The sequence below is a fragment of the Zeus faber genome, assembly GCF_960531495.2.
Source record: "Zeus faber genome assembly, chromosome: 1".
NCBI lineage: Eukaryota > Metazoa > Chordata > Actinopteri > Zeiformes > Zeidae > Zeus > Zeus faber.
The window spans coordinates 257,385-329,473 of record NC_137193.1 but is presented as its reverse complement, the minus strand read 5'-3'; the positions used below and the strand labels follow the sequence as shown (position 1 = coordinate 329,473).

Here is a 72,089-nt window from a genome sequence, read left to right as displayed (position 1 = left end):
TTAAATTCAGTGAAGAAGTAGTAGAAGAGCATCCTGAGCATCAGGGAGAGAGCGAGTGAGAGAGACAGTGTGAGAGAGCGAGAGAGAGACAGACAGAGCGAGAGAGAGACAGTGTGAGAGCGAGAGAGACAGACAGAGCGAGAGAGAGAGAGTGTGAGAGAGCGAGAGAGAGACAGACAGAGCGAGAGAGAGACAGTGTGAGAGAGCGAGAGAGAGAGAGAGACAGAGTGAGAGAGAGTGTGAGAGAGAGCGAGAGACAGACAGGGCGAGAGAGAGAAAGAAAGCGCGAGAGGGAGAGAGAAACAGAGAGAGAGCGAGAGAGAGAAAGAGAGTGGAGAGAGACTGAGAGGGAGAGAGCCAGTGTGAGAGAGAGCGAGCGAGAGAGAGATAGACAAAGCGAGAGAGAGACAGTGTGAGAGAGAGAGAGCGAGAGAGAGAGACAGACAAAGCGAGAGAGAGACAGTGTGAGAGAGAGAGAGCGAGAGAGAGAGACAGACAAAGCGAGAGAGAGACAGTGTGAGAGAGAGAGAGCGAGAGAGAGAGACAGACAAAGTGAGAGAAAGAGGGAGAGAGGGAGAGAAAAAGTGAGAGGGAGAGAGAGAGAAACAGAGAGAGGGAGAGAGAAAGAGAGAGAGCGAGAGAGAGAGACAGAGCGAGAGAAACAGAGAGAGGGAGAGAAACAGAGAGAGGGAGAGCTGATGGCGAGAGACAGACAGAGAGAGCGAGAGAGAAAGAGAGAGAGCGAGAGAGAGAGGGAGAGAGAGAGACAGAGCGAGAGACAGCTGATGGAGGGAGAGAGAGAAAGAGAGACAGAGAGAGAGACAGCTGATGGAGGGAGAGAGAGAAAGAGAGCGAGAGAGAGAGACAGCTGATGGAGGGAGAGAGAGAAAGAGAGCGAGAGAGAGAGACAGAGAGAGAGACAGCTGATGGAGGGTTCCCGGTTCTTATCCCTGAGCAGGTGGGCGGGGCCTGAAGGGCCGAGCGGAGACGTTAAAGGAGCATTCCAATGTTTTTACACCGAGAAGTCTGAGAGAGCACTGGGGCCCGGGTGAAGGGGTGGGGTCTGGGTGTGGTCCGGGCGGAGGGCGGATCCTGTGGACCTACGGGTCACCTCCTGGACCTCCTGTAGGGCCTCCCCTGGCCCCGGCCGTAGGGCTCCCAGCGCCTCCTCTCGGGGGGCTTGTGGTGGGCGTAGGGGGACGGGCCCCCGTAGTCCTCGTCGCGGTTCTCCTCCATCATTTGGAGCTTGGCCTCGATGGCCCGGATCTTGGCCCCGGTGCTAAGGCCGGGGGCTGGGGCGGGATCGGGGGCCGGGCCCCCGCAGGAGGGCTCCAGGCCGGAGGGGAGGCCCCTGTCGGGCCGGAAGCCCTCGAACCTCTGTGCGTGGGCCCAACGCACCACCAGGCGCTTGGACAGCGCCAGCTTCCCGTTCAGCCTGCGGATGGCGCTCTCCGCCTCGTCCCGTGTGTGGAAGTTGACGAAGCAGTAGCCGCGGGGCTGGCCCTCCAGGGGCCCCGACTTGTGGAACAGGAAGTCGAAGTGGCGGACCCTGCCGCAGCGCTCCAGCAGCTTCACCAGGTGATACTCGCTGATCTTAGGGTCCAGGTTCCCGATCCACAGACGGTTCCCGTCCTGCGCCGCGTCCGCGAGGAGCGCCGCGTTCTGCACCGCGTCCTGCGCCGCGCTGTGCGCCGCGCCCTGCGCCGCGCCTGCCGCGGAAGACATGGGGCTCTGTGCCCCAAGAGATGGAAAAGGCCAAATGAGAAGGGACAATGTGATAAAATGAGATGAGAGCACATAAACATCACGTTGTGAACTTAGAAAAGCATAATTGTACCTCAGATGAAGCAGTTTCAACCAGTTCTTTCTCTCCGCTCGAGCGGCAGCAAAACAAAGGCGCTTGATTATGACGTCACTCTTCTTCTTCTGCTGGAGACTTTGTTCAAAGGGAGCATTAGCGCGTCCTGCTGGAGACCCTGTGTATGTACTCTATATATAGTACTAAAGGATAGTCTAAATATATATATATATATATAGTATTTATATTTAGATATACTCTCTCTCTCTCTCTCTCTATATATATATACTTAATTAATAATTATATACTCTATTTGATATACTCTATTTGTATTTATATATATTCTGTATTAATTTGTATTTAAACTCAATTTATATTTATGTACACTTTATTTATATGTATATATACTCTATTTATATATTTTCTATTTATATTTATATATACTCTTTTTATATTTATATTTAATCTGTTTGTATATACTATATTACAGCACCCTATTTATATTTATATATTCTCTACATGTATACATACTCAATTTAGATTGATATATACTCGATTGATATATTCTCTATTTATATTTATATGTACTCTATTCATATATATACTGTATTTATATATACTCTATTTATATTTATATATATACAGTATATATACTTGATTTATATTTATATATACTCTATTTATATTTATACATATTGTATTTATACGTGCTCTATTTATATTTATATATATACTGTATTTATTCGCACCTGGACATTATGCCCAGTAGTTACTAAATCGAACATAATATCTCAACTAATTCTACCAAGCAACTAACTGATTCCTAAAAGGTAAAGCAGTTGGTGAATAGAATAATATCAATAAAATAAGACCCAAAAAAGTACTACAAAGTGGGGGTAGAAAATAGAACGGAATAGAGTTATAGAGTTACAGATATGTGCAGTAAAGTGCATGTGAATAAAGTGAGTATGGAGATATACAGTACAGTATACAACAGTATATACAACAGTACTACACAGCAATACAATAACACCCCAAAGAAAAGCAATAGTGTACAGTATGCAGTAACCCAGAACAGTGATACAGTATGCAGTAACCCAGTACAGTGATACAGTGTGCAGTACACTATGCAGTAACCCAGAACAGTGATACAGTATGCAGTACAGTATGCTACATACAGTACAGTGAGGCAGTGGGGCCTGTGTGTCTCCTGGTGAGGTCAGCATTGACAGTTGTTATGTCTTGATGGAGAAACTCTGTCTCAGTCTCAGTCTCTGTTGTCGCTGTGTGGCTGTGGAGGCGCTTGCCTGACGCAGCAGCTGGAACAGTCGGTTGTTGGGGTGATGAGGATCCTTCATAATTCTGCAGCTCTGCTACTACACCTCCTGGTGTATAAGTCCTGCAGGGAGGGGAGGGTCGTTCCAGTGGTACGTTCAGCTGAACGCACCATCCTCTGCAGGGCCTGCCTGTCCAGTTCCCAAACCAGCCAGTGATGTTTCCTGTCAGGATGCTCTCCACTGCTCCAGAGTAGAAGGACTTGAGGATCTTCATCGAGACCCTGAATTTCTTCAGCTGCTTGAGGTGGTAAAGACGCTGCCTCGCCTTTCTCACCAGAGTGTCTGTGTATAAAGTCCATGTTAAATCCTCCATGATGTGGACTCCCAGGTACTTGAAGCTGCTCACCCTGTCGACGGAAGTCACATTAATCACCAACTTTAATATGTTGTCATAGTTATTACACTGTATATATACACCAATATCAGGAATAAACTTTAATACGTTGTCATAGTTACTACACTGTATACACACACAAATAACATGAATAAACTCACAGACTGCGGTTTCCCGCCTGGGCTCCCAAATAAGAGCTTTTCTGTGTGGAGTTTGCATGTTCTCCCCGCGCTCACATGGGGTTTCCTCCACCTAACGTCAGTAAGCCACCAAAACCATGCCGCCAAAAACATGCACACATCACCGTCTGACCAGCGATGGACACTCGTCACCAGGTCCCCGGCGCGTCCACAAATGCTGCCCACTGCTCCTGGCTGTGCCCCCGGAGGAAGGACAAGCCAAGGATGGGTTAAACACAGAGACCCTATTTCACCGGCCGCCACCCAAAGCGTGTGTTGTAGTGTGGTGTGCTGTGTGACTATTAAAGATTCTTCTTCCTATCTTGTTGTCACAGCCAGAACTGGGAGGGACCCAAACGCACGACACAGGGAGACGGGAGGCAGGCAAGGGATGTTTATTAGCCGGGACGGTGGAGCTGGCCGGGGGGACCCGGTCGGGTGGGGATGGAGCAGGGCAGGGCAGGGATGATGATGACCAGGAGATGGGGTCCAGGATCCGGGTGGAGAGACGGGGAACCAGGCTGGATGGAGATGGACGGAGAGCCTTGGTCGACGAGCGGAGACAGGCAGGTAAACCGGGCTGGCCGGACTTGGAGAGACAGACTGGGTTGACGAGAGGAGACAAGCGGGTAAGGGGAAGACGAGACAACAAGACATAAACTAGGAACTAGTAACGGAACCAACAGCGATACAACTCGGGGAAAGCTAGTTGATGGTCTGGCAAGGAATGGCTAGGAAGCTGGGGCTAAATACTGTACAGGTAATTGATCCCAGGTGTGTGCAATTGGGCTTGAGTAGGGAGCTGCAGATGGGGCAAGGGCGGCCTCTAGTGGCGCTGGGAGGCTGTGGGCCTAACACTTGTCCTGCAATGGAGTCCTGTCCGGGTTTCCAAGTAGTCCTGGACAGGCTCCAGTTCGTTCAAAACTCTGCTGCCAGAGTTGCCACCTGCACCAAGCCCTGGCAGCACATCACCCCCACCCTCATCCATCTCCACTGGCTACCAGTCAAATCCCGAATCTCCTATAAAACCCTACTTTTAAACTACAAATCCCTCCACACCCTCGCCCCGCAGTACCAAACTGACCTCCTCCACCCAGAAGCTGTGGTCCTCTGACAGGGGTCTGCTCTCCACCCCCTCGATGAGGCTTCGAACCTTTGGGGACAGAGCCTTCAGTGTGGCAGCCCCCACCCTCTGGAACTCTCTCCCCACTGACATTCGCAATGCTCCATCCCTGGCCACCGACAAAAATCTTCTCAAAACCTACTTGTTCAACAAGGCCTACTGCCCCTGGGCCTTTTTGGTTTCTTTTTCTGTTATTTATCTTTTTCGATTTATCTACCCTGTCTTGTTTTGTTATCACCCTGTCTCACTTTGTTTATGTTTTTTGTTTTTCCATTGTAAAATGTCCTTGGGTTTGTGAAAGGCGCTATATAAATCCCATTTATTATTAGTATTATCCTACTCTATCCTATCCCATCCTATCCTCCCATATCCTATCCTATCTCACCCTACTCTATCCTGTCGTATCCTACCCTATCCCACCCTATCCTATCCTACTCTATCCTATCCTACCCTATCACACCCTACCTACCCTACCCTATCCTATCCTGTCCTATCCTATCCTACCCTACATTACCCTATCCTATCTTATACCACCTTATCCTCAGGGGACGGTAGCTGAGGCGGTAGAGCTGGTGGTCTAGTGATGTAAAGGTTGCTGGTTGGATCCCAGGCTCCTCCTGCTAGCATGCTGTAGTGTCCTTGAGCGAGACACTTAACACCTCATTGCTCCTGATGGCTGCGTCCGTCAGTGATTGAACAATTGTAAGTGGCTTTGGATAAAAGCGTCTGCTAAATGAAATGTAATGTAAATGTAATCCTATCTTGTCCTATTCTATCCTTACCCTATCCTGACCTATCTTATCCTAACCTACCCTACTACTATAATTGGGCGACGGCCTCGAACTTTGCAATTTTAAAAGGGTTAGGTACCCAAGGTAGAAATGCCCCTCGCTCCAAAGCACAAAATGTGGGATGGTGGTGGTGCAGATGATGGACAAGGCAGAGATTTCTGTTGGACAAATGAGGTCAAAGGATCATCCTGCCAAGAGAATCCTCATCACCACAGATTTGGGCGTCAGCCAGTGTGTGTTCGTGTAGTAGGATTTTACTGGGTAGAGTCCTCCGATCGCCTCCAAACTTTGTCAAAACACTGTTCAGGGGTCAGTCTTCTGCGTGGGGTGCTTATCATTTAATTTACATAAAGACTCCATTCACAGTTTTCCTCTCTGTTCGCAACTGGCACATTGTCATTTTCAGTCGAGAACCGGAAGAACAGGTGGAAGTCAAGGAAAAATACCCAATGGAGCAAGGAGTAGAGGATTCTGGAAGCGGGACCAACAACAAACATGGCTGCACGTAGAAAACAGCAGGAAACATTCATAAATACACAGTATAAACTGTATATATACCTATACTGTATATATATATATAGTGTGGACATGAAGATATATACTCTGTGCATATTTGTAGATATACTGTATATACACTGCCACAGTTAAACTTCCTAACAACAGGGTCCATGTCATGGATTTGATTGGAGCAGAAATGACACCAGACAGTTTAATAATGTGTTTTTATTATTATATTAAATAAAATTGATCAATAATGTCAAATCAGCCTTGAATTCCTGACAGAGGCAGTTAGGATAACATGGTACTATATGATAATAACATGATCATAACGTACTGACTATAACATGGTAATAACATGGAAATAACATAATGGTGTGACAATAACACAATATGATGCGATAACAACATTGTTATTACCATTATAACATTACAACATGGTAACATGATAATTTAATGATAACAACATGCAATAACATTTAATTACACGATAATATCATGGTAATAAGATAATAACATGCAATCACATGATAATCACATGATATCATGGTAACAAAATGATAAACACGTGGTAACATGGTATTAACATGATATAACATGGCAATTATATGACAGTTTCATGGAAATAACATGATAATCACATGATATAACATGGTCATTATATGTTAGTATCATGAATAATCTCTTGAACTTGAACTTGAACTTGATAATCACATGATATAACATTTACATATCAAACCAGTGCATTTGGAGGTTTATAAACAGCACATGGACGCCCACACACCCACACTGGCTACTTATGCACCAACAATAATCCAGCATTGTGAGGACAGTGTGTCAAGCACAATATTCCAGCTTTGTGAGGATCGTGTGTCATACAGAATATTCTAGCAGGGTGAGGATTGTGTGTCATTCAGAATATTGCAGCATTGTCAGGACCGGGTGTCATACAGAATATTCCAGCTTTGTGAGGACCGTGTGTCATATAGAATATTCCAGCTTTATGAGGACCGTGTGTCATACAGAATATTCCAGCTTTGTGAGGATCGTGTGTCATACAGAATATTCTAGCAGGGTGAGGATTGTGTGTCATTCAGAATATTGCAGCATTGTCAGGACCGGGTGTCATACAGAATATTCCAGCTTTGTGAGGACCGTGTGTCATATAGAATATTCCAGCTTTATGAGGACCGTGTGTCATACAGAATATTCCAGCATTGTGAGGACAGTGTGTCATACAGAATATTCCAGCATTGTGAGGACAGTGAGTCATACAGAATATTCCAACATTGTGAAGACCATGTGTCAAACAGAATATTCAAGCTTTGTGGGGACCATAAGTCATACAGAATATTCAAGCTTTCTGAGGACAGTGTGTCATACATAATATCCAAGCTTTGTGAAGTCCATGTGTGAAACAGAATATTCCAGCTTTGTGAGGACAATGTGTCATACAGAATATTCCAGCATTGTGAGGACCGGGTGTCATAGAGAATATTCCAGCTTTGTGAAGACCGTGTGTCATACTGAATATTCCAGCATTGTGAGGACAGTGTGTCATACAGCATATTACAGATTTGTGAGGACCGTGTGTCATACAGAATATTCCAGTTTGGCCAGGACGTGTGTTATAGAGAATATTCCAGCTTTGTGAGGACCATGTGTCAGAGAATATTACAGCTTTATGAGGACTGTGTGTCTTGCAGAATGTTACAGCTTTATTAGGACTGTGTGTCATACAGATTGTTACAGCTTTGTGAGGACAGTGTGTCATACAGAATATTCCAGCTTTGTGAGGACCATAAGTCATACAGAATATTCCAGATTTCTGATGAACATGTGTCAAACAGAATATTCTAGCTTTGTGGGGACCATAAATCATACCGAATATTCTAGCTTTCTGACGACAGTGTGTCATACAGAATACCCCAGCTTTGTGAAGTCCATTTGTCTTACAGAATATTCCAGCATTGTGAGTACCGGGTGTCATACAGAATATTCCAGCTTTGTGAGGACAGTGTGTCATACAGAATATTCCAGCAATGTGAGGACCGGGTGTCATACAGAATATTCCAGCTTTGTGAGGACCGTGTTTCACAGAGAATTTTCCAGCATTGTGAGGACAGTGTGTCATACATAATATTCCATCTTTGTGAGGACCGTGTGTCATACAGAATATTACAGTTTTATGAGGACTGTGTGTCATAGAGAATATTCCAGATTTTTTAGGACCATGTGTCATACAGAATATTCCAGCTTTGTGAGGACCGTGTGTCACACAGAATATTCCAGTTTTGTGAGGACCGTGTTTCATACAGTATTTTCCAGCATTGTAAGAACAGTGTGTCATACAGAATATTCCAGCTTTGTGAGGACCATAAGTCATACAGAATATTCCAGAGTTCTGATGAACATGTGTCAAACAGAATATCCAGCTTTGTGGGGGACCATAAATCATACCGAATATTCTAGCTTTCTGAGGACAGTGTGTCATACAGAATACCCCAGCTTTGTGAAGTCCATTTGTCTTACAGAATATTCCAGCATTGTGAGGACCGGGTGTCATACAGAATATTCCAGGTTTGTGAGGACAGTGTGTCATACAGAATATTCCAGCAATGTGAGGGCCGTGTGTCAAACAGAATGTTCCAGCATTGTGAAGACCGGTTGTCATACAGAATATTCCAGCTTTGTGAGGACCGTGTTTCACAGAGAATTTTCCAGCATTGTGAGGACAGTGTGTCATACATAATATTCCATCTTTGTGAGGACCGTGTGTCATACAGAATATTACAGTTTTATGAGGACTGTGTGTCATAGAGAATATTCCAGATTTTTTAGGACCATGTGTCATACAGAATATTCCAGCTTTGTGAGGACCGTGTTTCATACAGTATTTTCCAGCATTGTGAGAACAGTGTGTCATGCAGAATATTCCAGCTTTGTGAAGACCGTGTGTCATACAGAATATTACAGATTTGTGAGGACTGTGTGTCATACAGAATATTCCAGTTTTGCCAGGACCGTGTGTCATAGAGATTATTCCAGCTTTGTGAGGACCGTGTGTCATACAAAATATTCCAGCATTGTGAGGAGAGTGAGTCATACAGCATATTACTTGGGGATGGTAGCTCAGGAGGTAGAGCTGTTGGTCTAGTAATCTAAAGGTTGCTGGTTGGATCCCAGGCTCCTCCTGCTAGCATGCTGTAGTGTCCTTGAGCAAGACACTTAACCCCTCATTGCTCCTGATGGCTGCGTCCGTCGGTGATTGAACAATTGTAAGTCGCTTTGGATAAAAGCGTCTGATCAATGTAATGTAATTACAGCTTTTTGAGGACTGTGTGTCATACAGAATATTCCAGCATTGTGAGGACCGGGTGTCATAGAGATTATTTCAGCTTTGTGAAGACCGTGTGTCATACAGAATATTACAGCTTTGTGAGGACTGTGTGTCATACAGAATATTCCAGTTTTGCCAGGACCGTGTGTCATAGAGAATATTCCAGCTTTGTGAGGACCGTGTGTCAGAGAATATTACAGCTTTTTGAGGACTGTGTGTCATACAGAATATTCCAGCAATGTGATGGTCGTGTGTCATACAGAATGTTCCAGCAATGTGAGGACCGGGTGTCATACAGAATATTCCAGCTTTGTGAGGACCGTGTTTCACAGAGAATTTTCCAGCAATGTGAGGACCGTGTGTCATACAGAATATTCCAGCTTTGTGAGGACAGTGTGTCATACAGAATATTCCAGCAATGTGAGGGCCGTGTGTCATACAGAATGTTCCAGCATTGTGAGGACCGGGTGTCATACAGAATATTCCAGCTTTGTGAGGACAGTGTGTCATACATAATATTCCGTCTTTGTGAGGACCGTGTGTCATAAAGAATATTATAGTTTTTTGAGGACTGTGTCATAGAGAATATTCCAGATTTTTTAGGACCATGTGTCATACAGAATATTCCAGCTTTGTGAGGACCGTGTGTCACACAGAATATTCCAGTTTTTTGAGGACCGTCTTTCATACAGTATTTTCCAGCATTGTGAGAACAGTGTGTCATACAGAATATTCCAGCATTATGAGGACCTTGTGTCATACTGAATATTCCAGATCTGTGAGGGCAGTGTGTCATAGAAAATATTCTAGCTACATGCGGGCTGTGTGTCATGCAGAATATTTTAGCATTGTGAGGACCGGGTGTCATAGAGATTATTCCAGCTTTGTGAAGACCGTGTGTCATACAGAATATTACAGCTTTGTGAGGACTGTGTGTCATACAGAATATTCCAGTTTTGCCAGGACCGTGTGTCATAGAGAATATTCCAGCTTTGTGAGGACCGTGTGTCATACAAAATATTCCAGCATTGTGAGGAGAGTGAGTCATACAGCATATTACAGCTTTTTGAGGACTGTGTGTCATACAGAATATTCCAGCATTGTGAGGACCGGGTGTCAAAGAGATTATTCCAGCTTTGTGAAGACTGTGTGTCATACAGAATATTCCAGTTTTGCCAGGACCGTGTGTCATAGAGAATATTCCAGCTTTGTGAGGACCGTGTGTCAGAGAATATTACAGCTTTATGAGGACTGTGTGTCTTGCAGAGTATTACAGCTTTATTAGGACCGTGTGTCATACAGAATGTTACAGCATTGTGAGGACCGTGTGTCATACAAAATATTCCGTCTTTGTGAGGACCGTGTGTCATAAAGAATATTAGTTTTTTGAGGACTGTGTGTCATAGAGAATATTCCAGATTGTTTAGGACCATGTGTCATACAGAATATTCCAGCTTTGTGAGGACCGTGTGTCACACAGAATATTCCAGTTTTTTGAGGACCGTCTTTCATACAGTATTTTCCAGCTTTGTGAGGCGCATAAATCATTGCGAATATTCTAGCTTTTCGGGGACAGTGTGTTCTACAGAATACCCCAGCTTTGTGAAGTCCAGGTGTCATACAGAATATTCCATTTTTGTGAGGGCCGTGTGTCAGAGAATATTCCAGCTTTATGAGGACCGTGTGTCAGAGAATATTCCAGCTTTATGAGGACCGTATGTCATACAGAATATTCCAGCTTTATGAGGACCGTATGTCATACAGAATATTCCAGCTTTATGAGGACCGTATGTCATACAGAATATTCCAGCTTTATGAGGACCGTATGTCATACAGAATATTCCAGCTTTATGAGGACCGTATGTCATACAGAATATTCCAGCTTTATGAGGACCGTATGTCATACAGAATATTCCAGCTTTATGAGGACTGTATGTCATGCAGAATATTACAGCTTTATTAGGACCGTGTGTCATACAGAATATTACAGCATTGTGAGGAACCTGTGTCATACAGAATATTCCAGCTTTGTGATGTCCATGTGTCATACAGAATATTCCAGCTCTGTGAGGTCCGTGTGTCGACAGAATATTCCAACATTGTGAGGACCGGGTGTCATACAGAATAACCAGCTTTGTGAGGACCGGGTGTCATACAGAATATTCCATCTTTGTGAGGACCGGGTTTCATACAGTATTTTACAGCATTGTGAGAACAGTGTGTCATACAGAATATTCCAGCTTTGTGACGACCGGGTGTCATACAGAACATTCCAGCTTTATGAGGACTGTGTGTCAGAGAATATTTCGGCTTTATTAAGACCGTGTGTCATACAGAATATTCTAGCTTTGTGAGGACCGTGAGTCATATAGAATATTACAGCATTGTGAGGAACGTGTGTCATACAGAATATTCCAGCTTTGCCAGGACCATGTGTCATACAGAATATTACAGCTTTGTGAGGACGGTGTCATACAGAATATTCCAGCATTGTAAGGACCGTGTTTCATACAGAATTTTCCATCTTTGTGAGGACCGTCTTTCATACAGTATTTTACAGCATTGTAAGAACAGTGTGTCATATAGAATATTCCAGCTTTATGGGGAGCGGGTGTCATACAGAACATGCCAGCATTGTGAGGACTGTCATACAGAATATTCCAGCGTTGTGATGACCGTGTTTCATACATAATTTTCTCGCATTGTGAGGACACTTTGTTATACATAATATTCCATCTTTGTGAGGAGCGTGTGTCATACAGAACATGCCAACATTGTGAGGACTCTGTGTCATACAGAATATTCCAGCATTGTGAGGACAGTGTGTTATACATAATATTCCATCTTTGTGAGGACCGTGTGTCATACAGAATATTCCAACTTTGTGATGACAGTGTGTCATACAGAATATTCCAGCATTGTGAGGACAGTGTGTCATACATAATATTCCAGCATTGTGAGGACAGTGTGTCATACAGAATATTGATGCTGATCTTCTCAGAACTTGGTTTACACTTGGTTTAAGATAAAGACCCAACTTTAGTCTGTCTCTGTTTGTCTCATTCATCACATGCACTATGTATGATGCAGGACTCATTGTGAGCATCACAGCTGTGTTTAACAGTAAAAGCTCCAGTGTTTCCTGTGTTAAACAGGAAGTCAGTATTTATACTTTCCTTCCTGCGTGGGGGGCGTGGTTGCTGCATTGGGCAGGAACAGCGGTTTGGGTGGAAAGGGTGGTTTGAGGGAAACTGTCCGCCGGATGGCGGCGGACCGAAGGCCATGCGGCTCGCTGTAGCTGTGCTGCCGCGTCAGGCAGGTGCTAGCGGCCCCGCCCCTAAAGTTAGCATTACAGTTAGCATTAGTGTTAGCCCTAGCTACTACGCCAGCGGGGCCATTGCTGCTGTTGGTTTTCATCCTGGCCAGGAAGTGGGGCTGCGCCACCCCCCGCTGGTGGAAGCTGTGGTGTCGTGGCAACGCCGTCCCGCTGCTTCCCATCTTAATGAGGCCGTGGCGCTGGGAGTGATGGCGGGTGAGCGAGATGCCCCCAGTTCTAAATAACTGGGGGGATTCTGGAATCCGGGGGGGCTTCTGGACGCCACTGGTGAGGCTGTGATGGATGCCATGGTGACGGGTACTGATGTTGTAGTGGTGGGAGCGAGTATGGATGTTCTGTTGCTGATGATGATGATGATGATTATGGTGGTGATTCCCTCCAGACGATGAAGAGGAGGTGAGGACCTTGATGCCCACGGACCCTGAGGCGCTCACCTCCTGGATCTGTTTGATGAGCTGGTCCAGAGCTGAGACGTCCACAGGCGCCTGTGGCAGCTGGGTCCCTCCACCTCCCTCTGCTGGTTCCTTCCTCTCCTCTGGGAGGTGTGGGGAGGACGAGGAGGTTCCCAGGGTTCCGGGGTGTCCCTGGCGCAATGACAGCTGCTGGCCCACAGAGGTCCCCACAATGGCCATAAAACCCAGCTCCGCCCCCAGCCCCAGGCTGGACCCGGGTCCGGTGTTCTGGCAGTTTTTGTGGTTCCTGAAGGACTTGTTCTTCAGGGGCAGTTCGGGGGTTGTGACCGTAGGCAGAGCTGAAGGTTCTCCATCGCCCTGAAAGAGATTCAAGATCAATAACACTGATTGTGGTAGACCAAGGGTCAAAGTCACACACCGGATGTAAATGACACCACGCTTCCCTCTCCCATGGCCACCAAGCTGCCTTGAATCGGCTTCATCAGCGCCTGTGTGGCGCTGATTGGCCTGACTCGAGGTAGGGAGATATCTTATTGTTTGTCCGTCTTGCAGATAGGATTGAGGCATGGGCTCGTCAGCCGACCAGGAGCAAGACTGGAACTTCATTCCTTCTGCTCCCGAAATCATCATCATCATTATTATCTATTATTAATACTTGTGGCCAGCGAGCCTTTTTGTTCTTCAATATGATAAAAACTCGCCATGTTGGCAAACCATGGAAAGAAAGACTCGCCGAATGGGAGCCGGCCAGAGGACCAGACCCACGTCCAACCCCAGGACCCACATGGGATTTGCCGGGTCCCCAGCCCATACCGATGGCCCGGACAGGTACAGGCTGCGGTTAGTTCCCGCCTGTCACATTCCCTGATTTTGGACACTGATTGGCCAGAGTTTGATGCGTTGATGAGATAGGCTAGGTGGGGTGCATTCACGGTTGGTGGGGAGATCTGAGTGTTGAGTGGTGCGCATTGACACGGAGGGGTCTTTGGACGGCGCTACAGGTGCAGGGGTGTCGGGATCCCAAGTGGGATCTTCCCTGGTCCCCTTGACCTTCCCTATCGACGATTTTCAGCTGGAGCAGTCGCGAGACGGCACCTTTGAGAGGGTAGTTAAAGTCAGTGGCGTATTGATGCGCCAAGATGCCGTGCTCACACACCCGAATTTTTTGTGATTAAGGCAGGTTATATCGAGGGAGTGGTGACACTTAGACAGGAGAGGAGATAACCCAGTTGCTGGTGCTGAAGAGCTGCTGGGAAATGCTCTTCTAGGCGGCCCATAACCCGATGGCCAGTCACCTCGGTCACGATAAAACGCGACAGCGGAGAATGACCCGCTTCTATTGTCTGGGCATTTGGGCAGATGTGTGTAAATGGTGTGCTGCGTGTCCTGAGTGCCAGTTAGTCAACCCTCCGGCTACACGAAGAGCGCCGTTGAGGCCCCTCCCCCTAGTCGAAATCCCGTTTGAAAGACTTGGTATGGACCTCATCGGGCCATTAGACCGCAGTGCCCGTGGGTATCGTTTTGTGTTAGTCCTCGTGGATTATGCAACCCGGTACCCCAAAGCAGTGCCCCTGCGCAGTATTACGGCCAAAAGTGTGGCGCAGACGCTGTTTCAGGTCATCTCCCGAATCAGGATTCTGAAGGAAATCCTGACCAACCAGGGCACTACCTCTATGTCACGTACACTTTGGGAACTTTTCTAGTTACTGGGCGTCTGCTCAATTCAGACCAGTATTTACCATCCCTAAACCGACGGTCTGGTGGAGCGCTTTAATAAAACGCTAAAAAACATGATTCGAAAAGTTCGAAAGTTGTTGGACCCCCTGTTGTTTGCGGTTTGGGAGGTTCCCCAGGCCTCCACTGGATTTCCTCCCTTTGAACTCCTCGTTGGCAGGAGACCCAGGGGGGGTGCTAGACCTAATTAAAAAAACTGGGAGGAAGGTCCTAGCATCAGTTATAATGAAATACACTATGATACGGACGTGAGAGCAAAGTTACACACGCTGATTCGGCCGTTATCATGGGAGAATTTGCTCCCGGCTCAGGAACGTCTGTGCCTCTTATACGACCGGGGGGCTCAGCTCAGACAATTTGTACGAGGAGACAAGGTGTTAGTGTTGCTCCCTACGTCCAGCTCTAAATTGCTCGCAAAGTGGCAAGGGCCTTTTGTGGTCAAACAGCGGGTTGGCAAGGTAGATTGTTAGAATAGTCTTTAATACCAAGTAAGTTTACACGAACAAGGAATTTGTCATGGTGTTCGGTCAAACATGAAACATTAATGTAAAACAATAAGTAAAATATACAGTAAGTAGTACTTGTTGATGAGTGAGGTAGAACAATCTGACAGGCAGGGGGCGACACAGATTTATCACCTAAACCTCTTAAAAGAATGGAGGGAGGGGGCGCCCGTGGCTCTGGGCACAGCGGTCATTGAGCGGGATGAGTGAGAGCCAGAGGTTCAAAAAGTGGCAGATCATACCACGGCCCTGTTAAGTGACCATCTCTCTCTGTCCCAAAGGGCGGACGTGGCTGCACTTCAGTGTTGCTTCTCTGATGTTTTCTCCTCCCTGCCAGGCCTCATGTCCCTCATACACCCCCATGTGGAGACTACTCCGGGGATGAAGGTGTGTTCTTGTCTGTATAGCCTGCCTGAACACAAACGCAAAATCGTGCAAGCTCTCAGAGTGGGAGTGGAGGAACAGCACAGTGGAGTGATTGGTGATCAAGTGGGCCATCGGTTCCCTCCGCTATAACATTCTGGGATGAACCTTTACCCTCAGTTCAGACCACGCGTCGCTGCAGTGGCTCCACCGCATGAAAGACACAAATGCCCAGATCACCCAGTGGTACCTGGCTCGACAGCCCTTTAACTTCCGGGTGGTCCATAGGTTGGCAGCGCAGATGGTCATGGGGGGGGGTTAGCTGTTGGCCGGATGGCTACCCGGCCTAAGACGGGGGTTGGGGGTATGTGGCAGACCAAGGGACGTGGTCAAGCACTGGCTGCAGACGACAGCAGGGTTCCCTTTCCCACGGCCGCCAAGCTGCCTCGAATCAGCCTAATCAGCGGCCCCGGAGCACTGATTGTCCTGACTCGAGGCGCATGGGAAGGCACAAAGGGATCGGCCACGGGCTCGTCAGCCAACCAGGAGCAAGACTGGAAGGTCATTCCTCTTGCGCCCAAAATCATCATTATTATTATTATCTATTATGTATTATTTATACTTGTGGCCAGTGAACTTTTTTGTTCTTCCGTATGATAAAAACTCTCGCCATGTTGGCAAACCATGGAATGAAAGACTCGTCGCCCTCCATAAAGCCCTACCTGTGGGCAGAGACTCCCACACTGATCGATTGGAGAAGATGAAGTGATTGGACCAAGCCGCCGTGATCATCCATCCACCATCCATCCACCATCCACCCACCCACCATCCATCAACCATCCACCCATCAGCCATCCATCATCCATCTATCATCCGTCCATCCACGCACCCACCATCCATCCACCCATCCATCATCCATCCACCATCCATCATCCCTCCATCACCCATCATCCACCATCATCCATCCATCATTCGCCGACCACCCATCATCCATCCGTTGTCCATCCATCATCCACCCACCGCTAATCCATCATCCATCCATCCATCAACAATCACCCATCCACCATCCATCCATCATCCACCATCCATCCATCATCCACCAACCATCCATCCATCCATCCATCCATCAACCATCCACCATCCATCATCCATGCATCTTCCATTCATCACCCATACATCATCCATCCATGCCTGTTACCTGGGAGAAGCTGAGGTCCAAGTCCAACAGCTGAAGGCCCTGGTTCTCCCCGAGGCAAAGGCCCTGGTTCTCCCCCAGGCGAAGGCCCTGGTTCCCTCCCAGGCAAAGTCCCTGGTTGTCCCCCAGGCGAAGGCCCTGGTTGTCCCCCAGGCGAAGGCCCTGGTTGTCCCCCAGCTGAAGGCCCTGGTTGTCCCCCAGCTGAAGGCCCTGGTTGTCCCCCAGCTGAAGGCCCTGGTTCTCCCCGAGGCAAAGGCCCTGGTTCTCCCCGAGGCAAAGGCCCTGGTTCTCCCCGAGGAAAAGGCCCTGGTTCTTCCCCAGGCGAAGGCTCTGGTTCCCTCCCAGGCGAAGGCCCTGGTTCTCCCCCAGCTGAAGGCCCTGGTTGTCCCCCAGCTGAAGGCCCTGGTTCTCCCCGAGGCGAAGGCCCTGGTTCTCCCCGAGGCGAAGGCCCTGGTTCTCCCCCAGGCGAAGGCCCTGGTTCTCCCCAAGGTGAAGGCCCTGGTTCTCCCCCAGGTGAAGGCCCTGGTTCTCCCCCAGGTGAATGCCCTGGTTCTCCCCCAGGTGAAGGCCCTGGTGCCACCCTAGGGAGAGGCCCTGGTGGCCAGAGGTGTGGAGGTGCGGCTCCCCCCTTGCGCTGGTAATCAACGAGCTGTACATCTTGGTAGTGGAGTCCAATTTCTCTTCCTGTGGAGAGAGGAAACATTTCCATGGAAACCAGAACACCTGGTTCGAGTGAGTACAGATTGAACATGGCGACGCCCTGCCGCACAGACTAAAACACCAACAATCTGCCCAAACTCAAACAAATAACAAAGCAAATTGCAATATATATATACAGTGGTACCCCGACTTACGTCCGCATCTACTTACGACGAATCCAAGATACGAGTAGCGATAGTTTCAAATTTGTATCGACTTGCGACTGACTGCTCCAAGATACGACCGTGGAAATTTGCAGTTGGCGCGTCAGCGGCCAGTCAGCAGTCAGTCAGCAGCCAGTCAGCAGTCAGTCAGCAGGCGACCTACATCGTGTGTGCACGTAGTTCGTGGAATAATCAATATTTTTTTTCATATATACTGTGTTTGTGTTGTGATTTTGTTTATTTTCACCCTTCATGATTTCATAATTTATATTTGAAAAATTGCTTTGACATACGACTGTTTTAACATACGACCGTTCTTATAGAACTAATTACAGTCGTAAGTTGAGGTACCACTGTTTATATATATATATATATAGAAAAAAAACACTGCGCAAAACCAAAGTGATGTTATGTAAGAGGACCAAGACTGAACAATCCAGCGAAAAGGAAGAAGACAGATTCAGCAAGCGACACAGATGATCTAATCCCCAGTGCTGTAGAGCTTTAGTGTCTTGGATGATATTAACAAGAAGCTGGACATGCTTGGTCCGCTTCTCCGAGACACTTCCGAGATCAAAGCCAGCCTTGATTTCCTGCACCGCAAGGTTGGCGAGATGCAAAAAGACAACGCAAATCTCAAATCCTCCGCAAAGTGTCTCACAACCGAGGGAGAGGTTCCAATTAAGGAAAATAAAATAATGAAAGAGACTATCCTGGATATCCAATCCATAAGTTCCACCAGGTTCACCGACTGGGTCACCGCGTGGTGAGCCATCCCCGCTCCATCATTGCCAAGTTTGAACACTTCAAGCACCAGGAGCTTAAAAGTAAAGAACGGGAGCTAAAAGGAACCACGCTGGGTATGAAGGATCAATTCCCCTGGGAGATCAACGACCGCCAGAAAGTGCTGTACCCCATCCTGAAGGAGAACCGGCAGAAGGGTAAGTGCGAATTGATGGTTGTTGTTAAACTATATATAGACGGTCTGTTATTCTGAGACTCCTCCACCACACCCTGGTTATTCTGACCATTATGTATGTATTCTGGTAATTCTGGTAATTATATACAGTGAGATGTAGAAATTAGCACGCTATGTCAGGATTTAAAATATCGCTCACTCTCTCATCATCTCACCTTCCTAATCCCTCCCTCCCTACTTCTCCCATCACTCTCACTCTATTCAGTCTCTCACTATATGCATGTCCAACTCCTCAATGTTCTATTTTTATCTTTGTCTATTTATCATTTGTTTATGTAGATATGTATCCCTACAAAGTTCCTGCAATACCAGGACAGTAAAAAGGACTGTAAAGGAGGAAAACTCAGACTTATCTATGGGAAAACATGGGTACAGTAGTATAGCTATTGCCTGAATTGCACTGTGCTGCTGCATGGGAAAAATACAAACCACAAGGACACCCATTAAGTTTGTAAGTTGATCCGGACAATTACATCTCAACTTGATAATATCATTAATTCCTCATGCAATGAACAAGAGCAAATTATTTTGCATTCAATGACAAATCAGGTAAATTTCTTGCCAATCAATTGAAACACGATAAAGAAAAAACAGTTATTACAGCCATCAAAGATCCACAGGGTAGGATAAATACACCCCCTGCAAGACATCAATTACATGTTTAGAGACTTATATAATAAGCTATATCACTCAGATAATGAATCTAATATATCAAGCATTAACTCATTCTACAATGATATCTGTTCCGCCCCCAGGCGGGAAGTTTCCTGCCCCCCAGTTCGTATTGTGACATCATAGCATTGTGATGATAAAATGGCCGAGACATGCCTAGTCAATCTGATGACGCCCCAGACTAACATCTATTGCCTCGTCACTGCCCTTGAGAAAGCACAGTCTGTGAGTTCATTCATGTTATTGGTGTATGTATACAGTGTAGTAACTATGACAACATATTAAAGTTTATGCATGTTATTGGTGTATGTATACAGTGTAGTAACCTCGTGATCTTAGAGATTAGTGACTGCAAAGTGGTGGTAGGGGAGTGTGTTGCTAGGCAGCATTGGATGGTGGTCTGTAGGATGACTCTAGAGGCCAAGAAGAGGAAGAGAGTGAAAGACAAGCCAAAGATAAAATGGTGGAAGTTGAAAAAGGAGGAGTGTTGCATGCAATTTAGGGAAGAGGTAAGGCAGGTAATAGGTGGGAATGATGGGTGAATGGCAAACAACTGCAGAAGTGGTGAGGGAGACGGCCAAGAAGGTACTCGGTGTATCATGCGGGAAGAGGAAGGAAGACATAGACTCATGGTGGTGGAATGAGGAAGTACAGGAGAACATGGGATAGTCAGAGAGATGAAGAAAGTAGACAGGAGTGCAAGCTGATGTGGTGCAAGGCGAAGAGAGAAGTGGCAAAGGAAAAGACGTACGACGAGTTGTATGAGAGGTTGGACGGTAAGGAAGGAGAAAAGGACTTGTACCGATTGGCAGGAGAAAGGGACCAAGCTGGGAAGGATGTACAGCAGGTTAGGGTGATGGAGGATAATGATGGGAATGTGCTGACCTGTGAGGGGAGTGTGTTGAGAAGGTGGAAGGAGTACTTTGAGGAGTTGATGAAGGAAGAAAATGAGAGGGAGAGAAAAGTGGATGATGGTGGGATAGTGGATCAAGAAGTGCAGTTTAGCAAGGAATTAGCAAGGATGAGGTGAGAACAGCATTAAAGAAGATGAAGAGTGGAAAGGCAGTTGGCCCAGATGACAAACCTGGGGAAGCATGGAAATGTTTAGGTGAGATGGCAGTGGTGTTCCTAACGAGGCTGTTTAACATCATCCTGGAAAGGGAGAGGATGCCGGAGGAGTGGAGAAGAAGTGTACTGGTACCATCTTCAAGAATAAGGGAGACGTACAGAGCTGTAGTAACTACAGGGGAATAAAGTTGATCAGCCACAGCATGAAGATATGGGAAGGGTAGTGGAGGCTCAGTTAAAAGGAGAGGTGGGGATCAGCCAGCAGCAGTATGGTTTCATGCCAGGAAAGAGTACTACAGATGACATGTTCGCTTTAAGAATGCTGATGGAAAAGTACAGGGAAGGCCAGAGGGAGTTGCACTGCGTCTTTGTGGATTTAGAGAAAGCGTATGATAGGGTGTCGAGAGAGGAAGTGTGGTATTGCATGAGGAAGTCGGGGATGGCCGAGAAGTACGTACGAGTGGTACAGGATATGTATGAGGGCAGTCAGACAGTAGTAAGGTGTGCAGTAGGCGTGACCAAGGCATTCAAAGAGGAGGTGGGATTGCATCAAGGATCAGCTCTGAGCCCTTTCTTGTTGCAGTGGTGATGGACAGGTTAACAGATGAAATCAGGCAGGAGTCTCTGTGGACTATGATGTTCACGGATGACATTGTGATCTGTAGCGAGAGCAGGGAGCAGGTGGAGGAGAGCCTGGAGAAGTGGAGGCAGCATTAGAGAGAAGAGGAATGAAAGTCAGCAGGAGTAAGACACAATACATGTGCCTGAATGGGAGGGAGGGCAGAGAAAAGCTGAGAATGCAAGGAGTGGAGGTGGAGAGTACAGGCAGGGTACAGGCAGGGTGGAGTGGGTGGAGAAGAGAGTACAGGCAGGGTGGAGTGGGTGGAGAAGAGTGTCTGGAGTGATCTGTGACAGATGGGTTCCAGCAAGAGTCAAGGGGTGTACAGGACAGTAGTGAGACCAGCTATGTTGTATGTGTCCGGACAGGCTCCAGTATGTGTAGAACTCAGCTGCCAGGGTTCTCACTCACACCAAGCCCTGGCAGCACATCACCCCCACCCTCATCCACCTCCACTGGCTCCCAGCAAAGTTCCGCATCTCCTACAAACTCCTCCTCCTCACATACAAATCCCTTCACGCACTCGCCCCCCAATACCTGTCCGACCTCCTCCACCAGCACACTCCATCCCGGAACTTGCGGTCCTCAAACATGGGTCTGCTATCCATCCCCTGTACCAGATTACAAACTTCCGGGGACAGAGCTTTCAGCGTGGCAGCCCCCACCCTCTGGGTATTAAAGTTCATTCATGTTATTGGTGTATGTTTACAGTGTAGCAACTATGACAATGTATTCAAGTTTATTCATCTTACTGGTGTATGTATACAGTGTAGTAACTATGACAACGTATTAATGTTTGTTCATGTTATTGGTGTGTGTATATGGGGATGGTAGCTCAGGAGGTAGAGCTGGTGGTCTAGTGATCCAAAGGTTGCTGGTTGGATCCCAGGCTCCTCCTGCTAGCATGCTGTAGTGTCCTTGAGCAAGACACTTAACCCCTAATTGCTCCTGATGGCTGCGTCCGTCGGTGTTTGAACAATTGTAAGTCGCTTTGGATAAAAGCGTCTGATCAATGACTAAATGTAATGTAATGTATACAGTGTAGTAACGATGACAACGTATTAACAGGGTTATTTACATCTGCATAGAGACTGATCCTTAATCTGCATATTTCGGTACTGTTCCACAGTTTTACATCGCTTTCATTTAAGATACCAAAATTGAGCTCCTGTCTCCTGACATTCCATGTACATGTGCAACATGTTACAAATAACATGTACAGGGAAAAACATAAACATAGAAATAAACAACAACATGTACATGTAAAAACATAAACATAGAACCAAACAACATGTACTGGAACAGCAGTGGGGCTGTGGACAAGAAAAAGAATGCAGCCGCATCCAGGTTCCGTTTCCTGCGGCCGCCAAGCTGGGTTAGACTTATTAATGTTTGTCTGTCTGGCAGAGGGGATCGGCGCACGGGCTTGTCAGCCGACCAGGAGCCAGGGAGCGGAACGCAATTCCTCCTGCGCCCGAAACCATCCTCAGCATTATCATCATTATTATTATTTAATATTTATACGTGTGGCCAGCGAGCCGTTGGCGTTCCGCTCCCTGGTTCCTGGTCGGCTGACGAGCCCGTGCGCCATCCCCTCTGCAAGACATACAAACATTAAGGAATGTCCTTGCCTCGATTTGAGGCAGCTTGGCGGCCGCGGGAAAGGAAACTGCGTTGTTGTCCGGTGTCAGCCTGTGCTTGACCACGCCCCTTGGTCCGCCACAATGTTGCTGTTTCTTTCTATGTTTGTTTTTCCATGTACATGTTGTTTGCTTCTATGTTTGTTTTTCCATGTACATGTTGTTTGCTTCTATGTTTGTTTTTTCATGTACATGTTGTTTCTTTGTTTTTTCCATGTACATGTTGTTGTTTGCTTCTATGTTTTTCCATGTACATGTTGTTGTTTGCTTCTATGTTTTTTCATGTACATGTTTGCTTCTATGTCTGTTTTTTCATGTACATGTTGTTTGCTTCGATGTTTTTCCATGTACATGTTGTTGTTTGCTTCTATGTTTGTTTTTCCATGTACATGTTGTTGTTTGCCTCTATGTTTATGTTTTTCCATGTACATGTTGTTGTTTGCCTCTGTTTGATTTTCCATGTACATGTTGTTGTTTGCCTCTGTTTGATTTTCCATGTACATGTTGTTTGCTTCTATGTTTGTTTTTTCATGTACATGTTGTTTGCTTCTATGTTTTTCCATGTACATGTTGTTTGCTTCTATGTTTGTTTTTTCATGTACATGTTGTTTGTTTCTGTTTTTTTCCATGTACATGTTGTTGTTTGCTTCTATGTTTGTTTTTTCATGTACATGTTGTTTGTTTCTGTTTTTTTCCATGTACATGTTGTTGTTTGCTTCTATGTTTGTTTTTTCATGTACATGTTGTTTGCTTCTATGTTTGTTTTTTCATGTACATGTTGTTTGCTTCTATGTTTGTTTTTTCATGTACATGTTGTTTGCTTCTATGTTTATGTCTTCCCATGTACATGTTGTTGTTTGCTTCTATGTTTATTTTTTTCCCATGTACATGTTGTTTGCTTCTATGTTTATTTGTCTCACCCATGGTGATTCTCCCTCTTGGAGTAGTAATGATGATTAGTTGTTTATGGAACAAAGCATGATAAGATGTTTCTCCAAAGAGGGGGTTGGTGGTGGTTGTGTGTATTATAAAGCTGTGCTCTGTTCGTCCACAGGTCATCCGCAAGACAGAGTTATTGCAGCAGTTGTTGATGATTAAAGAAAGAATAAAGAGTTTCATTGCATGTTGAGAAGTTCAACTCCACTTGCAGACTAACTCTGTCCTAGATGCAATGGAACAAATACTCTGTGTTGTATATCCAGCATGCTGACAGCACAGGTTTAAAAGAATATATAAAAAATACAAAGTGAGCTACAGTGAGCTAATGATGCTCATGAGGCTACTAATGCTAATGAGGCTTATAATGCCAATGAGGTTAATGATGCTGATGAGGCTAATGAGGCTAATGGCTAATGCAGATCCAGCTCGTGCGAACCCTCATTTCGTTGGGGTTATTTTCAAAATGGCCGACAGTGAAGACTCCACCCACCTTGATCTGAGCATCCAGGAAGCCGTTGAGCTTGGCGAGGGAAGGCAGGGACAGGGTGTGCGGGAGGGACGCCTCGGGGTCCTTCCCCAGAGGCCCCGCCCCTCCGGCGGAGCCCCGGCCACACAGGCAGGACACCAGGAAGCCCGACAGGATGGTCCCCAGCAGGAAGGACACCAGGACAGACGCAATGAGCAGTGTGTAGTGGACATTGGGACCAGGACCCTGGTTCCAGTCTGGGGGGAGACGCTGGACGCCTGGGGGGGAAGAGAGGGAGAGAGAAGGGAGAGAGAGGGAGGGAGAGGGAGGGAGAGAGAGAGAGAGAGAGAGAGGGAGGGAGAAAGAGAGGGAGAGGGAGAGAGAGGGAGAGGGGGTGAGAGGGAGGGAGAGAGATGGAGGGAGGGAGAGGGAGAGGGAGAGGGAGAGAGAGGGAGAGGGGGTGAGAGAGAGAGAGAGGGAGGGAGAAAGAGAGGGAGGGAGAGGGAGAGAGAGGGAGAGAGAGGGAGAGGGGGTGAGAGGGAGAAAGAGAGAGGGTGAGGGAGAGAGGGAGAGAGCAAGAGAGAGGGAGAGGGAGAGAGAGAGAGTCAATTACTTAAACTTTTCAGACAAAATTTTGTTAAACCTGTTCAAATAAAAACAACTTCATTGATCCTGAAAAGGTCTGGAACTGCCTGAGGGAGGAGCTGAAGGGAAACAGGCGTCGCCCGTTCGTCCTCTTTTTACTTCCTGTGGAAAAACTTGGTGTCGGCTCTTAAAAAACCTTTATGGGCCCAGTGTTGGACTGGTTTTAACTGGTAGTAAACAGCGAAGTCCTACCGTAGGAGTCTCCTGCACCTTCCTGGTTCCTGGTCCCCAACATGTCTGCAGGGAACACAACAGACTACAGTTATCTGAACACGGTAATCTGAACACGGTAATCTGAACACGGCAATCTGAACACGGTAATCTGAACACGGTAATCTGAATACGGTAATCTGAATACGGTAATCTGAACACGGTTATCTGAATACAGTAATATGAACACGGTAATCTGAATACAGTGATCTGAACAAGGTACTCTGAACACGGTTATCTGAACACGGTTATCTGAACATGGTTATCTGAACACGGTTATCTGAACACGGTAATCTGAACACAGTCATCTGAATACGGTAATCTGAATACAGTTATCTGAACACTAATCTCAACACGGTGATCTGAATACGGTGATCTGAATACAGTAATCTGAACACAGTAATCTGTCCACAGTCATCTGAATACAGTCATCTGAATACTGTAATCTAAACACGGTAATCCAAATACAGTAAACTGAACACAGTAATCTGACCACGGTAATCTGAATACAGTAATCTGAATACATTATTCAGATTACTGTTTTTTGACTACAGTATTTAGATTACATTAATACAGTAATGGAGTACAACAGAGAGTAGAACAGAGTAACCTGAACAAGATAATAAAATAAAGCATCGATTTGCTAAGATCAGTTCAGAAAATAGGTTTTGGAGATAAAGATTATGTTACCATGACAACCGGGTGGGAGGAGGGAGTGGTCTCCATCAATATCCTGCTCAAACCCCGCCCTAAAGACACACACACACACACACACAAACACACACAAACACACACACACACACACACACTGTAATATTTGTTACTGAACGGTTTCACATTTTTAATATCAGAATCCATCTGTCTGTCTGTGGAGACGGACAGACAGAGAGAAAGACAGACACACAGGTAGAAGAGGAGGCGCACCCCACCTGAAGCCAGCCTCCATGTTGGTGCAGCGCCCCGTCTTCAGCCAGATGCAGTACGGGTCCCGAGAGGACAGACAGGATCTGAAGACAGACAGACAGACACATTAGAGCTGCCCTGATCCAGATCTGAGAAGTGTAAATCACATGGATATTATTGTATATTAGATATAAGTTATGAACTGGTACTAACCTGCTTCTAAACTAGCAGTGTGGACATAGACTAGCAGTGCAGTAGCGTGTTGTAGTGTATTAGTAGTAGCAGTGTAGTAGTGTATTAGTAGTAGCAGTGCAGTGGTATAGTAGTAGCAGTGTAGTAGTATATTAGTAGTAACAGTGTAGTAGCAGTGTAGTAGTGTAGAAGAAAGAAGAAGAAACAGTCTTTATTCGTCACGCAACACACCACACTACAACACATGCTTGATGGTGCTGGTGAAATGGTTCCTCTGCATTGAACCATCCTGGCTTGTCCTTCCTCCGGGGGCACAGTCAGGAGCAGTGGGCAGCGTACGTGGACGCGCCCGGGGACCAGGTGATAAGTGTCCATCGCTGGTCAGACCATGATGGTGCATGTTTTGTGTGGGGGTCCTTACTGACATGTGGAGGAAACCCCATGTGAGCCGGGGGGGACCTGCAAACTCCACACAGAAAGGCTCCTATTTGGGAGATAACCCACCGGAGCACGGTGCCAACAGTGCCCCAGGCGGGAATCGAACCGAGGACCTTCTTGCTGTGAGGCAGCAGTGCAATACACTGCGCCACCGTGCCACCGCACTGCGCCACTGTGCCACAGTGTAGCAGTGTAGTACTGTAGTAGTAGTAGTGTAGTAGTAGCAGCAGTGTAGTAGTGTACTGTAGTAGTATCAGTGTAGTAGTGTATTAATAGTAGCAGTGTAAAAGCAGTGTAGTAGTGTGTAGTAGCAGTGTAGTAGTGTAGTAGTAGCAGTGTAGTAGTGTATTAGTAGTATCAGTGTAGTAGTAGCAGTGTAGTAGTGTAGTAGTAGCAGTGTAGTAGTATAGTAGTAGTAGTAGTGGATGAGTAGTAGCAGTGCAGTAGCGTCACCTGCGGCAGGTTGCATGCTGGGAGCAGCGGCTCACTGGGACTCTGATCAAACAGCCACTGAAGGCCACAAAGAGGGCGTGGTTCTCCTTGTCCAACTCCAATCCCAGAATCCTCCTGTCCTCCTGCTGGCCATGGACAGTACACCTGTGGGCAATAATGGTGGTAGTACTAGTACCAGCAGTATAGCTGCTACTGGCAGTATTGTTGGGACTGTGGAGTACTTCAACCTTACTTTGCAGGGTTGTACACGTCCAGCTCCTCCAGCAGCAGCGACTGGGAGCTCTGGTTCCTGGAACTGGTCAGGACCTTCAGGACCCGTCCATCCTCAGAACCCAGGAACAGGACGATCCGGTCCTGGGCCGGACCAGCACCAACGTCCACTACCACGTGGGTCAGCCGGGACCTGGGACCAAGGGACAGCTACTGGTGACACTGTACCAGTACAACCGGTCTGTACTGGTGACACTGGGAACCGTCCAGTACAACCAGCCTGTACTGGGAACTTTGTGAACTGCCCAGTACAACCGGTCTGTACTGGTGACACTGGAACCGTCCAGTACGACCAGTCTGTACCTGTGAAACTGGGAACCGTCCAGTACAACCGGTCTTTACTGGGAACACTGGGAACTGTACTGGGAACCAGTACCTGCTGGAGGTTCTGGTGAAGCTGGGTCTCTTGTTGACCGCGGGAACGGCTTGGTCCATCAGAGGAAACATCTTGATGAAGCTCAGACTTTCGTCGGGGAATTGAATTGACGACGTGTACTTTGCTGCCGAGGCGTCGCCTGCACACGCACCGGGTCTGGAGGCGGAGTCACACAGATATTCATCAAAATATAATAATGATAAATAACACAAATATCATCAAAACAATGGTGTTGACACATTGAAGTAATGTGAATCACTCCCCTAGGGGCAGGACAGGGAACTGCACGGGATCCAGTATGGAACCCTGGGGGACGCCTGACCTTGGAGTGTGGTACTGGGTGCGTGGACTTGTACGTGGGGTGTGGTAGTTGGTACTCGGCTGCGTGTACTAGTACCTGGGGTGTGGTACCTGGTACCGGGTGCATGGACTTGTATCTGGGGTGTGGTACTTGGTACTCGGCTGCGTGTATTAGTACCTGGGGTGTGGTACCTGGTCCTCAGGTGCGTGGACTTGTACTTGGGGGGTGGTACTTGTATTCGGGTGCGTGGACTTGTACCTGGGGTGTGGTACTTGGTACTCAACTGCGTGTACTAGTACGTGGGGTGTGGTAGCTGGCACTCGGGTGCGTGGACTAGTATTGTACTTGGGGTGTGGAACTTGGTACGCAGCTGCGTGAACTTGTACTTGGGGTGTGGTACCTGGTACTCAGATGCTTGTACTAGTACCTGGGGTGCGGTACCTGGTACTCGGCTGCGTGTACTAGAACCTGGGGTGTGGTACCTGGTACTCATGTGTGTGTACTAGTACCTGGGGTGTGGTACCTGGTACTCAGGTGCCTGTACTAGTACCTGAGGTGTGGTAGTTTGTACTCAGGTGCGTGTACTAGATCCTGGGGTGTAGTACCTAGTACTCGGGTGAGTGTACTAGTACCTAGGGTGTGGTACCTGGTACTTGGGTAAGTGTACTAGTACCTGGGGTGTGGAACCTGGTACTCAAGTGTGTGTACTTGTATCTGGGGTGTGGTACCTGGTATTCAGGTGCGTGTACTAGTATCTGGGGTGTGGTACCTGGTACTTGGGTAAGTGTACTAGTACCTAGGGTGTGGTACCTAGTACTCAGATGTGTGTATTAGTATCTGGGGTGTGGTACCTGGTACTCAGGTGCGTGTACTAGTACCTGGGCTGTGGTACCTGGTACTCAGGTACTGCGCTCCAGGGAGCGTCGGAGCTCCGTTGTTCTTTGAATTTTCCGTCGAAAACTTTCTCGACGTCGTCCATGTGGAAAAAACACACAGCGGAGCCAGGAATACTGCAAAAGTAAACAGAAAGTACATCAGGGGACAGACAGGCAGACAGACAGGAAGGCAGACAGGTCCTACCTGTTGGACTGTGTAGTGAACACTCCAACCACCGTGGGGCGCTGGTTGATCTGCAGGACGTTAGTGAGCGACTGCAGCACATCAAAGTAGAAGAAGGAATCACCAGGAAGAGAGCAGTTCAGCCTGGCCTGCACACACACACACACACACACACACACACACACACACACACACACACACACACACACACACACACACACACACACACACACACACACACACACACACACACACACACACACACACACGTACACAAGTACACATGCACATGTACACACACACAAACACGCATGCACACACACACACACACACACACACACGTACACAAGTACACATGCACATGTACACACACACAAACACGCATGCACACACACACACACACACACAGACAGACAGACAAACATGTACACACACACGTACACACACGTACACAAGTACACACGTACACATGCACACACACACACACACACACACACACACACACACACAGACAGACAAACATGTACACACACACGTACACATGCACATGTACACACACACAAACATGCATGCACACACACACACACATACACACAGACAAACAGACAAACATGTACACACACACGTACACATGCACACACACACACACACACACACGTCATGTTTTAAATGTTATCATTACCGTCACATGTCAGTGTTTTATTACATGTCATGTTTTAAATGTTATTATTCCCACTCTCCAACTCTCCCACTGCCCAGCTGACCGCACACTGCATCGTCTAACCTCCTTCAAGCCATATCACCGACTGTCACCCCGGCAATCACAATTCCTCCCTCACTTCCGGCACATTCCCCTCCGCTTTCAAAGTGTCTAGAGTCGCACCACTGCTCAAAAAACCTTCACTCGATCCCACTCAAGTAGAAAACTATCGGCCGGTCTCACTCCTCCCATTCCTTTCCAAAACCTTAGAGAGGGCGGTCTCTAGACAGGTTACAGAGTACCTGTCAAGAAACAACCTTCTTGATACACTTCAATCTGGCTTCAAAAGTGGTCACTCCACCGAAACAGCCCTGTTGTCTGTGACAGAGGCCTTAAAAACTGCTAGAGCTGCTGCCAAATCCTCAGTTCTCATTCTGCTTGACTTATCAGCTGCTTTTGACACTGTCAACCACAGTATTCTCCTGTCCATACCCTCAAGTATGGGCATAACGGGCAGTGCACTTTCCTGGTTCGAATCTTACCTTACTGGGCGCTCGTTCAGTGTGACATGGCGAGGCCAGTTGTCTGTGCCTCACCACCTCACCACAGGGGTGCCCCAAGGCTCGGTGCTAGGACCCCTCCTCTTTGCCATATACACCACCTCGCTGGGCCCGATCACCTGCTCGCATGGTTTTTCATATCACCGCTACGCGGATGACACTCAACTCTATCTGTCTTTCCTGCCTGATGACCCCACTGTCTCGACGCGGATCTCGGATTGCCTCGCGGACGTATCCACGTGGATGAAGGATTACCATCTTCAACTAAACCTGGCAAAAACGGAGCTGTTGGTCTTCCCGGCCAAACAAGGTATTTATCACAGCATTGATATCAAAATTGACTCTTTATCTCTTGCTCCTACCAAGGCTGCAAGGAATCTAGGTGTCATTATCGCTGACCAACTGACATTCTCAGACCCTGTTGCCGCCGTCTCTCGGTCGTGTCGCTTCGCACTATTCAACATCCAAAAAGTCAGGCCATACCTGACCCAATATGCCACTCAACTGCTGGTACAAACCTTGGTGATTTCCCCCCTTGACTACTACAACGCCCTCTTAACAGTTTGCCGGCTTGTGCGGTGAAGCCACTGCAGATGATACAGAATGCGGCGGTGCGACTGGTGCTCAACCAGCCAAAGAGGGCACACGTTACTCCACCGCTTGTCCAGCTCCACTGGTTACCTGTAGCCGCTGGCATCCAGTTCAAGCCTCTGATGCTTGCCTACAGAGTGATTGTTGGGAATGCTCCCCCTTACTTCAATGCTCTTGTAAGAGCACTTGTTACCCCACGGATGCTATGTTCGTCAAATGAGCGTCGCCTGGCACTGCCAGCTGCACAACCACGGCCATCCAGGCTGTTCTCATTTGTAGTTCCACGTTGGTGGAATGAGCTGCCAAAAATGACCAGAGCAGGGACCTCCCTCTGTCTTTAAGAAGCACTTGAAGACCCAGCTCTTCAGAGAGCACCTCCTCTCCTAACTTACAATTACTTAGCACTACTCAGCAGTATTTATTTACTGTTACACTAAGTTTTCTGTTGCAATGGAGCTTGAATGTTATTCTCCCTTGTAAGTCGCTTTGGATAAAAGCGTCTGCTAAATGACTAAATGTAATCGCGATTTATAAGTAATTTCAGCTGGCATTTCGTACCTGCGTATTTTGACTAAGAATTACGTAGTTGGTACACAAAACGCAAGCAGGTTTGCTGGTCTGGATCATAATAATAAGATACTACCACTACTACTACTACAACTACTACTACTACCACTACTACCACTACTACTAATAATAATAATAATAATAAGATAATAATTATAACAACCTTGAGGAAGGAGGTCCAGTAGCGCTCCAGGACTCTGGGAGATCCTCCGTCATCATTCTTACAAACTCTGGACACACGAGAGAAAACCACCTTGGGGGGAGGGTGAGGGGGGGAGAGGGGGGAGAGAGGGCGAGAGAGAGGGAGAGAGAAGCAGAGAGAGGGAGGGAGAGGGGGGGAGGGAAAGAAAGAGGGAGAGAAAGAGAGAGAGAGAGGGAGGGAGGGAGGGAGGGAGAGAGCGGGTGAGAGAGAGGAGAGAGAGAGAGAGGGAAGGAGAAAGAGAGAGGGAGAGAGAAAGAGGGAGAGAGAGAGAGAGGGAGGGAGGGAGGGAGAGAGAGGGCGAGAGAGAGAGGGAGTGAATGAGAGAGAGGGAGAGAGAGAGGGAGAGGGGGAGAAAGAGGGAGAGAGAAAAATAGAGAGAGTGGGTGAGAGAGAGGGAAGGAAGGAGAAAGAGGGAGAGAGAGGGAGAGAGAGAAGTACGGTAGACTTTCACAGGGCGCGCTGGCGCAGCGTACGGCGTGGCACGTAGCGTGGGGGCGTGGCGCGCAGCTAATAATAATAATTTAATAGGAATTCATTAAATAATAATAATAATAATAATAATTTAATAGGAATTCATTGAATCATAATAATAATAATAATAATAATAATAATTTAATAGGATTAACATGGATTTACATTTACTACCTATCCACACCACGCTCGTACACAGCACCAACGTGTCCAGTGGACTTCTACTGTACGTGTGACACACACACACTCAGCGTACACACACACACACAGCGTACACATACACACACAGTGGCCACACACACACACTCAGCACACACACACACACAGTGGCCACACACACAGACCGTATACACACACACACACACACTCTACACACACACAGTGGCCACACACACACACACAGTGGCCACACACACACACACACAGCGTACACACACACACACACACACACACACACATACACACAGACAGCTTACACACACACACACACACAGCATACACACTCAGCGTATACACATACACACACGGTGTGCAAACACACACTCAGCATACACACACACACACACACACACACACACCATACACACAGACAGCTTACACACACACACACACACACACAGCATACACACTCAGCGTATACACATACACACACGGTGTGCAAACACACACTCAGCATACACACACACACACACACAGCATACACACTCAGCGTATACACATACACACACGGTGTGCAAACACACACTCAGCATACACACACACACACACACACACACACACCATACACACAGACAGCTTACACACACACACACACACACACAGCATACACACTCAGCGTATACACATACACACACGGTGTGCAAACACACACTCAGCATACACACACACACACACACACACACAGTGGCCACACACACACACACACACAGGCCATATACACACAAACACTGTACACACACACACACGCAGCGTACACACACACTCAACACACACGGCGTACACACACACAGTGGCCACACACACACACACAGTATACACACACACCGTACACACACAGCGTACACAGACAGCGCACAGCATACACACACACAGCATACACACACACACAGGGTACAAACACACAGCGTATACACACTCAGCGTGTACACACTCAGCGTACACACACTCAGCGTACACACACTCAGCGTACACACACTCACACACTCAGCGTACACACACTCAGCGTACACACACTCAGCGTACACACACTCAGTGTACACACACTCAGCGTACACACACTCAGCGTACACACACTCAGTGTACACACACTCAGCGTACACACACTCAGTGTACACACACTCAGCGTACACACACTCAGCGTACACACACTCAGCGTACACACACTCAGTGTACACACACTCAGCGTACACACACTCAGCGTACACACACTCAGCGTACACACACACACACTCACACACTCAGCGTACACACACTCAGCGTACACACACTCAGCGTACACACACTCAGCGTACACACACTCAGCGTACACACACTCAGCGTACACACACTCAGCGTACACACACACACACACACTCACACACTCAGCGTACACACACTCAGCGTACACACACTCAGCGTACACACACTCAGCGTACACACACTCAGCGTACACACACTCAGCTTACACACACACACACACACTCACACACTCAGCATACACACACTCAGCGTACACACACTCAGCGTACACACACACACACACACTCACACACTCAGCGTACACACACTCAGCGTACACACACTCAGCGTACACACACTCAGCGTACACACACTCAGCGTACACACACTCAGCGTACACACACTCAGCGTACACACACTCAGCGTACACACACACTCACACACTCAGCGTACACACACTCAGCGTACACACACTCAGCGTACACACACTCAGCGTACACACACTCAGCGTACACACACTCAGCGTACACACACTCAGCGTACACACACTCAGCGTACACACACTCAGCGTACTCTGCCCAGCTCTGTGTGTTCTAGTGCGATCTCACTGAGGAACAGGTAGATGTAGCTTCCATACTCTACCATGCGATGGAACTGGGGTTCTGGAAAAAGAGAGAGAGGGGGGAGAGAGAGAGAGAGAGGGGTGATTCATTTTATTATTCATCTGAAACTAGCTGGATGGATGGAGGGATGGATGATGGGTGGACGGAGGGATGGATGATGGGTGGACGGAGGGATGGATGATGGGTGGACGGAGGGATGGATGATGGGTGGATAGAGGGATGGATGATGGGTGGACGGAGGGATGGATGATGGGTGGATGATGGGTGGATAGAGGGATGGATGATGGGTGGACGGAGGGATGGATGATGGGTGGATAGAGGGATGGATGATGGGTGGACGGAGGGATGGATGATGGGTGGATGATGGGTGGATAGAGGGATGGATGATGGGTGGGTGGACGGAGGGATGGATGATGGGTGGATGGAGGGATGGATGATGGGTGGACGGAGGGATGGATGATGGATGGATAGAGGGATGGATGGAGGGATGGATGATGGGTGGATGATGGGTGGATGATGGGTGGATAGAGGGATGGATGATGGGTGGACGGAGGGATGGATGATGGGTGGACGGAGGGATGGATGATGGATGGATAGAGGGATGGATGGAGGGATGGAGGGATGGATGATGGGTGGACGGAGGGATGGATAATTGGTGGATGGAGGGATGGATGATGGGTGGATGGAGAGATGGATGATGGGTGGATGGAGGGATGGATGATGGGTGGATGGAGGGATGGATGATTGGTGGACGGAGGGATGGATGATTGGTGGATGGAGGGATGGATGATGAGTGGATGGAGGGATGGATGATGGGTGGATGATGGGTGGATAGAGGGATGGATGATGGGTGGGTGGACGGAGGGATGGATGATGGGTGGACGGAGGGATGGATGATGGATGGATAGAGGGATGGATGGAGGGATGGATGATGGGTGGATGATGGGTGGATGATGGGTGGATAGAGGGATGGATGATGGGTGGACGGAGGGATGGATGATGGGTGGATGGAGGGATGGATGATGGGTGGACGGAGGGATGGATGATGGATGGATAGAGGGATGGATGGAGGGATGGAGGGATGGATGATGGGTGGACGGAGGGATGGATAATTGGTGGATGGAGGGATGGATGATGGGTGGATGGAGAGATGGATGATGGGTGGATGGAGGGATGGATGATGGGTGGATGGAGGGATGGATGATGGGTGGACGGAGGGATGGATGATTGGTGGACGGAGGGATGGATGATGGGTGGATGGAGAGATGGATGATGGGTGGATGGAGGGATGGATGATGGGTGGATGGAGGGATGGATGATGGGTGGACGGAGGGATGGATGATTGGTGGATGGAGGGATGGATGATGGGTGGATGGAGGGATGGATGATTGGGGGACAGAGGGATGGATGATTGGTGGACGGAGGGATGGATGATGGGTGGATGGAGGGATGGATGATGAGTGGATGGAGGGATGGATGATGGATAGAGAGTTGATGGATAGGGTGATGGGTGACTCATGAATGGATGAATGGATGGATAATGTATGAATGGAGGGATGGATGATGGATGGATGGAGGGCTGAATGGATGATGGATGGTGCATGGATAATGGATGGATGGATGGATAATGGAGGGATGATTAATTGATGGATGGTTGATGAAGGGATGAATGGATGATGGATGGGTGATGGAAGGATGGGTGGATGAAGGAGGGATGATGGGTGGAGGGATGGATGGATTATGGGGAATGGATGGATGGATGGAGGGATGTGTGATAAATGGATGGATGGATAATTGATAAATGATGGGATGGATGATGGAGGTATGGATAATGGATGGATGGATGAATGATAGATGGAGAGATGGATGGTGCATGAAAGGATGGGTGATGAATGGATACATGGATAATGGATGAATAGAGGGATGATGGTGAATGTATGATGATTGGATGATGGATGGGTGATGGAAGGATGGATGGATGATGGGTGGAGGGATGGACGGGTTATGGACGGATTATGGATGGAGGGATGGATGGAGGGATGGATGGATGATGAGTGGAGGGATGAGGGATGGAGGGATAGGTGATGAATGGATACATGGATAATGGATGAATGGAGGGATGTATAATTAATGGATGATGGATGGATGGATGATGGGTGATTATGGATCGATGATGGATGGAGGGATAGGTGATAAATGGATAATGGATGAATGGAGGGATGGATGATGGATGGATTGATAATGGATGGATGGAAGATGGGGGATGATCGATGAAGGGATTGGTGATGAATGGATGGATGGATAACGGATGAATGGAAGGATGGATGATTAAGGATGGATGGATGGAGGGTAAATGCAGGGATGATGGATGGATTGATAATGGATGGATGATGGGCGATGAATGATGGAGGGATGATGGATGGATTTATAACAGATTGATGATGAAGGGATGGATGATAGAGGGATGGCTGGTGGATGATGGCTGGAGGGATGGGTGGTGAATGGATGGATGAGTAATGGAGGGATGGATAATGTATTTGATGGGTGATGGGGAGATGATGGATGAAGGGATGAATGGATGGATAATGGAAGGATGGATGATGGAGGGATTGATGATGGAGGGATGGCGGATAAGGGGGTGATGGATGGAAGGATGATGAGTGGATAATGAATTGATTATGATGGATGGATGGGTTAGGAATGGATGGATGGTGGATGATGGCTGGATAATGGATGGATGGTTGGCGGGATGATGGAGGGATGATAGATGGAGGGATGAGGGATGGATAGTGAATGGATTATGGATGGATGGAGGGATGAGAGATGGTTGATGAATGGATGGATGGTGGAGGGATGATTTTTCTTATTTTCATTTTATGTACATACACTTTGACCTCTTGCCCGTATTTGTAACATCGACTCTTATTTTATTTAAAAATAAAATGAGTTTATATAGCTTTATAGTTATAGTTTATAAAGCTTTATAGTTTATATAGCCTCATAGTTATAGTTTATAGTTTATATAGCCTTGTGGTTATAGTTTATATAGCCTTATAGTTTATAGTTTATATAGCCTTATAGTTTATAGTTTATATAGCCTTAGTTATAGTTTATAGTTTATATAGCTTTATAGTTATAGTTTATATAGCCTCATAGTTATAGTTTATAGTTTATATAGCCTTGTGGTTATAGTTTATATAGCTTTATAGTTATAGTTTATAAAGCTTTATAGTTTATATAGCCTCATAGTTATAGTTTATAGTTTATATAGCCTTGTGGTTATAGTTTATATAGCCTTATAGTTTATAGTTTATATAGCCTTATAGGTATAGTTTATATAGTCTCATAGTTATAGTTTATAGTTTATATAGCCTTGTGGTTATAGTTTATATAGCTTTATAGTTATAGTTTATAAAGCTTTATAGTTTATATAGCCTCATAGTTATAGTTAATAGTTTATATAGCCTTGTGGTTATAGTTTATATAGCTTTATAGTTATAGTTTATAAAGCTTTATAGTTTATATAGCCTCATAGTTATAGTTTATAGTTTATATAGCCTTGTGGTTATAGTTTATATAGCTTTATAGTTATAGTTTATAAAGCCTTAGTTATAGTTTATAGTTTATATAGCTTTATAGTTATAGTTTATATAGCCTCATAGTTATAGTTTATAGTTTATATAGCCTTGTGGTTATAGTTTATATAGCTTTATAGTTATAGTTTATAAAGCTTTATAGTTTATATAGCCTCATAGTTATAGTTTATAGTTTATATAGCCTTGTGGTTATAGTTTATATAGCCTTATAGTTTATAGTTTATATAGCCTTATAGGTATAGTTTATATAGTCTCATAGTTATAGTTTATAGTTTATATAGCCTTGTGGTTATAGTTTATATAGCCTTATAGTTTATAGTTTATATAGCCTTATAGGTATAGTTTATATAGTCTCATAGTTATAGTTTATAGTTTATATAGCCTTGTGGTTATAGTTTATATAGCCTTATAGTTTATAGTTTATATAGCCTTATAGGTATAGTTTATATAGTCTCATAGTTATAGTTTATAGTTTATATAGCCTTGTGGTTATAGTTTATATAGCCTTATAGTTTATAGTTTATATAGTCTCATAGTTATAGTTTATAGTTTATATAGCCTTATAGTTATAGTTTATATAGCCTTGTGGTTATAGTTTATATAGCCTTGTGGTTATAGTTTATATAGCCTTATAGTTTATAGTTTATATAGCCTTATAGTTATAGTTTATATAGCCCTATAGTTTATATAGCCTTATAGTTGTAGTTTATATAGCCTCATAGTTATAGTTTATAGTTTATATAGCCTCATAGTTATAGTTTATATAGCCTTATAGTTGTAGTTTATAGTTTATATAGCCTTACAGTTATAGTTTATATAGCCTTATGGTTATAGTTTATATAGCCTTATAGTTGTAGTTTATAGTTTGTATAGCCTTACAGTTATAGTTTATATAGCCTCATAGTTATAGTTTATATAGCCTTATAGTTGTAGTTTATAGTTTATATAGCCTTACAGTTATAGTTTATATAGCCTTATGGTTATAGTTTATATAGCCTTATAGTTGTAGTTTATAGTTTATATAGCCTTACAGTTATAGTTTATATAGCCTTATGGTTATAGTTTATATAGCCTTATAGTTGTAGTTTATAGTTTATATAGCCTTACAGTTATAGTTTATATAGCCTTATGGTTATAGTTTATTTTGCCTTATAGTTATAGTTTATAGTTTATATAGCCTTATGGTTATAGTTTATATAGCCTTATGGTTATAGTTTATATAGCCTTATAGTTATAGTTTATAGTTTATATAGCCTTACAGTTATAGTTTATATAGCCTTATAGTTATAGTTTATAGTTTATATAGCCTTATGGTTATAGTTTATATAGCCTTACAGTTATAGTTTATATAGCCTTATAGTTTATAGTTTATATAGCCTTATAGTTCCCTCCTATAGAATTTCATTGTACCGGATTACAGATGGATGGATGCACAGTGGAGGGATGATGGATGATGAGTGGGTTGATGGAGGGATGAGGGATGCTCTTGTAAGTGCACATGTTGCCCCCCGGATGCTGCGCTCGTCAAATGAGCGTGGCCTGGCTCTGCCGGCCATACAGCCACGGCAATCCAGGCTGTTCTCATTTGTAGTTCCACGTTGGTGGAACGAGCTGCCAAAAATGACCAGAGCGGGGACCTCCCTCTGTCTTTAAGAAGCACTTGAAGACCCAGCTCTTCAGTGAGTACCTCCTGTCCTAACCTACAATTACTTAGCACCACCTTGCAGTATTTATTGTTACACTAATGTTGTTGTTACACTAATCTCTGTCGCAATGGAGCTTGAATGTTATTCTCCCTTGTAAGTCGCTTTGGATAAAAGCGTCTGCTAAATGACTAAATGTAATGTAAATGTAATGATGGATGAGGGATGGATAATGGGTGGAGGGATGATGGATGGATGGAGGGATGATGGGGGGATGATGGGTGATGGATAATGGTGGAGGGATGAGGGATGGGTGATGAATGAATGGATGGATAATGGAGGAATGGATGATCAGAGGGATCATGAATGGAGGGATGAGGGATGGAGGATGAATGATGGATGAGGCATGATGGATGGGGCATGATGAATGGATGGATGAGGATGGATGAGGGGTGGATATTGGGTGGATGATGGAGGGATTATGGATGGGGAGATGAGAGATGGAGCGATGGCTGATGAATGGATAGAAGGGTAGATAAAGGGATGATGAATGCATGGATGATGGATGGAGGGATGATGAATTGATGGATGAGGGATGGAGGGATGGATAATGGATGGATGATGGAGTGATGATGGATTGATGATGGAGGGAGGGTGGTGTTCACCTCGCAGCCACTTGGAGTCATACTTGACCGAGCGCAGCGCCGTCCGTCCAGCCCCGAGGCTCCGGTAGACGACGGCATCGCTCGCCAGGAAGTCAGCCATTGTGGCTGAGTAGAAGGCTCCATCTGGAGCGGGTCAGAACCAGGCCAGAGCCAGGTCAGTACCGGATCAGAAGCAGGTCCAGAACTGGGTCAGAACCAGGTCCAAAACTGGGTCAGAACCAGGTCAGAACCAGGTCCAGAAGTGCATCAGAACCAGGTCAGAACCAGGTACAGAACTTGGTCAGAACCGGGTCACAAGCAGGTCATTACAATATAAGACACAGGTTGGAACCAAGTCAGAACCTGGTCAGAACAAGGTTATAACAAGGTCAGATATGGGTAACACCGGATCAGAACCAGGTCAGAACCGGGTCTGATTTGGGTCAGACCCGGGTCAGAACCGTGTAAGAAGCAGGGCATAACAATATTAGACACAGGTTGGAACCAGCGCAGAACCCGGTCAGAATTGGGTCAGAAGTGTGTCATGACAATATCAGACAGAGGACAGAGGTCACAACCAAGTCACAATTGGGTCAGAACCGGGTCAGAAGCAGGTCATAACAATATTAGTCACAGGTCGGAACCAGGTCAGAACCGGGTAAGAAGCAGGGCATAACAATATCAGACACAGGTTGGTGCAGAACTGGGTCAGAATTGGGTCAGAACCAGGTCAGAACCGGGTTAGAAGCAGGTAATAACAATATCAGACATAGGTTGGAACCAGGTCAGAATTGGGTCAAAGCCAGGTCAGAAGCAGGTCATAACAATATTAGACACAGGACAGAGGTCAGAACCAGGTCAGAATTGGGTCAGAACTGGCTCAGGACCGGTACAGAAGCAGGTCATAATAATGTCAGACACAGGTAGGAACCGGGTCAGAACCGGGTCATAACAAGGTATACGTGGGTCAAAACCGGGTCATAACAAGGACAGAACCAGGTCATAACCGGTTCAAAACCAGGTCATAACCGGTTCAGAATCAGGTCTGTCAGAATCAGGACAGAACCAGGTCAGAATTGGATCAGAACTGGGTCAGGACCGGGTCAGAAGCAGGTAAATACAATATTAGACACAGGATGGAACCAGGTCAGAACCGTGTCAGAATTGGGTCAGAACCAGGTCAGAAGCAGGTCATAATAATATCAGACACAGGTAGGAACCGGGTCAGAACCGGGTCATAACAAGGTCGACGTGGGTCAAAACCGGGTCATAACAAGGATAGAACCAGTTCAGAACCGGTTCAAAACCAGGTCATAACCGGTTCAGATCAGGTCTGTCAGAATCAGGTCATAAAAACCGGTTCAGAACCAGGTCAGAACCAGGTACAGAACCAGGTCCAAAACCAGATGGGAACTGGGTCAGAACCGCGTCAGAACCAGGTTCAGAACCGGGTCAGAGCCTGTGGGACTTACCAGCAAACAGCCCCACATTGGACTGTCCAGACTCAAAGGGACAACGAGCCTGACCAAGAAGATCCTCCTCCACCTGATGAAGAGAGTTCATCTGAAAAGAGGAGAGGAGAGGAGAGAGGAGGAGAGAGGGAGAGGAGACAAGGGGAAGAGGAGAGGAAGAGAGGAGAGAGGGGAGGAAGAGAATAGAGAGGGAGAAAGGAAGAGAGGGAGAGGAGGGAGGAGGAGAGAGGAGGAGGGGAGAGGAGGGGAGGAGGAGAGGAGGGGAGGAGAGGAGAGAGGAGCGGAGGGGAGGAGGAGAGAGGGGGAGGAAGAGAGGAGAGAGGGAGAAAGGGAGGAGGGGAGGAGGAGAGAGGAGAGGAAGAGAGAATAAGAGAGGAGGAGAGAGAAGAAGAGAGGAGGAGAAAGAAGAAGAGAGGAGGAGAAAACTTTACAGTGTGTATTACTGAAGCATAATAAACTGGGTTCAGTCCAGGGGACTGAAGCAGTCAGACAGACAGGCAGACAGGTACCTTGTAGTTCCTGCAGGTGGGGTTGAAGGCATTGGTTCCACAGATGAACAGAGTTTCATCATCACGAGGAACAAGAACCTTGATGTAGTTAGAACACTCCTCCTGGTAAGAACATAAGGTGAGAAGATATGGTAAGAAGTTAAGGTGAGAAGATAAGGTGAGAAGATTCAAGAGGTTTATTCGTCACATACATATACATACTTTCATACATATATGCAGTGAAATGTCAATGCAACGCAAACAGTGATTACACACAATATGTCCTAGACTGAAGTAGCTACCGAAGAATTTCTACTTGACCAACTAACTGATTCCTAAAACGTAATGCAGTAAGTCAAATACTATAGAATAAAATCAAAATATAGGTGAGGAGGTGAGAAAATAAGGTGAGAAGATAAGGTGAGAAGATAAGGTGAGACGATAAGGTGAGACGATAAGGTGAGAAAAGGTGAGAAAAGGTGAGAAAATAAGGTGTGAAGATAAGGTGAGAAGACAAGGTGTGAAGATAAGGTGAGAAGATAAGGTGAAAAGATAAGGTGAAAAGATAAGGTGAGGAGATAAGGTGAGAAGATAAGGTTAGAAGATAAGGTTAGAAGATAAGGTGAGGAGATAAAGTAAGAAGATAAGGTGAGAAAATAAGGTGAGAAGATAAGGTGAGAAGATAAGGTGAGAAGATAAGGTGAGAAGATAAGGTGAGAAAATAAGGTGAGAAAATAAGGTGAGAAGACAAGGTGTGAAGATAAGGTGAGAAGATAAGGTGAGAAAATAATGTGAAAAGATAAGTTGAGGAGATAAGTTTAGAAGATAAGGTTAGAAGATAAGGTGAGAAGATAAAGTAAGAAGATAAGGTGAGAAAATAAGGTGAGAAAATAAGTTGAGAAGATAAGTTGAGAAGATAAGGTGAGAAGATAAGGTGAGAAAATAATGTGAAAAGATAAGTTGAGGAGATAAGTTTAGAAGATAAGGTTAGAAGATAAGGTGAGAAGATAAAGTAAGAAGATAAGGTGAGAAAATAAGGTGAGAAAATAAGTTGAGAAGATAAGTTGAGAAGATAAGGTGAGAAGATAAGGTGAGAAGATAAGGTGAGAAGACAAGGTGTGAAGATAAGGTGAGAAGATAAGGTGAGAAAATAAGGTGAAAAGATAAGGTTAGAAGATAAGGTTAGAAGATAAGGTGAGAAGATAAGGTGAGAAGATAAGGTTAGAAGATAAGGTTAGACGATAAGGTAAAAGATAAGGTGAGGAGATAAAGTAAGAAGATAAGGTTAGAAGATGAGGTGAGAAAATAAGGTAAGAAGATAAGGTTAGAAGAAAAGGTGAGAAGATAGGGTGAGAAGATAAGATGAGGTGAAAGAATAAGGTGAGAAGATAAGGTGAGAAGATAAGGTGAGAAGATCATGTAAGAAGATAAGGTGAGAAAATAAGGTGAAGGTAAGGTTAGAAAATAAGGTGGGAAGATAAGGTGAGAAAATATCGTAAAAGATAAGGTGAGAAGATAAAGTAAGAAGATAAGGTGAGAAGATAAGGTGAGAAAATAAGGTAAAAGATCAGGATTCAAGAGTTTATTTGTCACATACATATGCATACGTTCATACATATATGCAGTGAAATGTCACGATACCTGGTGATTACGCACAATAAGCTCTAAAAATACGAAAAACACTAAAATGTGCGTCATCGACAGGAGGCGCTCACGCAGGCGGCCGCAAGTGGCGGCGCCACAATCGCGATTCTGGGTTCTATAATTATATTATAGTATTAATTGTCCGTATTATTACATTTCATTTAGCAGACGCTTTTATCCAAAGCCACTTACAATCATTCAAACAGCGACGGACGCAGCCATCAGGAGCAATGAGGGGTTAAGTGTCTTGCTCAAGGACACTACAGCATGCTAGCAGGAGGAGCCTGGGATCCAACCAGCAACCTTTACATGACTAGACCACCAGCTCTACCTCCTGAGCTGCCATCCCCACAATTGTGTATTATATAAGGTGGGAAGATAAAGTAAGAAGATAAGGTTATAAAACAAGGTAAAAGATAAGGTAAGAAGATAAGGATAGAAGGTAAGGTGAGAAAATATGGTAAAAGATAAGGTGAGTAGATAAGGTAAGGTAAACAGATAAGGTAAGATGGTGAAATATGGTTAGAAGATAAGATAAGAGGTAAGAAAATAAGATTAGAAAATATGGTAAGACGATACAGTTAAAACATTAGGTAAGAAATAAGGTCAAAAGATAAGGAAGTAAGATAAGGCTAGAAGATAAGGTAAGAAGATAAGGTAAAAAGACAAGGTAAGGTCAGAAGATACGGTAAGAAGATAAGGTAAGGTTAAAAGATAAGGTAAAAAAGACAAGGTAAGAAGAAAGGGTAAAAAGATAAGGTCAAATAGATGGTAAGAAGATAAGGTAAGAAGATAAGGTAAGGTTAAAATATATGGTAAGAAGATAAGGTGGGAGATAAGATAATGCAAGGTCAGACAGACAGGCAGGCAAAAGGAGACTCACAGCATTCTTCCCTCTCAGAGTACACTTGTTGACGTCTTTAGACTTCCAGGTCAGCTTCTAAAACACAGTTCAACAGGGCATCATCACAATGTCCCCACAATGATGTCATCACAATGTCCCCAGAATGATATAACAATGTCCCCACAATGATGTCGTCACAATGTCCTCACAATAATCTCACAGTAGTGTCCTTGAGCAAGACACTTAACCCCTAATTGCTCCTGATGGCTGCGTCCGTCGGTGTTTGAATAATTGTAAGTCGCTTTGGATAAAAGCGTCTGATCAATGTAATGTAATGTAATAATGTCGTCACAAAGTCCCCACAATGATGTCATCACAATGGTGTTGTTACAATGTACCCACAATAATGTTGTCACAATGTCCGCACATACTTTCATACATATATGCAGTTATTACATTTCACTGCATATATGTATGAAAGTATGTATATGTATGTGACAAATAAAAATCTTGAACAATCATGTCATCCCAATGTCCCCACAATGATGTCGCAACAATGTTCCCACAATGTAATCACAATGTACCTACAATAATGTTGTCACAATGTCCCCATAATGTTGTCACAATGTCCCCACAATGATGTCGTCGCAATGTCCCTACAATGATGTATCACAATATCCCCACAATGTCTTCACAATGTCTCCACAATTATGTCGTAACAATGTCATCAAAATGTCCCCACAATGATGTAGTCACAATGTACCCACAATGTTGTCAGAATGTCCCAACAGTGTCATCACAATGTCCCCACAATGATGTCGTCACAATGTCCCCACAATGATGTCGTCACAATGTCCCCACAATGATGTCATCACAATGTCCCCACAATGATGTCATCACAATGTCCCCACAATGATGTCTCAAATACTGTAACACACACAGTCTCACACAGTGTCTCTCACACAGTGTCTCACACACACACACACACACTGTCTCACCCTCTGAGGACTGAAGTGTTCTGCTGCCGTCGTCAGGTTCACAGCGAACACATGATCCCTGGAAACACACACAGGTTACTACACACTGTGTGCGTGTGTGTGTGGTACAGAGCGTGTACCTGGCATTGATGTACAGGAAGTGGTTGTGTGTGTGTGTGTGTGTAACAGTGTGCGTGTGTGTGTGTGTGTGTGTGTGTGTGTAACAGTGTGTGTGTGTGTAACAGTGTGTGTGCGTGTGTGTGTGTAACAGTGTGTGTGTGTGTGTGTGTGTAACAGTGTGTGTGCGTGTGTGTGTGTGTGTAACAGTGTGTGTGTGTGTGTGTGTGTAACAGTGTGCGTGTGTGTAACAGTGTGTGTGCGTGTGTGTGTAACAGTGTGTGTGTGTGTGTGTGTGTGTAACAGTGTGTGTGTGTGTGTGTGTGTGTGTGTGTAACAGTGTGTGTGTGTGTGTGTGTAACAGTGTGTGTGTGTGTGTGTGTGTGTGTGTAACAGTGTGTGTGCGTGTGTGTGTGTGTAACAGTGTGCGTGTGTGTAACAGTGTGTGTGCGTGTGTGTGTAACAGTGTGTGTGTGTGTGTGTGTAACAGTGTGTGTGCGTGTGTGTGTGTGTAACAGTGTGCGTGTGTGTAACAGTGTGTGTGCGTGTGTGTGTAACAGTGTGTGTGTGTGTGTGTGTGTAACAGTGTGTGTGCGTGTGTGTGTGTGTAACAGTGTGCGTGTGTGTAACAGTGTGTGTGCGTGTGTGTGTAACAGTGTGTGTGTGTGTGTGTGTGTGTGTGCGCGTGTGTGTGTCTGTGTGTGTGTGTGTGTGTGTCTGTGTGTGGTACAGAGTGTGTACCTGGCAATGATGTACAGGAAGTGGTTGGGTGTCTTTGTGTGTGTGTGTGTGTAACAGTGTGTGTGTGTGTGTGTGTGTGTATGTGTGTTTGTGTGTTACAGTGTGTTGTAAAGAGTGTTCACCTGGCAGAGATGTACAAGAAATGGTTGTGTGTGTGTGTGTGTGTGTGTGTGTGTGGTACAGTGTGTAGTAAAGAGTGTGTACTTGGCAGAGATGTACAGGAAATGTGTGTGTGTGTGTGTGTGTGTGTGTGTGTTACAGTGTGTAATAAAGAGTGTGTACCTGGCAGAAATGTTCAAGAAATGGTTGTATGTGTGTGTGTGTGTCTTACAGTGTGTAGTAAAGAGTATGTACCTGGCAGAGATGTACAAGAAATGGTTGTGTGTGTGTGTGTGTGTGTGTGTGTTACAGTGTGTAGTAAAGAGTGTGTACCTGGCAGAGATGTACAGGAAATGGTTGTGTGTGTGTGTGTGTGTGTGTGTTACAGTGTATAGTAAAGAGTGTGTACCTGGCAGAGATCTACAGGAAATGGTTGTGTGTGTGTGTGTGTGTGTGTTACAGTATGTAATACAGTGTACCTGGTAGCGATGTACAGGAAATGGTTGTGTGTGTGTGTGTGTGTGTTTTACAGTGTGTAGTACAGAGTGTGTACCTGGCAGCTATATACAGGAAATGCTCGTGTGTGTGTGTCTGAGTGTGTGTGTCTGTTCCAGTGTGTAGTACAGAGTGTGTACCTGGCAGCGATGTACAGGAAGTGGTTTATTCTCGTCATGGTCTGAAAATCCAAACGCTGAGAATCGTTCTGTTGGAGACTGGGATAGAGAGAACAGACTGGAGAGAGAGAGAGAAAGAGAGAGAGAGAGGGATGAGATGTGGAAGTCTCCTCAGCATCATTAACTGGTTGTCAAGACGTCCTCAGGAGAGGGAGGCTGGTTTCCACGGTAACCAATCACAACACCAGATCAAAACACTTAATCTAGATAGTACTCAGCGTGTACTCAGCTTGTACTCAGCGTTAATTCAGTGTGTACACAGTATGACAGTGTGTACTCAGCATGTACTCAGCGTTTACTCAGCATGTACTCAGTGTGTTCTCAGTTTGTACTCAGTGTTTTGACTGTGTACTCAGCATGTACTCAGCGTCTACTCAGCATGTACTCAGTGTGTACTCACGTTCCCCAGGGACGACGCTGATTGGCTCCAGGTCCTTGGGGAAGGGTGTGGTCACCGTGGAAACCAACAGGAAACACAAAGCTGCTGTCAGCAGGGCCAGCGGCAGTCGCCATGGTACCGTCCAATCAGAGGCGGCCATTACAGGGTGCGGGTGGAGGAAGTGATGTCACCAGATCATGGTGTTGACAGGAATTTATGTCATCGGGTCGTGTTGTTGGCAGGAAGTGATGTCATCGGGTCGTGTTGTTGGCAGGAAGTGATGTCATCGTGTTGTGGTGTTGGCAGGAAGTGATGTCATCGTGTTGGGGTGGTTCGCAGGAAGTGACGTCATCAGGCCATGGTTTTGGCAGGAAGTGAAGCCATCGGTCGTGGTTGTGGCAGGAAGTGATGTCACAGGAGCGTGGTGGTGGCAGTAAGTGATGTCATTGGGTCACTGCGTCTGGCTACGGAAGGAAGTCGGAGTTTTAAAAATAGTTATTAAATGTGAACTTGGTGGGCGGGGCCAAACGTGAACCATGAACGAAACAAAACTAAATCTAGCTCGCATGGAGGAGGAGAGGAGAGAGAAGAGGAGAGGAAGAGAAGGAGACGGAGATGAGGAGAGGAAGAGAAGGAGAAAGAGATGAGAGGAGGAGAGGAGGTGAGGAAGAGGGGAAGAGAGGAAAGGAAGAGGAGGAGAAGGAGAGGAAGAGGGGAAGAGGAAGAGGAGGAGAGGAGGAGAAGGAGAGGAAGAGGAGGAGAAGAGAGGAGAGTAGGAGAGGAGAAGAGCAGAGGATGAGGACAGGAGGAGGAGGAGGAGAGGAAGAGAGGAGAGAAAAGGAGAGGAGGAAGAGAAGAAGAGGAAGAGTTGGAGGGGAGGAGGGGGAGGCGAGAGGAAGAGAATGAGAGAGGAGAGGAGGAGAGGAGAAGAGGAGAGAAAGAGGTGAGGAGATGAGGAGGACCAATCAGAGCCCTGTCCTGAGCTCTGGTGTGACCTCTGACCTCTGTGTGGGGCAGATGGAGGGGGGGTGCAGTGGTGTGTAAGGGTTAGAAGAGGAAGAGAAGGGAGGAGGGGGGGGTGTTGAAGAAGAAAGAGGAGGAGGAGCGGGGGAGGGTGGAGGAGAAGAGGAGGAAGAGGAGGGGGGCTGGAGGAGAAGAGGAGGAGGAGGAGGGTGGAGAGGGGGAGGGTGGCAGATGGAGGGGGGGCTGCAAAGATGGGGCCCCCTGTGGGCAGAGGGAGGAGGGGGGGCTCTGAGCAGCTTTGTGCTGTTGAGGCCCCATGGAGATCACACCTGCTGAGGCCACGCCCACCCGAAGCCACGCCCACATGAAACTAGCTCACAGGATGCTTTCTGCAGGCAGAAGTGTGTACAGTGTGTTATAGTGTGTGTTATAGTGTGTACAGTGTGTTACAGTGTGGGTTACGTGTGTGTTACAGTGTGAACAGTGTGTCACAGTGTGTGTTACAATGTGAACAGTGTCAGTTTTTGTTACAGTGTGTACAGTGCGTTACAGTATCTGTTATAGTGTGTACAGTGTGTCACAGTGTGTGTTACAGTGTATACAGTGTGTAACAGTGTACAGTGTGTTGCAGTGTGTGTTACCGTGTGTACAGTGTGTGTTTTAGTGTGTACAGTGTGTTGGTGTGTACAGTGTGTTACAGTGTATACAGTGTGTAACAGTGTACAGTGTGTTGCAGTGTGTGTTACCGTGTGTACAGTCTGGTAAAGTGTGTACAGTGTGATAGAGTGTTACCATGTGTACAGTGTGTAACAGTGTATACAGTGTGCACAGTGTGTGTTACAGTGTGTACAGTGTGTTACAGTGTGTCTTACAGTGTGTTAGTGTCTACAGTGTGTCACAGTGTGCACAGAGTAATGCAGTGTGTTAGTGTGTCGAAGTGTGTACAGTGTGTTACAGTGTGTTACAGTGTGTGTCACAGTATGTACAGTGTGTTACAGTCTGTGTTACATTGTGTACAGTGTGTTACAGTGTGTTACAGTGTATACTACAGTGTGTACAGTGTGTTACAGTGTGTTACAGTGTATACTACAGTGTGTACAGTGTGTTAGTGTGTAGTGTGTTACAGTGTGTTATAGTGTGTACAGTGTGTTACAGTGTGTTACAGTGTGTACAGCATGTTAGTGTGTACAGTGTGTTAGTGTGTAGTGTGTTACAGTGTGTACAGGGTGTAGTGTGTACAGTGTGTGTTACAGTGTGTACAGTGTGTTACAGTGTGCACAGTGTGTATTAGTGTGTACAGCATGTGTTAGTGTGCACAGTGTGTTACAGTGTGTGTTACAGTGTGTTACAGCGTGTGTTAGTGTGCACAGTGTGTTACAGTGTGTGTTACAGTGTGTACAGTGTGTGTTACATTGTGTACAGTGTGTAGTGTGTTACAGTGTGTACTACAGTGTGTACAGCATGTTAGTGTGAACAATGTATTAGTGTGTAGTGTGTTACAGTGTGTTACAGTGTGTACAGGGTGTAGTGTGTACAGTGTGTTACAGTGTGCGTTACAGTGTGTACAGTGTGTTAGTGTGTACAGTGGATGTTACAGTGTGTGTTACAGTGTGTACAGTGTGTTACAGTGTGTGTTACAGTGTGTATACTGTGTTACAGTGTGTACAGTGTGTTAGTGTGTGTTACAGTGTGTACAGTGTGTTACAGCGTGTGTTATAGTGTGTAAACTGTGTTACAGTGTATTACAGTGTGTACAGTGTGTACCGTGTTACAGTGTGTGTTACAGTGTGCACAGTGTGTTACAGTGTGTGTTACAGTGTGCACAGTGTGTTACAGTGTGTACAGTGTGTTACAGTGTGTACAGTGTGTGTTACGGTGTGTTACAGTGCATACAGTGTGTTACAGTGTGTGTTACAATGTGCAGTATGTGTTAGTGTGTGTTACAGTGTGTACAGTGCATTACAGTGTGCAGTGTGTTACAGCATGTGTTAGTGTGTAGTGTGTTACAGTGTGTATACTGTGTTACAGTGTGTGTTACAGTGTGATACAGTGTGTGTTACAGTGTGTACAGTGTGTGTTACAGTGTGTGTTAAAGTGTGTACATTGTGTACAGTGTGTAGTGTGTTACAGTGTGTACTACAGTGTGTACAGCATTTTAGTGTGTACAGTGTTACAGTGTGTTACAGTGTGTACAGGGTGTAGTGTGTACAGTGTGTTATAGCGTGTACTACAGTGTGTACAGCATGTTAGTGTGTACAATGTATTAGTGTGTAGTGTGTTACAGTGTGTTACAGTGTGTACAGGGTGTAGTGTTTACAGTGTGTTAGTGTGTACAGTGTATGTTACAGTGTATGTTACAGTGTGTACAGTGTGTTACAGTGTGTATACTGTGTTACAGTGTGTGTTACAGTGTGTACAATGTGTTACAGTGTGTGTTACAGTGTGTACAATGTGTTACAGTGTGTGTTACAGTGTGTACAGTGTGTTACAGCGTGTGTTAGTGTGTAAACTGTTACAGTGTATTACAGTGTGTACACTGTGTGTTAGTGTGCAGTGTGTACAGTGCGTTCGTGTGTGTTACAGTGTGCACAGTGTGTTACAGTGTGTACAGTGTGTGTTACAGTGTGTTACAGTGTGTACAGTGTGCACAGTGTAATGCAGTGTGTTAGTGTGTACAGTGTGTCGAAGTGTATACAGTGTGTTACAGTGTGTACAGTGTGTTACAGTGTGTGTCACAGTATGTACAGTGTGTTAGTCTGTGTTACACTGTGTACAGTGTGTTACAGTGTATACAGTGTGCACAGTGTGTGTTACAGTGTGTACAGTGTGTTACAGTGTGTCTTACAGTGTGTTAGTGTCTACAGTGTGTCACAGTGTGCACAGAGTAATGCAGTGTGTTAGTGTGTCGAAGTGTGTACAGTGTGTTACAGTGTGTTACAGTGTGTGTCACAGTATGTACAGTGTGTTACAGTCTGTGTTACATTGTGTACAGTGTGTTACAGTGTGTTACAGTGTATACTACAGTGTGTACAGTGTGTTAGTGTGTAGTGTGTTACAGTGTGTTATAGTGTGTACAGTGTGTTACAGTGTGTTACAGTGTGTACAGCATGTTAGTGTGTACAGTGTGTTAGTGTGTAGTGTGTTACAGTGTGTACAGGGTGTAGTGTGTACAGTGTGTGTTACAGTGTGTACAGTGTGTTACAGTGTGCACAGTGTGTATTAGTGTGTACAGCATGTGTTAGTGTGCACAGTGTGTTACAGTGTGTGTTACAGTGTGTTACAGCGTGTGTTAGTGTGCACAGTGTGTTACAGTGTGTGTTACAGTGTGTACAGTGTGTGTTACATTGTGTACAGTGTGTAGTGTGTTACAGTGTGTACTACAGTGTGTACAGCATGTTAGTGTGAACAATGTATTAGTGTGTAGTGTGTTACAGTGTGTTACAGTGTGTACAGGGTGTAGTGTGTACAGTGTGTTACAGTGTGCGTTACAGTGTGTACAGTGTGTTAGTGTGTACAGTGGATGTTACAGTGTGTGTTACAGTGTGTACAGTGTGTTACAGTGTGTGTTACAGTGTGTATACTGTGTTACAGTGTGTACAGTGTGTGTTACAGTGTGTACAGTGTGTTACAGCGTGTGTTATAGTGTGTAAACTGTGTTACAGTGTATTACAGTGTGTACAGTGTGTACCGTGTTACAGTGTGTGTTACAGTGTGCACAGTGTGTTACAGTGTGTGTTACAGTGTGCACAGTGTGTTACAGTGTGTGTTACAGTGTGCACAGTGTGTTACAGTGTGTGTTACAATGTGCAGTATGTGTTAGTGTGTGTTACAGTGTGTACAGTGCATTACAGTGTAGAGTGTGTTACAGCATGTGTTAGTGTGTAGTGTGTTACAGTGTGTATACTGTGTTACAGTGTGTGTTACAGTGTGATACAGTGTGTGTTACAGTGTGTACAGTGTGTGTTACAGTGTGTGTTAAAGTGTGTACATTGTGTACAGTGTGTAGTGTGTTACAGTGTGTACTACAGTGTGTACAGCATTTTAGTGTGTACAGTGTTACAGTGTGTTACAGTGTGTACAGGGTGTAGTGTGTACAGTGTGTTATAGCGTGTACTACAGTGTGTACAGCATGTTAGTGTGTACAATGTATTAGTGTGTAGTGTGTTACAGTGTGTTACAGTGTGTACAGGGTGTAGTGTGTACAGTGTGTTAGTGTGTACAGTGTATGTTACAGTGTATGTTACAGTGTGTACAGTGTGTTACAGTGTGTATACTGTGTTACAGTGTGTGTTACAGTGTGTACAATGTGGTACAGTGTGTGTTACAGTGTGTACAATGTGTTACAGTGTGTGTTACAGTGTGTACAGTGTGTTACAGCGTGTGTTAGTGTGTAAACTGTTACAGTGTATTACAGTGTGTACACTGTGTGTTACAGTGTGTTAGTGTGTGTTACAGTGTGTGTTACAGTGTGTGTTACAGTGTGCAGTGTGTACAGTGCGTTCGTGTGTGTTACAGTGTGCACAGTGTGTTACAGTGTGTACAGTGTGTGTTACAGTGTGTTACAGTGTGTACAGTGTGCACAGTGTAATGCAGTGTGTTAGTGTGTACAGTGTGTCGAAGTGTATACAGTGTGTTACAGTGTGTACAGTGTGTTACAGTGTGTATCACAGTATGTACAGTGTGTTACAGTCTGTGTTACACTGTGTACAGTGTGTTACAGTGTATACTACAGTGTGTACAGCATGTTAGTGTGTACAGTGTGTTAGTGTGTAGTGTGTTACAGTGTGTACAGGGTGTAGTGTGTACAGTGTGTGTTACAGTGTGTGTTACAGTGTGTACAGTGTGTTACAGTGTGCACAGTGTGTTACAGTGTGTGTTACAGTGTGTTTTAGTGTGTACAGCATGTGTTAGTGTGCACAGTGTGTTACAGTGTGTGTTAGTGTGTTACAGCGTGTGTTAGTGTGCACAGTGTGTTACAGTGTGTGTTACAGTGTGTACAGTGTGTGTTACATTGTGTACAGTGTGTAGTGTGTTACAGTGTGTACTACAGTGTGTACAGCATGTTAGTGTGAACAATGTATTAGTGTGTAGTGTGTTACAGTGTGTTACAGTGTGTACAGGGTGTAGTGTGTACAGTGTGTTACAGTGTGCGTTACAGTGTGTACAGTGTGTACAGTGTGTGTTACAGTGTGTACAGTGTGTTACAGTGTGTGTTACAGTGTGCATACTGTGTTACAGTGTGTGTTACAGTGTGTACAGTGTGTTAGTGTGTGTTACAGTGTGTACAGTGTGTTACAGCGTGTGTTATAGTGTGTAAACTGTGTTACAGTGTATTAGTGTGTACACTGTGTGTTACAGTGTGTACAGTGTGCACAGTGTGTTACAGTGTGTACCGTGGTACAGTGTGTGTTACAGTGTGCACAGTGTGTAACAGTGTGTGTTACAGTGTGCACAGTGTGTTACAGTGTGTACAGTGTGTTAGTGTGTACAGTGGATGTTACAGTGTGTGTTACAGTGTGTACAGTGTGTTACAGTGTGTATGCTGTGTTACAGTGTGTGTTACAGTGTGTACAATGTGTTACAGTGTGTGTTACAGCGTGTCTTAGTGTGTAAACTGTGTTACAGTGTATTACAGTGTGTACAGTGTGTGTTACAGTGTGTTACAGTGTGTTACAGCGTGTACAGTGTGTGTTACAGTGTGTGTTACAGTGTGCACAGTGTGTTACAGTGTGTACAGTGTGTGTTACAGTGTGCAGTATGTGTTTGTGTGTGTTAGTGTGCACAGTGTGTCACAGTGTGTGTTACAGTGTGCACAGTGTGTACAGTGTTACAGTGTGTGTTACAGTGTGCAGTGTGTTACAGCATGTGTTAGTGTGCACAGTGTGTTACAGTGTGTATACTGTGTTACAGTGTGCACAGTGTGTTACAGTGTGTACAGTGTGTGTTACAGTGTGCAGTATGTGTATGTGTGTGTTACAGTGTGCACAGTGTGTTACAGTGTGTGTTACAGTGTGTACAGTGTTACAGTGTGCAGTGTGTTACAGCATGTGTTAGTGTGCACAGTGTGTTACAGTGTGTATACTGTGTTACAGTGTGTTACAGTGTGCAGTGTGTTACAGCATGTGTTACAGTGTGTGTTACAGTGTGTAGTGTGTTTTACAGTGTGTGTTACAGTGCGTACAGCGTGTTACAGTGTGCACAGTGTGTTAGTGTGTGTTACAGTGTGCACAGTGTGTTACAGTGTGTGTTACAGTGTGCAGTGTGTTACAGCATGTGTTAGTGTGCACAGTGTTACAGTGTGTGTTACAATGTGTACAGTGTGTTACAGTGTGTGTTACAGTGTGTGTTACAATGTGTATTACAGTGTGTGTTACAGTGTGTTACAGTGTGTTACAGTATGTAGTGTGTGTTACATTGTGTAAAGTGTGTAGTGTACTACAGTGTGTACAGCATGTAAGTGTGTACAGTGTGTACAGGGTGTAGTGTGTACAGGGTGTAGTGTGTACAGGGTGTAGTGTGTACAGTGTGCTATAGTGTGTGTTACAGTGTGTACAGTGTGTACTACAGTGTGTACAGCATGTTAGTGTGTACAATGTATTAGTGTGTAGTGTGTTACAGTATGTTACAGTGTTTACAGGGTGTAGTGTGTACAGTGTGTTAGTGTGCGTTACAGTGTGTACAGTGTATGTTACAGTGTGTGCTACAGTGTGTACAGTGTGTGTTACAGTGTGTAAACTGTGTTACAGTGTGTGTTACAGTGTGTACAGTGTGTTACAGCGTGTGTTATAGTGTGTAAACTGTGTTACAGTGTATTACAGTGTGTACACTGTGTGTTTCAGTGTGTTAGTGTGTGTTACAGTGTGCACAGTGTGTGTTACAGTGTGCAGTATGTGTTACAGTGTGTGTTACAGTGTGCACAGTGTGTTACAGTGTGTGTACAGTGTGTTACAGTGTGTGTTACACTGTGTTACAATGTGTGTTACAGTGTGCACAGTGTGTTACAGGGTGTTTGTGTGTTACAGTGTGCACAGTGTGTTACAGTGTGTGTTACAGTGTGCACAGTGTGTTACAGTGTGTGTTACAGTGTGCAGTGTGTTACAGCATGTGTTAGTGTGCACAGTGTGTTACAGTGTGTGTTACAGTGTCTACAGTGTGTGTTACAGTGTGATACAGTGTGTGTTACAGTGTGTATTACAGTGTGTATTACAGTGTGTGTTACAGCGTGTGTTAGTGTAACACTGTAACACGCTGTTCACACACTATAACACACTAACACACTGCACACTGTAACACACACCGTAACACCCTGTTCACACCCTGTTACACACACCGTAACACCCTGTTACACACACCATAACACACTGTAACACACACCGTAACACACTGTAACCGTAACACACCGTAACACACACCGTAACACCCTGTTCACACACTGTAACACACACTGTAACACTCACTGTAACGCACTGTAACACAAACTGTAATGCCCTGTAACACACTGTACACACACTGTAAAAGTGTGTGTTACAGGGTGTGTTACAGTGTGTTATGGTGTGTGTTACAGTGTGTGAACAGTGTGTGTACATTAAGTGTGTACATTCCAAGGAGAAGCAGAGCTTCAGAAAATAGGTCAAAAGAGAAGAGGGGGGAGCGGTAAGCCGGGGGTAGACTTAAAGCTCATTAATGACTACTGTGTATGTGTGTGTGTCTGTGTGTTAAGGAGACTTAAGACTTCACCCATTTGATAAATGAGAGAAAGATCTCACACACACACACACACACACACACACACACACACACACACACACACACATACACTACATTAAGTTTGAAATAACAAGAAACGCTAAATAACATAATACATTTTAGTTTTTTCTTGTTCTTGTTACAAAGAGGCTGTTGGTACTTTTAATTTGAAGTAGTCGAATGACAGATACTGCTCTTTTGTAGGTACTTCTTCAAGATTCAAGAGGTTTATTAGTCACATACATATACATACTTTCATACATATATGCAGTAAAATGTAATGCAACGCACCCGGTAATAACACACAATGTGTCCTAGGAAAAATTTATTTCTAATAGACCAACTAACTGACTCCTAAAACGTAATACAGTAAGTCGAATACTCGTAAAAATATATAGAATAAAATAAAATAAAATTAAAATTAAAATTAAATAAAATAAAATGAGATAAAATGGAATAGACAGAAGCAATATGCTTATGTATATGGAATAGGCAATTATGTATATACAGATATGTGCTTTAAAGTGGCATGTGAATTAAAGTGGCATGTGAATGTGAATAGTGTGAGGTAGTGTTTGGGATGATACAGCACAGTATACAACAGTACGGCGCAGCAATACGGCATCAAGAACAACCCTGAACAGTGACAGTATGCAGTACAGTATGCTACATATACTACAGTAAGGTAGTGGAGCCTATGTGCATGGCTCAGTTAGGACCCCTGGAGAGGTCAGCATTGACAGTTCTAATGGCTTGCGGGAAAAAACTCCGTCTCAGTCTCTCTGTTCTCGCTGTGTGACTGCGGAGGCGCTTGCCTGACCGCAGCAGCTGGAACAGTCCGTTGTTGGGGTGATGAGGATCCTTCATGATCCTACGGGCTCTGCTACTACACCTCCTGGTGTATAACTCCTGCAAGGGGGGGAGGGTAGTTCCAGTGGTACGTTCAGCTGAACACACCACCCTCTGCAGGGCCCGCCTGTCCTGGGCAGTACAGTTCCCAAACCAGGCAGTGATGTTGCCTGTCAGGATGCTCTCCATCGCTCCAGAGTAGAAGGACTTGAGGATCCTCACCGAGACCTGGAATTTCCTCAGCTGCCTGAGGTGGTAAAGACGCTGCCTCGCCTTCCTCACCAGAGTGTCTGTTTGTAAAGTGCATGTTAAGTCCTCTGTGATGTGGACTCCCAGGTACTTGAAGCTGCTCACCCTGTCAACACAAATCCCGTTAATCACCAAGGGCACGTGCGTCCTTGATTGTGATCCACGCCTAAAGTCCACAATCAGCTCCTTAGTTTTGCTGACGTTCAGGTGGAGGCTGTTGTCCTGGCACCAGAGTGACAGGTCAGCCACCTCCTCGCTGTAGGCCTTCTCATCGCAGTCGGTGAACAGGCCCACGACAACGGTGTCGTCAGCAAACTTGATGATGGTGTTGGAGCTGGACCTGGCCACACAGTCATGTGTGTACAGGGAGTACAGTAGGGGGCTGAGGACGCAACCCTGGAGGGGATCCTGTATTCAGGATGTGGACGCTTGACATGTGCTTCCCCACCCCGACCACCTGGGGGCGGGCTGTGAGGAAGTCCAGGATCCAGGCGCACAGGGGGGCATTCAGTCCTAGCTCCTTCAGCTTGACAGCCAGTCTGGTGGGGACTATGGTGTTGAAGGCTGAATTGTAATAAATGAACAGCATTCTCAGGCCCCCTTCTGGCCATCCAGGTGCGTGGGCGTGGTGTGCAGTACCTGGGAGACCGCGTCATCCGTGGATCTGTTCTGCCGGTACGCGAACTGCAACGGGTCCAAGGTGCGGGGGAGGGAGGCGCAGATGTAATCCTTAATCAGCCTCTCGAAACACTTCATGACCACCGAGGTGAGGGCCACCGGACGGTAGTCATTCAGGCAGGTTGGAGAGGCGATCTTCGGGACAGGAACGACGGTGGACCTCTTGAAGCAGGACGGGACCACTGATTCAGCCAGGGAGATGTTGAATATTGTGGTGAACACCGGAGCTAGCTGGTTATCACAGGTCTTCAGTACTCGCCCAGATATGCCATCTGGGCCTGAAGCTTTCCTGGTGTTCAGCCGCATCAAAGCCCTCCTGACCTCGTGCACGGACACTGAGAGTGCGCGCTCATCCCCAGCGGTGTAACTCCAATTAGCCGGCGAGCTAGCGGTGCTGCTGCCAGACTCGAACCGCGCATAAAAGGAGTTCAGTTGGTTGGCCAGGGAGGCGTCCACACTCGTGGCTGGGGAGGGGCTACTCTTGTAGTTTGTGATCGTCCGCAGCCCCTGCCACAAGCGTCTTGTGCCCCCCCGCTCCATCTGTAGCTCCACAGTCTCTCTGTACGTCCGTTTAGCGTCCCTCACCGCCCTCCGCAGATTGTACGATGCCGCTTTGTAATTGTCCATATTTCTGGATACAAGACCGTCGTTGTAAGCGGTCGTGCGAGCATTCAGAGCGCAGCGGATGGATTTATCAACCCACGGTTTCTGGTTTGGAAATATCCGAACTTTCACCGTGGGAATGATGAAAGTTCAGATATTTCCAAACTGCTTTTAATTTGAAGTAGTCTAATGACAGATGCTCTTGTTGGTACTTTTAATTTGAAGTGGTCTAATGAGAGATACTGTTCGTTTGTAGGTACTTTTAATTTGAAGTAGTCTAATGACAAATTGTTCTTTTGTAGGTACTTTTAATTTGAAGCAGTCAAATGACAGATGCTGCTCTTTTGTTGGTACTTTTAATTTGAAGTAGTCCAATGACAGATGCTCTCTAAACAACAAACGGTAAAACAGTAAAACAACAAAACAACACAGAGTAGAACAACAACACAACGAGTAAAACAGTAAAACAGCACCAAAGAGTAAAACAACAACAAAGAGTAAAACAGTAAAACAACAAAGAGTAAAACAGTAAAACAACAACAAAGAGTAAAACAACAACACAACAACGAGTAAAACAGTAAAACAACAACAAAGAGTAAAACAACAACACAACAATGAGTAAAACAGTAAAACAACAACAAAGAGTAAAACAACAACACAACAACAAAGAGTAAAACAGTAAAACAACAACAGATCAACAGTCTTAGCTCCCCACTGCTACCATGTGATTAGTAAATCCTACAATCTGATTAGTGTGTTAATGTGTGTCAGTCTTAATGTGTGTGTGTGTGTGTGTGTGTGTGTGTGTGTGTGTGTGTGTGTGTGTGTTACAACATTTCTAACTGACAAACACAGAAAATATAAACAAAATATTTTGAACAAGGAGAGGAGGAACGGTAGAGGAACAGTAGAGTGGAACAGTAGAGGAACAGTAGAGTGGAACAGTAGAGTGGAACAGTAGAGTGGAACAATAGAGTGGAACAGTAGAGTGGAACAGTAGAGGAACAGTAGAGTGGAACAGTAGAGTGGAACAGTAGAGGAACTGTAGAGGAAAAATAGAGTGGAACAATAGAGTGGAACAGTAGAGTGGAACAGTAGAGGAACAGTAGAGTGGAACAGTAGAGGAACAGTAGAGTGGAACAGTAGAGGAACAGTAGAGTGGAACAGTAGAGTGGAACAGTAGAGGAACTGTAGAGGAAAAATAGAGTGGAACAATAGAGTGGAACAGTAGAGTGGAACAGTAGAGGAACAGTAGAGTGGAACAGTAGAGTGGAACAGTAGAGGAACTGTAGAGGAAAAATAGAGTGGAACAATAGAGTGGAACAGTAGAGTGGAACAGTAGAGGAACAGTAGAGTGGAACAGTAGAGGAACAGTAGAGTGGAACAGTAGAGTGGAACAGTAGAGGAACAGTAGAGTGGAACAGTAGAGTGGAACAGTAGAGTGGAACAGTAGAGGAACAGTAGAGGAACAGTAGAGGAACAGTAGAGTGGAACAGTAGAGTGGAACAGTAGAGGAACAGTAGAGGAACAGTAGAGGAACAGTAGAGTGGAACAGTAGAGTGGAACAGTAGAGGAACAGTAGAGGAACAGTAGTGGAACAGTAATGAAACAGTCAGACAGGCAGGTAGGCAGACAGTCAGACAGGCGATTCTGCTGCTGAAATGTTGAACAAAAACCCGTGTTTACGACCTGGAGTATGATATAGATGATAAATATTATTCATATTAATATTAAAACAAATCCAGCGACCTTCACATAAAAAGACAGACAGACAGACAGACAGAGAGAGAGACAGGTGTTCTCACCGTTCTCCTTTTCTTCTTCTTTGGTTGAAATGAATCCACATCAAGGGTTAACACGCGGCCCTGCAGCGCGTGCGCGTTGGAGCCAAACGACACAATGAAGCGGAAGCAGCTCTCCCTCATTAGCATAGTCCATCACCGCGGCGAATCACAGGAGGCCACCGCTGGCCCCGCCCCTTTTGTTCAAACTGGAAATACAATCAGCCCCGCCCACATATCCCTCCCTCCTCCTCCCTCCCTCCTCCTCCACCTTCCTCCCTCCTGCTCCCTCCCTCCGTCCACTTCCCTCCCTCTCTCTCCCTCCTCCTCCCTCCATCCACCTTCTTCCCTCCTCCTCCCTCCCTCCATCTCCTTCCCTCCACCTCCCTCCATCTCCCTCCCTCCATCTCCTTCCCTCCACCTCCCTCCATCTCCTTCCCTCCACCTCCCTCCATCTCCCTCCCTCCGTCCACCTCCCTCCATCTCCCTCCACCTCCTTCCCTCCATCTCCCTCCACAGTCACTCTCTCCATCTCTCTCTCTGTCTAGCTCTCTGAAAACTTCTTCACTTCGAGCGTTGAAACCGGGGGGAGAGACTCCTGGTCCTGGTCTTGGTTCTGGATCTTCCTGGTCCTGGTCTTGGTTCTGGATCTTCCTGGTCCTGGTCTTGGTTCTGGATCTTCCTGGTCCTGGTCTTGGTTCTGGATCTTCCTGGTCCTGGTCCTTGTCTTGGTTCTGGATCTTCCTGGTTCTGGTCTTGGTTCTGGATCTTCCTGGTCCTGGTCCTTGTCTTGGTTCTGGATCTTCCTGGTTCTGGTCTTGGTTCTGGATCTTCCTGGTTCTGGTCTTGGTTCTGGATCTTCCTGGTCCTGGTCTTGGTTCTGGATCTTCCTGTTCCTGGTCTTGGTTCTGGATTTTCCTGGTCCTGGATCTTCCTGGTCCTGGTCCTGGTCTTGGTTCTGGAACTTCGTGGTTCTGGTCCTGGTCTTGGATTATCTAGATGTTAAAATGCTCTTGGGCAAGAACAAGGTGAGTCCATACTGATGATGATACATGTGCGTACTACAGTAGTACAACTACAGTACTACTACTACTACTACACTACCACACTACTACTAATACTACTACATTACTATGGTATGACTTCTGCAGTACTACTACTACTACAGTACTGCAGTATTGCCACAACAGTACTACTACAGTACTACTACTAATACTAATACACTACAGTACTACTAATACACTACTACAGTACTACTACTACAAATACTACTACTAAACTACAGTACTACTACAACAGTACTGCAGTATTGCCACAACAGTACTACAGTATCATAGTACTACAGTACTATAGTACTACAACTACAATACTACTACTACATTATTTTTACTACTACTACTACTACAGTATTACTACAACAATGCTACTAATACACTACTACAGTACTACTTCTACAACTACACTACTACAACTACAATACTACCACACTCCTGCAACAGTACTACTACTACAGTACTACAGTACTACTACTACTAGTACTACAGTACTTTTATTACTACACTACTACAGTACTTCCACTACTACACTTTTACAGCACAACCACAGTACTAAGAGTACAGTGCTACTACTACAGTACTCTTAAAACAGTAATACTACAGTACTACTACAACAGTACTACTACTACTAATACTACTACAGTACAACTACTACTACACTACTACAGTACTCCTACTACAGTACTATTACTACAGTACTACAGTACTTCCACTACTACTACACTTTTACAGCACAACCACAGTACTAAGAGTACAGTGATACTACTACAGTACTATTAAAACAGTAATACTACAGTACTACTAATACTACTACTACTACTACTACTACAGTACATCTATTACTATTACTACACTACTACAACACTATTACAGTACTACTACTACAATACTACAGTACTATTACAACAGTACTACTACAGTACTACTACTAATACTTCTATCACACAACTACAGTTCTACATCAACTACTACATACTACTGTACTATGAATACTACTTCTTTGGGCTGCTCCCATTAGGGGTTGCCACAGCAGATCATCTGCCTCCAATACCTTCTGTCAGTACTATGAGTACAGTACTACTAAAGTACAACTACTACTACTTGTATAGTAATAAAGTACTATTAAGACATTCATCACAGTACTTTACATACTGTATTTTACCATGTACCAAGTATTTTACCATGTACTGAGTACTTTCCCATGTACTGAGTACTTTCCTCCACTCTTCCTCTGCAGGTTTTATATTTAGAAACAGAATCAAAAATAGAAAAATCTATTTTTACTGAAAGAAGAAAGAAAGAGAAGGTCTCACTGTCACATGTCTAACTGGAGGAGGTCTCACTGTAGCAGGTCTCACTGTAGGAGGTCTCCCTGTTCCAGGTCTCCCTGTTCCAGGTCTCACTGTCGCAGGTCTCACTGTCGCAGGTCTCACTCTAGAAGGTCTTACTGTCGCAGGTCTTACTGTCGCAGGTCTCATTGTAGGAGGTGTTACTCTAGGACGTATTTTTTTATTTTGCCGTTTTGGGGAAAATAAGTTTGTTCTTTGTTTCCTCCACAGAGCTTCCAAGGATCCTAATCTGACCCTCTCCGTCCGAGGACACTCCCCGCCTGAGCACCTTCTCTCTCTGGGGACACTCCCTGTCTTAGGATGTTCCCTGTCAGAGGACACTCCCCATCTGAGGACACTCCCCATCTGAGGACGTTCCTTGTCTAACGACACTCCCCATCTGAGGACACTCCAAGTCAGAGGACACTCCCCGCTTGAAGACAATCCCTGTCTGTGAACCTTCTCTCTCTGGGGAAAACCCCTGTCTGGGGACACTCCTTGTCTTAGGATGTTCCCTGTCTGAGGACACTCTCCTTCTGAGGACACTCCCAATCTGAGGACCTTCTCTCTCTGGGGAAACCCCCTGTCTGAGGACACTACATGTCTGGGGACACTCCCTGTCTGGGGACACTCCCCGTTCCCCATCTGAGGACACTCCCAGTCCGAGGAAACTCCCCGCCTGAAGATACTCCCTGTCTGAGGGCACTCACCACCTGAAGACACTCCCAGTCTGAGGGCACTCCCTGCTTGAGGACACTCCTTTGTCTGGGGACCTTCTCTCTCTTGGGACACCCCCTGTCTAAGGATGTTCCCTGTCTGAGGACGCTCCCCATCTGAGGACGTTCCCCGTCTGAGGACGTTCCCCGTTTGAGGACACTCACCGTTTGAGGATACTCCCCCATCTGAGCACCTTCTCTCTCTGGGGACACTCCCTGTTTTAGGATGTTCCCTGTCTGAGGACACTCCCCATCTGAGGACACTCCCAGTCCGAGGACACCCCCCGCCTGAAAATACTCCCTGTCTGAGGACACTCACGGTCTGAAGAAACTCCCCATCTGAGGACGTTCCTTGTCCAACGACACTCCTCATCTGAAGACACGCCCAGTCCGAGGACACTCTCAGCCTGAAGACACTTTTAGTCTGAGAACAGTCCCCACCTGAGGACACTCCCTGTCTGGGGACCTTCTCTCTCTAGGGACACTCCCTGTTTTAGGATGTTCTCTGTCTGAGGACACTCCCCTTCTGAGGATACTCCCTGTCTCAGGACACTCCCCATCTGAGGACACTCCCCCGTCTGAGGACACTCCCTGTTTTAGGATGTTCCCTGTCTGAGAACACTCCCCTTCTGAGGATACTCCCTGTCTCAGGACACTCCCCATCTGAGGACACTCCCCCGTCTGAGGACACTCCCTGTTTTAGGATGTTCCCTGTCTGAGAACACTCCCCTTCTGAGGATACTCCCTGTCTCAGGACACGCCCCCGTCTGAGGACACTCCCCCGTCTGAGGACACTCCCTGTTTTAGGATGTTCCCAGTCCGAAGACACCCCCTGCCTGAAAATACTCCCTGTCTGAGGACACTCACCGTCTGAAGAAACTCCCAATCTGAGGACGTTGCTTGTCCAACGACACTCCCAGTCCGAGGACACTCCCCGCTTGAAGACACTCCATGTCTGCAGACCTTCTTTCTCTGGGGACACTCCCCTCTGAGGATACTCTGTCTCAGGACACTCCCCATCTGAGGACGTTCCTCATCTGACGGCTCTCCCCCTCTGAGGACACTTTTAGTCCAAGGACACTCCCTGCCTGAGGACACTCCCTGTCTGGGGACCTTCTCTCTCTGAGGACACCCCGTCTTAGGATGTTCCCTGTCTGACGACACTCCCCTTCTGAGGACACTCCCCATCTGAGGACACGCTCTGTCTGAGGACACTCACCGTTCCCCATCTCAGGACACTCCTAGGCCGGGGACACTCCCAGTGCGAGGACACTCCCCGCCTGAAGACACTCCCCGTCTGAAGACACTCCCTGCCTGAGGACACTTCCCCGCTGAGGACACTCCCTGCTTGAAGACACTCCCTGTCTGCGGACCTTTTCTCTCTTGGGACACTACCTCTCTGGGGACGTTCCCCATCTGAGGACACGCTCTGTCTGAGGACACTCACCGTTCCCCATCTCAGGACACTCCCAGTGCGAGGACACTCCCCACCTGAAAACTCCCCCCGTCTGAAGACACTCCCTGCTTGAAGACAGTCCCCGTCTGGGGGACCTTTTCTCTCTTGGGACACTCCCTGTCTGCGGATCTTCTCTCTCTGGGGAAACCCCCTGTCTGAGGACACTCCCTGTCTGAAGACAGTCCCCGTCTGGGGGACCTTTTCTCTCTTGGGACACTCCCTGTCTGCGGATCTTCTCTCTCTGGGGAAACCCCCTGTCTGGGGACACCCCCTGTCTGCGATGTTCCCTGTCTGCGGACACTCCCCTTCTGAGGTTACTCCCTCTCTGAGGACACTCCCAGTCCGAGGACACTCCCCGCCTGAAGATACTCCCTGTCTGAGGACATTCCCTGTCTGAGGATCTTCTCTGTTTGTCGACACACCTCGTCTAAGGACACTTCAGGTCTGAGGACCTTGTCTACACATCCCCCATCAAACCTGAGAAGACAGGGGTTCCACTCCTACCCAAGATGGCCGACATCCTTCTCAGCAGCACATCATCCGCCTCAGGATGCGACCGTCCTTCTTCTTCTGTTGCTTCTGCTGCTGCTGTGAGCCTGGAGCAGCGAGCGTGCTTTGTCTTCCTCCTCGTCCTCCTCGTCTTCCTGTGTCTCCTCGTTGTCCGCTGCTTCCGGATCCTCCTGGACCCGTACCGCAGCATGCCCTCGTCCAACTGGACAGACCACGTGGACAAGGACAAGGACACGCTGGACCCCCGGGCAGCCTGAGGGGGGGGTCCAGCATTGGGGGGGGGCACTGAGGGGGGGCCACATTGTGGAAGTGGTCACGCTAAGGACGCGCTCACGCTGGGGACGTGGTCACGCTGGGGGGGGGGGGGGGGGGAGTGGAGTCACACTGGGGAGGTGTTCAGACCTTAGTGTCCAAATACGCCAAACACATTTTATCACTTGTCATGGCGTGGTCCACCACAGAGCTACCAACTGGACAGGAAGTGACTTCTCACAACTGGTCAGTACTAAAATTAAAGTCTTAATTGTATACAGACGCCATGGACTATAAACCAGTGTGAAGGTCAATAATATAGTGTGGAGGTCACCAGGTCAGTAGGCCAATGTGGAGGTCAGCAGGCTAGTGTGGATATCACAATGTCAGTGCGGAGGTCAGTAATTAATCGTGGAGGTCAGCAGGTCAGTCTGGAGGTCAGCGTAAAGGTTAGCAGGTCAGTAGGAAGTCTGGAGGTTAGCAGGTCAGTAGGCCAGTGTGGAGGTCAGCAGGTCAGTAGGCCAGTGTGAAGGTCAGTAGGCCAGTGTGCAGATCAGCAGGTCAGTGTGCAGGTCAGCAGGTCAGTGTGGAGATCAGTAGGCCAGTATGGAGGTCAGTAGGCCAGTGTGGAGGTCAGTAGGACAGTGTGGAGGTCAGCAGGTCAGTAGCCAGACTGAGGTCAGTCAGCCAGTTTGGAGGTCAACAGGTCAGTAGGCCAGTGTGGAGGTCAATAGGTCAGTGTGGAGGTCAGCAGGTTAGTGTGGAGATCAGTAGGTCAATGTGGAGGTCAGTAGGTCAGTGTGGAGGTCAGCAAACTAGTATGGATATCACTATATCAGTGCAGATGCCAGTAGGTCTGTATGTAGGTCATCAGGTCAGTAGGCCAGTCTGGCAGTCAGTAGGTCAATGTGGAGGTCAGCAGGTTAGTGTTGCGATCAGCAGGTCAATATGGAGGTCGGCAGGTCAGTGTGGTCATCAGTAGGTCAGTGAAGAAGTCAGGTCAAAAGGTCAGCAGCAGGTCAGTAGTAGGTCAGTAGCAGCTCAGTGGGTCAGCAGCAGGTCAGTCGGTCAGCGGCAGGTCAGTAGGTTAGTACTAGATCAGCGGGTCAGTAAGTCAGCAGCAGGTCAGTAGTAGGTCAGTAGCAGCTCAGTGGGTCAGCAGCAGGTCAGTAGGTTAGTACTAGATCAGCGGGTCAGTAAGTCAGCAGCAGGTCAGTAGGTCAGCAGTAGGTCAGTATTAGAATATAGGTAAGTAGTAGGTCAGCAGCAGGTCAGTAGGTCAGCAACAGGTCAGTAGTAGGTCAGTATTAAGTTGGCAGTAGGTCATTAGTAGGTCAGCAGCAGGTCAGTATGTCAATAGGTCAACAGCCGGTTAGTAGGTCAGTAGCAGGTCAGTAATGAGTCAGCAGCAGGTCAGTAGGTCAGCAGCAGGTCAGTATGTTAGTAGCAGGTCAGTAGGTTAGCAGCAGGTCAGTATGTCAGTAGGTTAGCAGCAGGTCAGTAGGTTATTAGTAGGTCAGCAGGTCAGCAGCAGGTCAGTAGGTTTGTAATAGGTCAGTAGCAGGTCAGTATTTCATTAGGTCAGCAGCAGGTCAGTATGTCTGTATGTCAACAGCAGATCAGTAGCAGGTCAGTAGGTCAGCACCAGGTCACTATGTCAGTAGGTCAGTAGTAGGTCAGTATTAGGTCAGTGGCAGGTCAGCGTTTCAGAAGATCAGCAGGTCAGTATGTCAGCAGCAGGTCAGTAGTAGGTCAGTAGGTCAGCATGTCAGCAGGTCAATGTGCCCTCCACCCCTCTTAAAAAGCCTCATGACTATAAAGATTGAACGGATTCCTGGTGATATTGATATGAAAAGATTAATTATATTAATAATTCATATTTATAACCACATACTTAGTACTGAATAAAGTGCTGAGATACACAGGATGTACTACACAGGATGTACTACACAGTATATATTGACAGGATGTACTACACAGTATATACACACAGGATGTACGACGCAGTATATATATATACACACAGGATGTACTACACAGTACATATACTGTACTAAGTAACTTTAGTTAACTGCTCCAACGTGGTTCATTTCACTGTATAAGTATAAACAAGGCAGGACACCTGAGGCAGACACTGAGGACACCTGCTGGACAAACAAGGGAACGCAGGACACAGGGAGATACCGGGACAGGTGCAACACAGCACAACAACAAGGAACAGAATGAACTGAACACAGTGAGATACCAGAACAAGAGAGTGATCCTCCCTCCGAGTTTGAAGGGAAAGCCTGGAGGCAGGGGTACGAAGACAGAGAGGGAAGGCTCCACAATCCAGACCCTTTGTGCTGTGTACTGGTCCAGTTGGGCTGTACAGTCCTTCCCTCTGTGCTCAAATGTGTGACTTTACCCAAAACATTACCGGGGGCTTTTGTGAAGCACTTGGTGTACAATGTACATGGCTGTGGTGTGGGGATTTTGTGGTTTCAGCAGCCACACCCATCTTGGGTCTAGCTAATTGGGCCCGGGATCAGGGGTGGCTGTATGTCTGTTGCCCGTCAGAGCAATCGATGGGCAGTGGTTAAATCACAAATCCCGACACACACACACACACACAGGGACAGGGAGCCTCTATCAGCCTCTAAATGCTCCCGGCTTCTTACATTTTGCCACTCTACAAATAAACTGGAGCTGCCACAATGGCCTTATACATCCAAGTGATGATGCCAAACGGTACGGTTCTTTGGATAGCATCTCGGTTGTTCCCTTTTGAAAATGTCTTGAAAACAAAAAGGTGACATTTTTAAAAATGGTTCGGTCAGTCCCCCACAATTTCCTGTCCCACAAGTTATAAAACGACAGTCAGAGTTTGAACACTTGAGTTCTAAAAGTTATAATGAAGTACCATCTTGCCCTAAACTGAAATAAATGTCACGATGTGGTGTCCTGTACCACAACAAGTCACATGTCCTGAAGCAAAGATTGTTGATCGACCCAACTTCTGCATCAAGGTTTCCAGTGGAAAAGAAGGCATCGGGTTGGTTGGACATATTCTGATTTAAATTCATTTAAATCATTCATTTTCATTCATTTAAATTCAAGTTTGTTAGTACTGTGTGCCTCTTGTACATTTGAGATAAGGTCCAGAGCTGGAATTCATATCTGCAACATATGTTGTCAACAGTAACGGTTTGTTCCAAAGTGTGTATTAAAATAAATTGAATGGACTGGTAAGATGTGTGAAGCTTTTTTTACATAAAGATGTCATGAGCACTACATTGTAAGCCTGACATCACCAGACCAATTCAAATGTATAGTCATCTGGAATCTCTCCGTTAATTTTCAATTTCCAAGGGGCGTTACCAATGGGCGCGGACCCAAATGTCTTTGGATGCAATTAACAATCTAAAACAATCAGACCATTGAATAGACCAGTGATTCCCAACCAATAGTGGGCCGAGGCCTATACCTGCGAGGGTATAGCAAGTGTGCCGCCAAATCATGGGCCAAACACATCGATTTTATTGAAAAAAATAGATAAAATATAATTAATTACAAAAACTAATCTCCAAGTGGACCATCGACCTGCACCTGTACATTTTTAACCTTGAGGTGATAATGATCACTATGATCAAAATGGATGGTTGGCAGCATCAGGCACACTGAAAAGGAAAGAAGACATTGTTACATCATCCTACATCATCCACAAGCCAGGTCTGTGGGACAGTTCCGCATGTCAAACAAAAATGAAAGGTTCGGAGAAAGTATCATGCTGAATATTTATCATTGGGATTTCTTTGGACAGGCATGGAAGACAAACCATGACCGGCGTGCGCGGTGTGTTCGGAGACTTTATCAAATGAAGCTCTGAAGCCGTGTCAACTGCACGTCACCTCCACACAAAACACCAACAGGACACGTCCAAGACGCTTGAATGTTTCCATCTTAAATGCAAGGAGTATCAGGCCAAGAAGAAAGTCATCGAAACGTCAAGTATGAGCACTGAGGCAGCGGAAGCATACTATCGAGTCGCCCGACTCAGCCAAGCCTGGTAAGACACGTACAATTGGGGAGAATTTAATTCTTCCACCACAAAAGTGATGGTGGTGATGATGATGGTGGTGATGATGCTTGGAGAGAAGGCGTGCGAGCCCATCAACCTCATCATTGTCTGATAACTCAGTCAGACGCAGGATTGACGAGATGACAGAATGTGTCAGAACAGCTGATGACGAGCGTAGAGTCGTTTTGATGCCCTCCAACTGGATGAATCATCGGACATCACAAATCTGTCAAACCTGCTTGAAATCAATGGAGATAAAAGAACACTTCCTGTCTTGCAAAACTTTACCGACGCGTTCAACTGCTGAGGCCATTTTTGACGTTCTGAGCGCGTTCATAGTTTCAAACGGGAATGATTGGTCAAAATTTGTGGGAGTGAGCGCTGACGGGGCCCGTGCACTGACGGGGCCTGTGCGATGCTGGGCCAGCACAGTGGAGTCATCACCCGGGTGAAAGCTCTGGCTCCACTCGTAGCATCCGTCCACTGCAGTGTACACAGAGCAGCACTGGCTGTAAAGAAAATGCTGCAGATCTAAAGACTGTTCTAGATGAGGCGGTTAGAGTCAACTTCATCAAAAGCCGCCCACTGCAATCACCTTTATTTCCTGTTTTATGTGTCGAGACGGGCAGTGACCATAAGCAGCTTCTGTTACACACCGATGTCCAGTGGCTCTCAAGGGGGAAGGTACCGATGCGATTTTTTGATTTGCGTAATGAGGTGAGGGTGTTTTTTCTCGACAGAAAGTTTGAACCCACACATGGCTTCAGTGATTTTCAGTGGCTGGCTAAATTGAGATACCTGGCTGACATTTTCAGCCACTTAAATGGAATCAACCTCAGTCTCCAAGGAAAAGCAGTGACCATGTTCAATGTCGGGAATAAAATAGAAGTGACCATAACAAAAATGGAGATGTGTGGCAGGCGAGTTGATCGGTCAAACTTTGAGTCGTTTGAGAATCTGTCTGATTTTTTGACAAGGGAAGAAGGCGGGGTACATTCCTGAGGGCGTACCTCTGTGAGACTGACTTTTCAGCACTTGTGGCATTGAAAATGAAATACAGGAATAAAGTCAATGTTGATCCAGATGTTCTCTTCAGAGCGTCATCCCTTATAACCAGACATCAAGGATTTGGTGTCTGCCATGCAGCACCAGCTTCTCATGAGGTGACTTCATATGCATGTGCTCCTGTTATTGTTAGTTTTACCTTACCAACGGCCAAAGTTCCATAGATATAAGGTTATATTTATTCCAGCTTTTTTTTTTGTTTTACCACCACTGCACTGTATGTATGAGAATGCATATGATTGTTAAAATATATGTCCTCTGAGAACGCACTGTCTGGCTCCTGTATTATTTCTGGTCGGTGTGGCTGCAACACTTTGAGATTTTCAAGTGGGAAGTGAGTCTGAAAAGACTGAAAACCACTGAGATAGACCTACAACCAGTCAGAGCATTGGATAGACCTACAACCAATCAGAGCCAAGGGGGCGTGTGAGGTAATGCTGCATAGCTGCTGGTTAGCACTAGGAACCGCCCCATTTCAGATAAACAGTTGTGATTGGCCGGAAATGGGTCTGAGTGGGAGGGGTCGGATGTACTCTGTAGATAAATGGGCAGCTGCACCAGCTACAGCTTGGTCTGGTTCCCAGGTACTACAAAATATTCAGTACAGACATTTTAATATACTATACTATACTATATAAACACTGAATGTTAGTACATTGTGATCTAGACTGGATCAAACTGGTCTGAACTGGCCCAGACTGGGAGCAGTGGTCCGGCAGTTTGACCGATAATACTGTATATCTGCATTTCAATCTGTTCATATCTTAGTATGTTAATATCTTGTTATATATGAATATGTTCACATATTCATATGTTCATATATTGACATGTTCATATATTCATATGTTTATGTATTGATATATTTATATGTTCATATTTTAATAAATCCATATATTACATTACATTGATCAGACGCTTTTATCCAAAGCGACTTACAATTATTCAAACACCGACGGACGCAGCCATCAGGAGCAATGAGGGGTTAAGTGCCTTGCTCAGGGACACTACAGCATGCTAGCAGAAGGAGCCTGGGATCCAACCAGCAACCTTTAGATTACTAGATGACCAGCTCTACCTCCTGAGCTACCATCCCCTTAATATGTTCAGATTATCAGATTTATTCCGATTTAAATCCTTGTCTTTACTTTGTTGTTGTGGCTCTATCTAGTGGTGGCTCAGGAAAACTACACAAACAGAGCCAATGGCTGTGGAAAGCCAGTCTTCCAACCAACCGGTCAACCAGTTTACCAGTCACTCAGTCTACCTGTCAG

The 72,089-nt window shown here is 46.0% G+C and overlaps 2 protein-coding genes across 2 annotated transcripts; both read right to left on the bottom strand.

The window, feature by feature from the left end:
• Window positions 1–977: 977 nt before the first annotated feature.
• Window positions 978–1,863, bottom strand: rbm18 (RNA binding motif protein 18). Its single transcript, XM_080011337.1, has 2 exons — window positions 1,838–1,863; window positions 978–1,731 (listed from the first exon to the last, which is right to left on the bottom strand). The coding sequence occupies exon 2, from the start codon at window positions 1,723–1,725 to the stop codon at window positions 1,108–1,110; it is 618 nt and encodes a 205-aa protein (XP_079867463.1). The 5' UTR covers window positions 1,726–1,731; window positions 1,838–1,863; the 3' UTR covers window positions 978–1,107.
• A 10,696-nt stretch (window positions 1,864–12,559) lies between these two features.
• On the bottom strand, window positions 12,560–47,667 carry LOC307238036 (semaphorin-6D-like; the record flags this gene model as incomplete). The annotated part of the gene is made up of 20 exons (XM_080010880.1): window positions 12,560–13,507; window positions 16,949–17,629; window positions 24,216–24,469; window positions 25,029–25,073; window positions 25,737–25,795; window positions 25,976–26,053; window positions 27,033–27,176; window positions 27,265–27,435; window positions 27,679–27,834; window positions 28,858–28,989; window positions 29,060–29,187; window positions 31,620–31,709; window positions 34,140–34,228; window positions 40,094–40,216; window positions 41,545–41,635; window positions 42,054–42,155; window positions 44,560–44,616; window positions 45,519–45,576; window positions 47,090–47,186; window positions 47,529–47,667. 20 exons carry the CDS (start codon window positions 47,665–47,667, stop codon window positions 12,560–12,562), a joined length of 3,642 nt encoding a protein of 1,213 aa, XP_079867006.1.
• Between the last annotated feature and the right edge of the window lie 24,422 nt (window positions 47,668–72,089).

What these genes read in the sequence shown, in the direction of transcription:
- rbm18 (XM_080011337.1), bottom strand. Translation starts at nt 1,725, where the DNA reads ATGTCTTCCGCGGCAGGCGCGGCGCAGGGCGCGGCGCACAGCGCGGCG.